At 31.2% G+C, this 72,089-nt stretch overlaps 2 protein-coding genes across 3 annotated transcripts; one reads left to right on the top strand and one right to left on the bottom strand.

The window, feature by feature from the left end:
- Positions 1-29,072: 29,072 nt before the first annotated feature.
- LOC112767219 (homeobox-leucine zipper protein HAT9) lies at positions 29,073-30,344 on the top strand. Of its 2 annotated transcripts, none has more exons than XM_025813106.3 (3): positions 29,073-29,598; positions 29,688-29,767; positions 29,850-30,344. In XM_025813106.3, exons 1-3 carry the CDS (start codon positions 29,230-29,232, stop codon positions 29,977-29,979), a joined length of 579 nt encoding a protein of 192 aa, XP_025668891.1. In that variant the 5' UTR covers positions 29,073-29,229; the 3' UTR covers positions 29,980-30,344. The 2 variants fall into 2 exon arrangements, with proteins under 2 accessions (XP_025668891.1, XP_025668892.1); XM_025813107.3 differs by having other exon boundaries at positions 29,091-29,598; positions 29,691-29,767.
- An 18,180-nt stretch (positions 30,345-48,524) lies between these two features.
- Positions 48,525-53,367, bottom strand: LOC112765771 (homeotic protein knotted-1). Its single transcript, XM_025811629.3, has 5 exons — positions 52,434-53,367; positions 52,206-52,334; positions 51,626-51,758; positions 49,845-50,110; positions 48,525-49,200 (listed from the first exon to the last, which is right to left on the bottom strand). The coding sequence occupies exons 1-5, from the start codon at positions 52,863-52,865 to the stop codon at positions 48,979-48,981; spliced, it is 1,182 nt and encodes a 393-aa protein (XP_025667414.1). The 5' UTR covers positions 52,866-53,367; the 3' UTR covers positions 48,525-48,978.
- Positions 53,368-72,089: the final 18,722 nt, after the last annotated feature.

Below are 72,089 nucleotides of genomic sequence, written 5' to 3'. Positions count from 1 at the left end.
CGCTAGTTGTTTACTAGTTTCGACAAATTCAATAACCACATCACCCTTTTCAACATGGTCTCTTATGAAGTGATGTCTAATCTCAATATGCTTGGTTCTTGAATGTTGAACCGGATTCTTGGTTAAATTTATTGCACTAGTATTATCACATTTGATAGGAATGTGATCAAGCATGAGTCCATAGTCCACAAGTTGTTGTTTCATCCATAAAATTTGGGCGCAACAACTACCGGTGGCTACATACTCGGCTTCAGCGGTAGACAAGGCTACACTTACTTGTTTCTTACTATGCCATGAAACAAGAGAGTTTCCTAGCAAGTGACAAGTGCCGCTAGTGCTTTTCCTATCCAATTTGCAACCGGCAAAATCGGAATCGGAATAACCAATCAAATCACAAGTGGATCCTTTTGGATACCACAATCCAACATTTAATGTTCCTATGAGATACTTCATAATCCTTTTCACCGCACTTAAGTGAGATTCCTTAGGATTAGCTTGGTATCTCGCACACATGCATACACTAAACATGATAAAGTAATGATCCTATCATGCCTCTATACTTCTTTACATCTATGTTTTTACCTTGTTCATCTTTGTCAAGGTAGCAAGTAGTGCTCATTGGTGTGTCCATTGCCTTAGCATTGTCCATTCCAAATCTTTTGAGCAATTCCTTGCAATATTTGGTTTGGCTAACGAAAGTTCCTTCTTTTCCTTGTTTGATTTGAAGACCAAGGAAGAAGTTGAGTTCGCCCATCATGGACATTTCAAATTCACTTTGCATGAGATTTGAGAAAAACTTGCAAAGTGATTCGTTAGTTGAACCAAATATTATGTCATCGACGTAAACTTGTACCAAAAGGATATTTTTGTTTTCAATCAAGATAAATAAAGTTGTATCAACCTTCCCTCTTCTAAAACCCTTTTCTATTAAAAACTTGCTCAAACGTTCATACCAAGCTCTTGGAGCTTGTTTAAGACCATAAAGAGCTTTCTTGAGTTTAAAAACATGATTAGGATTTTCATAATCCTCAAAACCGGGAGGTTGTTCAACATATACTTCTTCTTGAATGAAACCATTAAGAAAGGCACTCTTAACATCCATTTGATAAAGTTTGAAGTTATAAGAGGATGCAAAAGCAAGTAACATCCTAATAGCTTCTAATCTAGCTACGGGAGCATAAGTTTCGTCATAATCAATGCCTTCCTCCTGATTATAACCTTTAGCTACCTATCTAGCTTTGTTTCTAACAATTGTACCATTTTCATCGAGTTTATTTCTAAAAACCCATTTTGTTCCTACAATTGTTTGATTACTTGGTTTAGGCACCAATTCCCAAACGTCATTTCGTTTGAATTGGTTAAGCTCCTCTTGCATTGCCATAGCCCAATGTTCATCATCAATTGCGGACTCAATGGTAGATGGTTCAATTTGAGAAACAAAAGCACTATATGTAAATAAATTTCTAAAAGTGGATCGAGTTGTTACCCCTTTCGAAACATCACCAATGACGTTGTCTAGAGGATGATCCTTTGAAGTATGCCAGTCCTTTGGAAGTGCATTTATTTGTGCTTGTGATGGTTCAATTTCTTCAACTTGAACACTATCCTTTGTTGAGCTTGTAGAGGCTTCATTTAAATCTTTTTCTTTGTCTTCACCATTCAAATTTAGTGAATCAAAGTTTTCTACATTTTCATCAAAATCTTTTCTAGCACAACAACGGTTAGTTTCATCAAAAGCGACATGAATACTTTCTTCCATAGTCATGATGCGTTTATTATATACTCTAAAAGCTTTGCTAGTTAAAGAGTAGCCTAAGAAGATTCCTTCATCAGCCTTAGCATCAAATTTGCCTAAGTTATCTTTTCCATTATTTAGAATAAAGCATTTACAGCCAAAGACGTGAAGGTGGGAAATATTTGGCTTTCTTCCTTTGTACAATTCGTACGGTGTTTTCTTAAGAATAGGTCGAATGATAATCCTATTCATAACATAACACGCGGTACTAACCGCATCCGCCCAAAAGTACTTAGGAATATTAGCCTCATTGAGCATAGTTCTCGCCATTTCTTCTAAATGACGATTTTTCCTTTCAACCACACCATTTTGTTGTGGTGTTCTAGGAGAGGAAAAATTATGCTCAATGCCATTTTCTTCACAAAAAATTTCAAAAAGATTGTTTTCAAATTCTCCACCATGATCACTTCTAATAGATGATATATGCAAATTCTTTTCATTTTGAATAACTTTGGCTAATCTTTTGAATGCTCGAAATGCATCACTCTTGTTTGCTAGGAACAAGGTCCATGTAAATCGAGAGTAATCATCAACAATAACTAAAGCATAGTAATTGCCACCAAAGCTCATAGTCCTAGAAGGACCAAATAAATCCATGTGCAAAAGTTGTAATGGCCTTGTTGTTGAAACAATGTTTTTGGATTTAAAAGAGGCCTTTACTTGTTTTCCCTTTTGACATGCGTCGCAAAGGACGTCTTTTTCAAAACGTAGCTTTGGTAAGCCAATTACTAACTCTTTAGAGACCAACTTGCTAAGATGGTCCATGTTAGCATGAGCTACTCTACGATGCCATAACCAAGTTTTATCATTTTTACTAACAAGGCATTTCACATCATTTGAGGAAACTTCATTTAGATTAATCATGTATACATTGTCAACACGGTGCCCAATTAGCACAATTTCATTAGTGTCTTGCCTTTTTATCAAACAACATTTTGAATCAAAGGTGACTAAGTTTCCTTTGTCACAAAGTTGGCTAACACTAATGAGATTATGTTTGAGACCTTTGACAAGTATAACATTATCTATGGAGGTAGAAGAATTTTTACCAACTTTTCCAACGCCGATTACTTTGCCGGTGTTGTTGTCTCCATAGATCACGTTTCCTCCGTTTGTAGGCTCTATTGCGGTGAACTTTGATTCATCGCCGGTCATGTGTTTGGAGCATCCACTATCAACATACCAATTTGTATCCTTAGCTCCAACACGTACCTACAAAACAATTAAAATTGGGATTTAGGTACCCAAGTGAATTTGGGCCCTTGATGGTTAGTATGAGCATAATGCCCATAAGGTGCCCATCTCGTATCTAGACTACGAAAGTTTATATGTTTAATTCTAGTAAAGCATACGGGTGCTATATGACCTACTTTATTACAATAATGACATATGACATTTGGATTATGCATCCTATGCATGTTTCTAAATGGTTGCCTAGGTTGTTTCCTAAATGCAACATCTTTTGATCTATATGCATTGTGATTATAATTTCTAAATGAAGCATGTTGAGGAGGATGTTTAAAGGCTTCATTCCTTTTAGGCATGCTTGCCTTTTGGGCTTGCGGTTGCCTAATAGGAGTTTTAGTATTTTTAAATTTTCCTTTTTCAAAACCTAAACCTTCCTTATTATGAACATGTTTTTGGTTTTTCAACATTTTATCTAAGTTCTTTGAAGATTCATTGAACTTAGCTAAAGTGTTCTTAAGATTTGTAATTTCATTTTCATGCATTTTACAAGATTTGTATGGATCACTACTTGTGCTACACTTATCTTTTCCAAGATTGATATTCTCGTTTTTCAACATCTCATTTTGTTTTAAAAGATCCATATTCTTTTTCTTTAGGAGAGAATAATCTTGGGTAAGTTTTGTGTACACCTCAAGTAAGGCGTCATATTCATCTTGTAAATTAAAAGAAGTGGAGTTGTCATTACTAACCTTTTCTTCGCTTGCCATTAAGCAAAGATTTGCAACCTCGTCGTCATCGGAGTCGGATTCATCCTCGTTCTCCCATGATATGTATGCTTTCTCCTTCTTCTTAAATTTCTTGTTTTTGTCCTCCTTTTGAAGTTTTGGACAATTGGGTTTAATGTGTCCAACTTCTCCACACTCATAGCATTTTGGTACCTTTGTTTTGCTCTTGTAGTTTTTCTTCATTGCAAACTTATTGAATCTTTTTAATAAGAGTGCAAATTCTTCATCTCCTTCTTCTTCATTATCATCACTCTCTTCTTGTAGTGACGTTGTTTTAAGGGCGAGACTTTTCTTCTTGCTTTCTTCACCTTTTTGTCTATTTAGCATAGTCATTTCATAGGTGAGAAGATTACCTCGTAGTTGATCAAATGTAAGTTGATCATAGAGCCTTCCTTCCACAATGGCGTTCACTTTGGAGTTCCATTTTGGTGTAAGGCTTGTAAGCACCTTGGTCACAATTTGTTTATCATTGTATTTTGTGCCAAGCATGCTTAGGTTGTTGAAGATCTTGGAGAGTCTTTCAAGAGCTTCTTCAATGCTCTCTTCATCTTTCATTTTAAAATTTTCCCATTCATGAACCAACATAAATACCTTTGATTCTTTAACGTGGTCGGTTCCTTCGTAAGTGATTTGGAGTTTATCCCAAATCTCTTTAGCGGTTTCACATGTAGAGATCTTCATATAATCATGCTCGTTAAGTGCACAATGAATGAAGTTGATGGCTTTATCATTCATTGCCACTTTCTTCCAATCATCGTCACTATATTCATTTTCTCCTTTCGGTACTTGCTTTAAGACGGAGACTTCTCCTTCTTTAGCACTTGTTGTCTTTGTTGGAATGTGATTTCCATTCTCAATCACTTTCCAAATTCTCACATCTTGAGAACGGATCCAAATTCTCATCTTATTTTTCCAATAAGAGTAATTTGTTCCGCTAAAAAGAGGAGGTCTAGCGGTTGAGTTACCTTCACTAGTGTTGTTGTTGTTAAAGCTTGTGCTTGCCATGATCTTTTCCCTTAAACGGTTAAGTCTTTCAAAGGGTTAAGCTCTGATGCCACTTGTAGAACCTATGCACAATTACTCAAGAGGGGGGGTGAATTGAGTATTGCAACAACAATGAATCTTTTTGCGAAAGTTAAAGACAATATACAAAAGTGTTATTGTACTAGTATTTTTCCAAGAGCTTAACTCAATTGCTAAGCATTTATAAGGAGCTTTTACTTTCCAATAGACACCAACTCAAATAAATTGATCAAGCTTTTCACCAATCGGACTTAAGTTATTCCTTAAGTACTTACGAAGCTACTTTTCGATCACAATTTATTTGCTCAAAGGTAAAAGACAATAATATTGAAGAGATGAGTTTGGAGAGATGCAAACGCTATTTAGAGTGGTTCGGCACAATCCTTGTCCTACGTCCACTTTCTTTCTCAATCGCTATTGAGAAGTTCCACTATTGCCAAGCTTCAAGGTGCTCGCGCAAAACCTTTTACAATCCGAGTCCTTAGTTTCTAACACCTCACGGTATATGATCACCACTTGTAGACTAACCCACTCCACTTAGAGATACCTTCTCTAAGATTTGCCTTGAGTACTTAGTATACTTCTTTGGTATCCTCACCGACTATAGTGTTTATAACTCTTGACTCAACCTTGGAGATCACACTCCAATTTACAAAGTGTTACAAGAAAACAATTCTCAAAGAATTGTTGAGATGAAATGAGTACTCTCTAGAAGAGTGTATGATTACAAGTTTAGCACTATTGAACCAATTGATATTGCTCTCTCAAATTGTGTATTATAACACCTTAAAAATGTGTAGAATGAAAGAATATGAACAAGATAGTTTGTAAATACTCACGTGTATGAAATAAGGCTTCAATCCATCTATTTATAGACTCCCCAAACCTTAGAAACGTTGGGGAGTTAATGGAATGCAGCCGTTTTGTCAAAACTAGCCGTTTTTTATGTTTTTGAATCATTTGCATCGATGCATAACACTTTGCATCGATGCAAATGTGTCTTTGAAGCTGAAATTTGAATTTTCAGCTAGGTTGCATCGATGCAAACATCTTTGCATCGATGCAAGATGAGTGTGCATCGATGCAAACCTTAAAGAATGGCTTAAAATCACTTCAAAATGCTTAGGATTGATCTCAAACTTGTTGGAGTCAATTCCTATGCTTTTGTACCTTTTAAAACAAGTTTTTAAAACCATTTGGCTAGCATCGAATTGCAAGATGTGCATCAAAACATTTTGTGAGTGTGTGTTGAGAGATTTAGCAATTGGTTCTTAACAAGAAGTTACCTAAGTCCTAAGATACTATACTTGTCTTCAAATGTTGTGGACTTGAGTTTCTTGTTGTTGTTGTGTTGCTTTCAACTCTTCATTCCTCAACGTTGAATGTTGGTTGATCTTTCAACATGCTTGTTCATTCAAGTTGTTTGTTGGTTTGTCTTTCATGTCGTTTGTTGGTTTGTCATTCATCAAAACCTACGAATACAAACTTCGCATACAAGCAACATGATTTACAACATATATAAAAAAAAAGTTTACTTTAATCTCAAGTATAAATTCAACGGTTGTGGCAGCGTTTTCCAAGGTAGGAGAAGAGCAACAGAAGGCAGCAGAAGAAGCTCGAGAGAATCTGAAGAGGCTTGAAGTTGGACTTGAGGGAAAACGCTTCTTTGGAAGTGATAACATTGGCTTTGCGGACATTTCTATGGGTGACTTCCATACTGGATTGGAATAGCTGAGGAAGTTGTGTCCATCAACCTTATTGATGCAGAGTCAATGCCTAAGCTTAACTCATGGTTCCATGCTTTTATTGACATCCCAATTATCAAAGAACTCATGCCTCCTTGGCATAAATTGCTCCATCTCACACCAAGGCATCACATATATAAAAAAAAATTCTTTAATCTCAAGTATAAATTCAACACAACACACTAAATTTATGAATATTGTAATTTCTTTTTTCTACTTTAAACTCAAGTATAAATTCAACTCACATATGTAAAAAATATTTTACTCTACTATAAAATATAAAACTACTTTAACACATTTATTCTAACAAGTTTGGCTAACTCATAAGTTTAATTTATTGGAACTGTCTCTATGAGCTCCTTTGAGCTAAACTCATTAATAGTTTAAGAAATTGGATCCATATATTAGTAAGTGAAATTTGAATAAATACTAGTTTAACCGGTTGGATCATAACTTGACTTAATGTATATATGCATGTGTATTACTTATTTGAGCTAATATATGTTATCTTCATCATATTTGAGCCATTTCTTAAGTTTAAACCAACTCTATATTTTTTATAAGCTAAATTTTAAAGCAATCAGGAATATTTCTAGGACTTTTCATGAAGACATGAATTAACTATTAAAATTAACTCAGTTACCATATAAGAAAACACCCTTCACTCATAAATAAGGAGATTTGATTCTTCTCATTAATGAACTCTTTAGAAAGAACTCTGACAGTTTTCTTATTATACAAGCACATGTTATATTTATCACAACTATTTTCAGAGGCATTCAAATTTTTAATACAAATTTTCTCACTTAATTCTAGTAAAATCACTTTTTCTTTATTGTTGTCCTAACCATAGTGCTAACATTATTTTCTATGTGGTATGAACATATTTTGAGCTATAAATAGTCTTCTTAGGATTCTATTTGCTTGATTTTTTCCATTAGTTTCACAATTATTTTCTCTGTAAGCATACAAACAATATCTATGAGTGAATACAAGCTATTCGATGCATAAAATAGGACAATATATGCCATACTTGACATTAAATTGAGTAAAAATTGGCATCATACATATTTACCCTGTTAAATAAGTTTAATTATTATCATTAAGTAACTCTTTTTAGAGAGATATGAGTATTTTCATGAATGTATTTTTAACACCAATTAGCTATTAAAAAAAAATTCATCAATAATCCTTCACTCACTTCCTCCAATTAACAAAGTTCAATTATGTCCTGCTCAACCATAAGTTTCAACAACATTAAGAAAAATGCAAGATTATTTACTGACCTTTTTTGTTCTATGGCTAGATTTATTCTATTAGCTTATAGTTGGTCTCATGCATGTCTTTTCATTGATCTTTTGTGCGGCACACCATCAATTTCAGATTTCTAAACATCTTATGAACCCAAACAGCCACAGCCATAGATCTGTTGATGAAGAAGGTTAAAAAATTAAAGAAATTACAATAAAATATTTTTTATGTTATTCTAAAAAATATAAAAATAAAAACATTGTAAGAAAAAAAGAAAAAAAAATGAAAACTTTATTTGGGGAAGTAAGGAACAACTCTGATGCTTGACAAATGGTTGGAAGTCGTGGGTCTCCTTTGAGGCCATTCTCTTCAGCAAACACTTTTTTCCCTTTTTTTTCACGTTTCTTCTTTTTTGGGTCTCTGTGTATGTACGTGAGGCACCTTCGATAAAAAATACCTCCTCCTCGGAAAACACCACACGACGTCAATGACCATACAGACGAGAAGAACATCACAAATTTTAGTGGCGGGGTGAGCAGGGGTGCGGAATAATGTCGATCCAGGATCTGACACTTGCATGCGTTCATGGGTAGTCTCGATCCAGACCTTGGTAGTTGCTGTTAGTGCCGGGGTTCATTGCAGTGGTGAAGAAGGGTTCATTGCAATGGTGAATAAGAAGAAAAAGAAGAAGAAAATCAGAAGAGGAAGAGACCCCATCTGCAAAACAAATAATAAGAGGAAGACAAATCCAGACCCTGGTAGTTGCTGTTAGTGTCGGGGTTCATTGCAGTGGTGAAGAAGAAGAAGAAGAAGAAGAAGAAGAAGAAGAAGAAGAAGAATGACCCATGTGCAAAAAAAAAAAATAAGAGAAAGATGAAAAGGTTTATTTGTAAAAACATTAAATATTAGGGAGTATTTAATAAAATTAAATGTATAAATTTATATTTAATCTACACCATTAGATATAATATTAAAATGATCTAACGGTTTAAATTAAAAATTAGTCTAAAAGACTAACGTTAGTCCTAAAGATGGTTGGGACCAACAAATCAGCCCCATATTTTTTACAAAATTTTCGAGAATTCAAAAATGTTACAAGTTGTTTATAACATGCTAGAAGTATTTAGAATGTAATAGTTAAATGAATTATAAAGTTTGACTACATGTTAAAGGTAAGCCAAAAATAGTCAATAATAATGATTAGATATATATTATATCCATGAGTCATTAAACTTATAAAAAATAATTAGTGTAGCAAGTTGAACTTTTAACAAGTTTTACTATTTTCATCATAACTCATGCGTAATTATTTATATATAGTCAACAATAATTTTTCTTATAACAATTGAGTATATTTTCATATTTTATTTATGTAAAGACTTAAAATTTATGTATTTTAATTTTTTTTATGAATAAAAATATATTAAGTTATTAAAAATTTTTGTTTTTTTTATAAATATATTTTTGTGAGTGAATAATATTAGGGCCAATTAAGCATTGGATTTATACTTACAAAAGGGAAACACGTGATCAATATTGAGACTATTATTTTGAATATATGAGATATTAGGAGAAATTAAATATCTGGATGATGGCTTGAGAGTTAGTTACATATTTGATAGTTAGATGATGGCTCTGAAAATCGTTACATTGGGGTACTTTCTCCTTGCGGGAATGGTAGGGAAACAAACTATAAGTATGTACTTTCTTTCTATAAATGATTATAATCATAATTACGTTTCCTTTCTATAACATCGTCTCACATGAGGAAATGTCATGATAAGAGAGAAGAAGATTGAAAAAAGAAGTTGGAGTAGGATATGTTTATTATTAGTTAGGAAAGAATTTTAAGTGTACCAAAAATATCGGTGTTCTAGTTGTTTTAACCGTTAATTTTAATTAATATAGATCAACAGTTAAAATAACTAGAATACCGGTGTTCTGGTACACTTGAAACTCTTCCTCTTAGTTATAATATAAGAAGGAACCACGTGATATAAAAATGATTAATTTGACAAGAATAGAAGTGTGATATTATGAAAAATATATGACGAATGATGGAAATAAATTAAATTTGAATATGAAATGAATCATGTTATATGTTTTAACAATTTTGTAATCAAACTATTTTTGTGCTTCCCTCCAATCCTTGCAGTAGGGTGCCTAATATCTTTTCATCCTCGTTTCTCACCTCTTTTTTGCAGTGGCGGCCTTTATTGCGTTGCCATTTCTTGTGAAATTTATAAGAAAATGGAGAAAAATAAATAATTTTTCCATCTAAAATAATTCAACTCAGAAACATTTCCAACAAAAAGTATGAAAAATATTCTGATCCAAACACGTCTTATCTAAAAGAAGTATATGATATGCTTTTTTATTCATTATAAATAAATAATTTTTATCGATAACACATATTTAATTCCAAAAATAGATTATGACTAATAAGAATTTTTTAGTAAATATTTAAATTGATAGTATTTAAAAAGATTAAATTAAATATTTTGATTCTCAAAATTTTTTTATTTAAAAAAATTCTAAAATTTATTAGCATTAGTAGTCATACAAATTAATTATTCTATCGTCGCTTTTAATAAAATTTTTAGTATGTATGTTTTTTTTTTTAAATTAGGAGTGAGACTCGAATTCGCGATCTCTAGATGAGTATGAGAAAATTATGCCACTTGAATTATAACAAGTTGGTTAGTATATATGTTAAATAAGTAAATTTTTAATAAATTTACATATAAGATTATTCCATCTCAAAATTTTTAAAATAATATATTTTTAAAAAATTAAAATATTCAATTTCAATTTTTTAATGATCAATTTTTATATTTTTTATTTAACTATAAAAGAATTAATTTTATTATAGTACAGTGACAAATGAGATAATCTAATCTGATCCCGATTGAGTTCTAAGGAAGATAGGTTCTGTTTGGTTAGTGTCTTTAAAACACATAGACACCGACGCAAAAATATGTTTGACAGATGAGACATGGATACATATATTATGTCTAGAAATATTGAATTAATATATTTTATATTTTTCTACACAGAAATACTGACGAAAGACATGACTTATTTTTTTATTAATTTTTTATAATTATTTTTTATTATATATTTTTTTAAATTTTTTGTACGAAAAAAATTAAAATAAATTAGACTTTCATAATTTGTTCTTTCTTATACTTAGATTATCATCAAACAAGATACAAAAACACTAATTTTTGACTTTTTGTGTTTCTGTCTTTTCTATATTATTCTTAATGTCATATCTTTTTCTGATCTCGTAACTAAACACAACCAAATATACTAAAAGACATAGACACAAATTTTTGAATCTATTTGACAACAATGTATAAAACACAACAATCTAATTTAAATGTCCATTTTATCTTTATTAATTTTTTATCATTATCACACCAACATTAATGCCACCGCCATGAGAACTTTCTACTACTATTACTATCGGCACCACCAATTTTTAACTTTATTGTAAAATACTATTATTAACTTTTCTTCATTCATCATCTCAGTAATTTAGTTTTTTTTTTTTAATATTGAAACGGGTTGAAATAAATGAAAAAAAAATAAAGGTGAGATGCACAAATCTGAACAACTCAACCTTTTTTCTAAGTTTGTCTAGTCTTTTTTGTCTTTCTTAATGAAACTAATTCAAGTAACGAGACACGAATAAATCCGAACAACATTATAGTAAAAATGAATATATATAGGGAGTGGATCTTTTTCAGTGAGAAAAAGAACTGGATGGTGTCCAGTATTTAATCCTATCATTTATTATTTTTTCTCTCCTATTTAATTTTGGTCCTACTTATAGAATTAAAGGTGAAAAATTACATTTTATTCTCTCAAATATAAAAAAAAATGGAGAAAATCCATTTTCATATATATATATATGACTAAAGATGATTACTAATGACAGTAATAAATGCAACAATACAAAAAGAAGAAAAAAAAAAGAAAAAAAAATAATAAAAAAGATACTAAAAAAATATAAAATTTTATATTTTATATATTATATTTCAATATCTCAATTCAAAAAGAAAATACTAAAAATATATTTTATGTATATTTGTGTATCATTATATTCATAGAAAATTTATGTCTAAATAAACAGTCCATAAACATATACCATGCTGTCCATGTATTTTGTGTACATAAAAGACCAACCAAACGCACGCAAGTGACGGTGGAAATGCACTTACACTCACATCAATGAATGAAGAAAGACATATGGAACACTCTTGATAGTGACATTTCCGGTTGTTAGCTTTTTCCTTTCTTTCACAACAACTACAAAAACTAACAAATTAATGCACTTCCAGCTTCTTCTAAATGCACCCACTTGTCTAAAATTGTTTGGTGCCACCAAATTACTATTAACGAATCCTCCGTTAAACTCATAAAATAAAACCGGTATAATTTTCTTTTTTCTTTTCTTTCTTGTATATATACACAGACATATGGTCTGACAAAATGGACATAATTTAGCATCACTTTTTGCTCCTATTCACTTGACGATCCACATACCTACCATCAACTTCCAAACGAAACTGACACAGACACACGTGAACGGCTGAGACCAAATTTAAATGTGCTATTCAACGGCATCGCAGGCCTGTAAACTACGTAGTTGTTGGGTTGTGAATGGTATATGCCACATCGCTGCTCTACTGTTCCCACTCCATTTTAGTTGATTACGGAAACCATCCAACTATACATATATAAACTAGAACCAATAAACCATGTCTACATCTCTAACCATAAAGAAACACTATTTAGGAATGTGATATATAGATGTACACGAGATTGAATTTAAGCAAAATTTCGATTCCATTTATAGTGAAACGATTGAATTATTTTATATATATATTATCTTTAAATTTAATTTAATCCAATCAGATCAAATTCATAAATAAATGTAATACTAATATCTAATATCTAATATATATCTAATAAGAAAAGTTTAGAGGGTCAGCAATTTTGTTAAATTTTAGCCAGCATGTAATCAGCAAAAAAAAGTGAGCCATTGGATAAAATTTCACACCAATCTCACACCATTAAAACCATCATTGATGGCTATTTGATGGCTACAAATCACAAAAATTGCTAGCCCCTAGCATTCCTCTATCTAATATACTTGAGGATGGAATCTTATCCGATAGTCTAATAAATCAGATATTATTAAAAAAAAATCGAATCGAATATGAATCATATTGTGAAATTTGGTAAATTAGATATTTTTTTACACACTCCTATATATTATAGAACGGTAATTATATGTATTAAAAATACTAATATTCCAATACTTTTAGTCACTAATATTTATTATAAAATATATACATAAATGATATTATTTTCAATAAGAATCAATACCATTATTAACATTTAACGAGAATACTATGTTATGAGCTAATAGGTATATTACGAGAAAAAAAAACGTCAAAACCTCTTTAAGTTGCCACATTATAGCATTAAAAAATGAATATTCAAGACAGTAAATGCCTAATAACATCGAATCCAACTAAAAAAATAGTATGAAGGAAAAAAAAAACTTAGCAGGTAGGCATCTGTCCACTTTAACACCTAAGAGCACTACTAACTAAAGCATCGAAATATCTTTACAGATAGTTTTTCCGACTTGAAAACAACGCTGTGCCCATTAAGATCTCCGAAACTCATAAACTCATAACTTCGGCTCAGGTACGAACAGATATCAATGACTAAAATTACTGAAACATATCAAATCAAACAAATTACTCCCCATTGTTAGTGGTTCTGCTGTGGAATATATGAAAGACACGAAACTCATGGGTCTTTCAGAAAGTCACAATCACTAGCAGAAGTTGTAGCCTCTTCGATGCGGCTGTTGTCTGAACTTCTATAGCTCCCAAGCTCCTCTCTGTCCCAGTGTATGGAATATTGATACTTGTAATTCTCTTTTATTAACGAAAGCTTACTTATTTTGGAGGAAAAAAAATGACTGAAACACCAATATTTTTCGAGCACCTAAAAATGTTACGCGAAAAAAAATAAAATTCTCGTATTACAAAACAATTCAATGAGAGATTCATAATCTTTAGTTTTCACCATGGTCCGCAGATTTACACATCAATCTCTAACAACTTTCTTTTTCCTTTTGTATTTTGGACTTTATTCTCTTAACAACTTTTCATTCAAATTAAAACTGGGCTGGACATAACCTAATTTCAAATTAAAATAGAGTAGTAATGTCTCAAAATAGTTTATTAAAAAATTTAATCATACATTTTGGTTTCTAAAAATTTTTAATTATCAAATTAGTTTTAAATTTTTTATTTTGTTAGACAACTTAATTTTTATCTATACAAAAGAGATTCATTTGAAAATTTTAAAAATAGTAAAGACTTATGTTTTTGTTCAAATATTGATGGGAGCTGATTTAACTAAACTTTTTAGTCTCTAACAAACGAATTTCAGCGAAGCCAATGAGTAATAGCTCAAATGGCATAATCTCCCCATACTCAATTAAGAGGTTGCAGGTTCGAGTCTCCTATCTTTGGTAAAAAAAAAAAAAAAACGAATTTCAGCGAAAGTAATTTATCTATAGTAAGAAACAAAATTATCTGTTGAAAAGCAAAAATGTTCTAGTCACAAGGAAAAAAATGTTTCTTGTTTTTGGCATTAAAGGGGCTTAAAGCCCCAAAAACAAAACCAGGAACTGCTCTTGGCAATAACACTCTTTTAAGATCCTCTGCCAAAATTAACTTGAAATGACGGCGTGGATGATCGAGAAGTAGTTGGGCCCAGTAATTACCAAAGTTGATCCCGGATTGGGCCCTTGATAGGAAGTTTGCTATAGGAACAACTTTGAACAACGATGAACTCAACAAAAAAAAAGAGGAACAATGCTGAACTTGATCATCAAATAAGACAAAAAAAAAAAAAAATACTTGATCCCCAATTCCTGACCAAAAAGGGGAAAAAAAAACCTGTTCGAAAGTCTGAAATAGTGGTCATTGAACAATCCAAAACCACTGACCCAAAAAAAAAAAAAAAAGACAAACCAAAACCCGTGGTTGAAGGCTTATACTATTAAATAATAACTTATTTAAAAAGAAAATAACTAATACTCCTATCTGTGGAATTTGCAGGGAAGGAATAGAGACTATAAAACATGCAATTCTTCTATGCTCGTGGATCAGAGTAACGTGGTTTGGAGCACAGAGTCAATGTTTATCAACACCAGAAACAATCAAGTCATTTGCAGAATGGCTGCTTGAAATATGCAGAAAAATTAGAGGACAAGGGAAGGAAGAAGCAGAGGATCTAATTGGAAGAATTGGAGTGCTAAGTTGGGAGATTTGGAAAACGAGAAACCAGACTATATTTCAAAACACTATCCCCAACCCCAATGCTACCATCATCAGAGCTAAAATCCTAGAATCAGAAATCAGGGAAGCAATGCGAAAAAAGGAGCAGCTCGGACAAAACCAGAACAGGAGTATAAGCAGAAGGAGCATTACCTGGAGACCTCCACCGAGGGATTGGCTAAAGGCTAACGTAGATGCTGCGTATAGAAGATCGACAGCGGAGGGAGCAACTGCAATTGTGATTCGAGACAACTCTGGATGACTATTAACAGGAGAATCCATGAGAATCAGAGCTCATTCCAGCTTAGCTGCAGAAGCAGAAGCAATGAGAATGGCACTAATTTTAGCTACAAATATTAATTTGGAGCAAATCTTAATTAGAGTCGGATAATTTACCTCTTGTGCAAGCAGTAAAATAAAAAACTTATATAGGAGAGGTGGAACCAATTCTTCGAGATATTCTTCTCCTGGCTGAGAGTCTTCCCAATTGTGACTTCATATGGGTCCCTAGAGAGGGAAATAAAGTCACAGATGGAGTGGCGAAATGTTTCCTGATAGGCCAATTGGAGAAAAACTGGAGATGGAAGTCCCCATGAGAGATAGCAGAACAACAAAGGAGGGAGGCTTCAAACCAAAATGGATGCTCCAATCGAAGCCATTCACTGGGCAAGACTCAAAACACATTGCATTCCAGAATTCAGAGGCAAGGGAATATGAATTTCGGGGAATCACTGTGGCAGAGAGACCTGATGCCAAATTCGGGAACTTTAAACCCTCTCCCAGTCGTCAACGGTGCTGATGCGACTTCGCCGGAAAGGAGAAATGTCTCCGTGAATAACACCAACAGACCCGGGCAAGGCAGTCAAGCAGGGAAGGAGAAATTCGGCGTAGCCAACCGAAGCTTTGCTGGCGACGAAGATTAATGGCGAAGATGCGGCGAAAGGCGGCTTCACCCGCGGACAAGGGCATCAGACGGCGGCGGTGAAAATCGGTTGTATCAGCAAGGGAGATGGAATAGGCCATAGCAGAACCGAAGGTCTGAGGCAGCGGGGCAGGGAGAAACGGTGTCAGTGCAACCTCTGGGATCGACGGCGAACAGGCGGTGGTGACGGCTGCGCAGCTGACGAAAGCCATGAGACGGAGAGTGAGAGAGATGAAGAGAAGGCGCGAGTGTTATAGCAATAGTTTAGGGTTGTGATTGTTCCCCGACCTGACCCGGGTTCCTTGGTTGTTTGGCACTGGGCCAAGACAAAAAAGAAAAGGCTTATACTAATGGTACTAGGGGTGTTCGCGGTGCGGTTTGGTTCGATTTTTTAGAGAAAAGTCATTCGATTCATCGGTTAATTAAACTACGGTTTGATTTGATTCGATTTTTTTATCGAAACCATCCGAACTAAATCAAACCAATTAAATTCGGTTGGGTTTGGTTCGGTTTTTCAGTCAATTCAAAAAAAATACTGCCATACTATTTCATAAAATCATAACATTGAAATCAACAAATACAAATATACAATAACTAACAAAGTCTTGATCCAATGAAATTCAACGACAAAAGAAATTAACATACGACAATTAAAGAAGTTTAAAAGTTCAATAGTCAACACAACAAAAAATAAATATAAATTTTCTGCAAAAGATAGCCACGTTATAGTGTCTTTTCCAACAAAACAGCTAAAGTTCTTTACGCAAACCAACCTGAAACAACAACAACAACAACAACAACAACAACAACAACAACAACAACAACAACAATAATATAGCACTAGTAGAAAAATATTCTAGTCTAGTTATACATTCTAATAATAAAGAGAATAATCTAACAATAAAGAGAACAATTCATACCATAACAAGATGTACTCAATTAAACTCAACACTAGAATCTTCTTCATTAAGATCAGGAGTGAGTACAACTTCTATAAAATATATAAAATAAGGAACAATCATAACAATAATATATATAAATAAAAACTAGATTAAAAATAAAGAAAATTATAAATCGAAGCTTAACCCTACTTAATTTCAACTTCTCCAATTCCTCAGTGAGCTCCTCAAGAACAAGTTTTAAAGAGTTTCAGAGCCAATTTTGTGTACAAATTAATGCTTCAGCTGTCATCGGAGTTAGAGAACTCCTGTAATTATTCAACACCCTTCCTCGTTCCTCCAGTACTAAATGCCAATTCTGAAGCTACTGTAAAAACTGACATAGCTAAGACGTCTATTGCAATCTACCCAAGAATTGGATATTTAGTGGAATTCACTTTCCACCAATTTAGAATGTCAAATTACATGCCACTCTTCTCTAAGGCCTCCATAAGATATAAATCGACCTCATTCTTCTTAACACTCTCATTAAATTGTATTTCCTTCTCAAATTCCATAGCAAAAGAAGTTTCATGTGCATCAAGCTCTTGTGTGCTAATTTCAGGAGGATCTTGACGAGTAGATTTTTAATAGTTACCAATCCCACCAAACAGCCTATAGCTATTGAACACCTTGAAAAGCATCTCATTCACCTTTGTAGTCAAGAATTCAACATCTTCTTTTTCATACAACTTCTCAAAACTCCACTTAATCAACTGAAGCTTATACCTAGGATCAAGAACCACTGCAATGAAAACCATCATATTTGTGTTTTTTATATTTCCCTAATATTTATCATACTTGGACTTCATTTTTCTCAGCCATGCCTGAAAGCACCAGATCTAAACTTCCCATCCAATGCTTAAATGTAGACAATATTTTACAAAAGTCATTAAAATGTTGAGAAGATGTCACAAATGTTAAACTCGAAACTTTGTTGGTTACATCATAAAATATTTTTAAAAACTTGACAAAATGTCTTGCATTCTCCCAATCCTCAGACTTAAGAATCCCACTAGCCATCATAGCATATTCTGAATCTCTCTCTCCCAATTGTTTAAATGCCTTTTGAAACTTCAAAGCACTTTCAAGCATTAAAAAGGTAGAGTTCTACCTGGTAGGAATATCTAAATGCATAATGCCTTTTTCCAAAATTCTAGCTTCCTTAATCATAGCCTTAAACCTGTCAGTACGACCTGGTGATGCACGCACATGCCTAACTGCATTCCTAATCTTTAAAATTGAATTATGCATTTCTCTCAACCCATCATTCACAACAAATTTAAAATATGAGCACAACATCTAACATGCAAAAACTCTCCCTTTAATGGATGTGAGTTCCAATCCTCCATTCAACTTTTCAAATAAGAAAGTGCAATATCATTTGAACTAGCATTATCAACGGTTATAGAAAAAATTCGCGATATCTCCCATCCCAACAAACATCTCTCAATCTTCCTTCCAATTGTTTTCTCCTTGTGATTCTTGATAGCACAAATTTCAAGACTCTTTTTTGCAGTTTTTAATTAGCATCAATGTAATGAGCAATAAGACAAAGATAGTTCAAGTTTTGCACAGATGACCAGCAATCAGTTGCCAAACAAATATTTTGATTTGCTTGATTAAAACTAGACTTCAACTTAATTTTTTCATTCAAATAAAGCTTCTAACAATCCCTAGCAACTGTGAGTCTTTCAAGAATTGGAAACTTGGGTTGCAAACAACTCATATAATAACGAAAACTCTCCTCCTCAACATGCGAAAAAGGCAATTCATCCATAATAATCATTCCAGCAAGGGCTTGTCTACAAAGATCAACATCAAATAACACGGCAGAAAGTGAACTACTTATCCCTTTCCTATCATCTTTTATCACATCTTGAAAACAAAGAATCTTTTGAGTAAGATCTAATGCCTCCTTCGAAAATTTTTTGCATTGTGACAACAAGTGATTTTTCATGTTACTGGTGCCATTTTTATGTCTATCACAAGCATAACTAGCTCCACACCAATTGCATTTAGCTCTAGGGTACTGTGGATTACTAGCTTCATCTTTAGTAAAGTGATCCCATGTCCAAGACCTAGGTCTACAAGGCTTTCTCTTACCTTTGTCGATCTGAGTTTCAGTGGTGTCATCAACAACAGCTTCTTCAACAGCCCGCCTCTTCCCTTACCTCTATTAGCAAGCTTTCTTATGTTTCTATGAGGAGTTGGTGCAGCAGGCAATATAGTCAGAGATTTGATGCTTGTAGATTCATTTGGAAGAGGAACTGGCGTAGCAGGCAATCCAGTGTCGTCCATATTCTCACTTGAACTAATATCAAACTGCATAAACAAATACATTGAACAACAAAATTTAAAAAATCAGAAGTAAAATCATAACAAAATAAAATTACTAGAAAACAAAATACTTTGAACAACAAACTGCATAAACAAATTATTCAAATAAAAATTTAAAATATAATCAGCAATTTCAAAAATACAACAGTCAACAATAAACTGCATAAACTCCATACAACAATCAGCAACAATCAGCAATTTCAAAAATACACTGAATATGGAATAGAAATCATTCAAACAGAAGCAGAAATTCAAACAAAATAAAATTAGTAATAATTACCAGAAATTCAAACAAAAATACACTGAACATAGAACAGAAATTATTCAAACAAAAGCAGAAATTCAAACAAAATAAATTTGTGAATGGATTAAAAAATGAAGAAGAGTACTTTAGGGTTTCGCAGAGTTACAATTTATACAGAGAAGAGGGGTGTGAGAGGTGTGGTTGTGGTTGATTAGAAAGAGAGAGCAACAAACTAACTAATTTGCTAAGCTGTCATAACAGATTAACAACTTGCTAATTTCAGGGATATTTGCCTAATTAACACTAACATGCCCCCTCAAACCAAGGGCCATCTAAGGTTCTGCTTTAAAGACTCTAACTAGATTTCTGAATTTGAGGAAGGACGAAGCTGAGAGAGATTTGGTCAGTGTGCCTACCAGTTGATCCTGGGCTGGAATATGTTGGATATAGATTTCCTTTCTTGTTACATAGTCTCTTACAAAGGACTGGTCCTAGGCAAAGTGTTTTGATTTGTTGTGTAAGATCGGATTAGTTGAGAGAAGAACTGCACTTTGGTTGTCACAGTAAATAATTGGTTTTGTTGCACAAGTCACTCTGATCTCTGTTAGTAGATATTGAAGCCAAACAATTTCAGTTACTGCATCAGAGATACCCTGAAACTCTGTTTCAGTGCTGCTCCTAGATACTGCAGCCTGCTTGCGTCTTGCCCAAGACACCAGATTTGGGCCAAGATAGATTCCATATCCATTGGTTGACTTTCTGTAATCAATGTCACTAGTCCAGTCCGAGTCACAGAAACCATAAATTAAGAGTTAAAAGAGAGAATTGGGAGAAAATTAAGAGTGAATAGATTTTTGTTATTGATTAAAAAATGAAGAAAAATACTTCAGGGTTTCGCAAAATTACAATTTATACAGAAAAGAGGGGTGTGAGAGGTGATTGTGGTTGATTAGAAAGAGAGAACAACAAATTAACTAACTTGTTGAGCCATAACAAATTAACAACTTACTAATTTCAGAGATATTTATCTAATTAACATTAACAGTACAAACACTTATTTATTTGTCCACATACATGTATGGTTGTCTTTCCTGCTACTTGTGACATTGAGAGATTCTAGCTAAAGCTTTGACTATTAGAAGTGAAATAATTCTTGACCCTCAAATTGCTGTATATGACTCTCTCTTTTGTACTAATTACTATATAATGTATATAGTAGAAAAGAAAACAAACCACTGATAATCAAGGTTGACTTTAAATTGATCACAAGCAACTTGCTCTTGGATTGAAATAATGGATATACGATGAGCAATGAATTTGGTGGTACATAAAAATGATAAGACTTTGTCATTTGTTTCCCAAGATAAAGCAAAACAGTTCAAAGCACCAGGCATTAAATTATGTACTCCTATTCTTTTCGGTTTAGATATTATATTCTGTCATCTTAATTATATATATGTGCGATTGAGTTAGTTATAAAAACAATTTTCAAATATTCTTAGTTAATTACTAATTTATTATACTAAAAGTTATTTATTTTATTTAAAATTATATATAAAGCGTACACTAAATAAAATACATAATAAATAAATAATTTATTGAAAAAGATATTAAACTAATTAAAGTAAATAAAACTACTTTTCCTTCTAGTGAAAAATAGATCAATAAATATTTATTAGAAAAAAATATTATTTTAATTTTTAACATTTGAACTAAATTCTAATGATATTTTTAACGTTTAAATCGTGTTATTTCTATCCCATTTTTATTCGAAACTTCTTATTTCATCCTGCTTTAATTTTTTTGTTCCGAAAATATTCTTTCTTCCATTATGATTTTCTTCTAAATATCGGCAAAAATTATATCTGTAATGGTCATAGTGGTTATTGTAGTGATTTGATAACGAAAGTGATAGAATAATAAAAAAAATGATAAAAAAAAAAGAAAAAAAGATTTTTTTTGTGGATAAAAAATCATTTTAATCAAAAAATAAAAATAAGATGAAATAAGATGTTTAAATAAAAATATGATGTTTTAAATGTTAGAGATAAAATTAAAATTTAATTTAAATATTAGGACTAAAACAGTATTTTATTCTATTTATTATCACCGCAAAAAAAATTAATAGATTCTTATTAATTATATATCATCACATTTATATAATTCTTTCAACAATATCATAAAAAAAAGGTTAAAATAGCATACATAAGATCCGCTATATTTATACGTAAAAAGCTTTATTAGCACATCAAAAGTAAATTCATAATTTAAACCTATAAAAGAATTAAAAAATGTGGAATTCATGATGACATTTCTGACGAATGCATGCTATCTGATGGAATGAAATTATGAGTGCAAAACACTGAAATGAATGAATAAGATGTGTAACTAAAAGCTTGAAAAACATGTCCCATTCCCACTATTGGATACGTATTGCTTTCGTTTTTCACTCTTGTTTCCTTTATGGGTGCGGGGATGCCTTTAATTTCAACTCACACCACCAATTTGTTTTCCTTTCCTTTTGATGTGTTATGTCACGATAAATTTTAAGATGTTATATTTATAGTGTTTGCAAAGTTATTTTAGAATGTTTAAGAATATTTTGGATAATTTTAAAACATTTTAAAATGTTCAAAAAAAAATTTAAAATTTTAAAAAGTCATGGAGTATTTTAGATAAAAGAGTGTGAATATATATAAAAATATAAAAATAATATAAAATAATTTAAAAAAATATAATAGTTTAGATATTTGCAATAAAAGTTTTAGATACTTGATCTAGGCTGTTGATTAAATTTAATTATGGTCGTCTATTAAAGTGGATGACTATAAATAAGAGTGAGAATTTTAGTATTGTGTGCGTAAGTTATTTGTAATAATCACTTGAGTAGTGAAGTGTGTGATTTCCACCAAAACCTTTTTTTTTTAATATTCTCTTATATTTTTAGTTTTCTTGTTAAATATTGAAAGTTAGGCTAATTTGATCTTAACTCGAGAAGTTGAGTGAGTTCAAGTGTCAGTATGGTAATATTGGAATGTGTCTAAGACCGTGCTATTTTTTCAATAATATTTTTTATAAATAAAAATATCAAGTCAACAATATAATAAGCTTTTAATTTTAAAAAATAATATTAGATTTATATAAAATTATTGAGTAGTTCTTGCTAGACCAGTATTATTTAATTAGTCTTATTTATTAGTCATGATGTAATTCAGGTTGTTAGTTTTTACACTTTTTGGTTTAAGGGTGGCAATATAGATAGATAGATAGATAGATAGATAGATAGATAGATAGATAGATAGAAATTGAGATTAATTAGATCATATTTAGCTTTACTCAAGCAAGCTAAAATTTGATGGAACAAAATGAAAAATTGAGAATGATTATTCTGGATTTGACTGTTATCTTTCTTTGATAATATATATAAAAAGCTTTTTATAAAATTCACACTATATCTTATTTTTATATATTTTTTTCTTACGAGTTATTATAGTATTTTTCCCCGTCGTATATTAAAGTATTAAAACTTGTATTTGAAAATTGTTAGAGCACTTATCCGGTGCAACATGATTGTTCAAAAGTGACCCTGAAATCCATTCCAACATGAATAAATTATTTCGTTTCTTGGTGAATAAAGAGATAAATAATGTGACCCCACAAACCCTCCACCACTCTATCATAATAAATTGAGAAAAACCCAAAACAGATCTGACAATTACTTCGAAAGACAACGATATCTTTGATAAAAAAAATCAAATTCGACTCCTAATAATTACCTCAAAAGAACAAGGAGGTTCCTGTACTTAAAAAAGTCAATGTTATTTTTTTTTGGCACAGGGATAATCTTGTTGGGCCAACCGTGGGGAGCTCTCGACAACCGGGGAGAATTCGGGGAGGAATCGAGTGAGAAAACATAAGATGAGATGACACCACATCCAACTCAAAACCTTAAGGTGTCAAGTTAATGGGTCTCTCATCTTATAAACTCCTCACTCTTCCATGCTTTCTTTGATGTGGGACTAACTTTAACACTCCTCACACTTGCAATACTAACAATCTCCCCCTCAAGTGTGAGCCTCCACATCAAGCACTAACTCCCCCTCTTTCTAACTCCTCCACCACCACGAGTATTCGTCCATCACACCGCCGCAAAACACCGCGGGACACGCCGCCCGGACCACCTTTGCCGGGAAGACTTTCGATGCTTCACCTTGAATACTCCTTAAACCAGACCGATTAAACCATCGGCTCTGATACCACTTGTTGGGCCAACCGTGGAGAGCTCTCGACAACCGGGGAGAATTCGGGGAGGAATCAAGTGAGAGAACATAAAATGAGAAGACACCACATCCAACTCAAAACCTTAAGGTATCAAGTTAATGGGTCTCTCATCTTATAAACTCCTCACTCTTCCATGCTTTCTTTGATGTGGGACTAACTTCAACACTCCTCACACTTGCAACACTAACAATCTCCCCCTCAAGTGTGAGCCTCCACATCAAGCATCAACTCCCCTCTCTTTGTTGGTATTTTTCTGGGCTTGTGAGTTTGTGAACAATGGAAGCTAATACTAATACTAGTAGGATGATCACTCTTAATGGTCCTAATTATGATTTGTGGAAGTCAAAAATGGAAGATTTGCTTTATGTCAAGAATTTTTATCAACCAGTTTTTGGTACAGAGAAGCCTAATGATAAATCTGATGATGATTGGACTTTGTTGCATAGACAAGTCTGTGGATATATTAGGCAGTGGGTTGACGATAATGTGTTGAACCATATTATTGGAGAGACACATGCTCGGACTCTTTGGATTAAGCTTGAACAGTTGTATGCTCGAAAAACTGGGAATAACAAGATGTTTTTGATTAAGCAGTTGTTGGCTTTGAAGTATACAGATGGGACATCAATGACAGATCACTTGAATAATTTCCAAGGAATTATGAATCAGTTATCTTCCATGGGTATCAAGTTTGATGAAGAGGTTCAAGGATTGTTACTTCTTGGCTCCTTACCAGACTCGTGGGAAATTCTCAGAATGTCATTGTCCAATTCTGCTCCTGATGGTGTAATCTCTATGGATCTTGCCAAGAGCAGTGTTTTGAATGAAGAGATGAGAAGAAAGTCACAAGGTACATCGACTACACATTCAGATGTTCTTGTTTCTGAGTCTAGGGGGAGAAGCAAAAGTCGAGGTCCTAAAGGTAGAGATCAAAGTAGAAGCAAGTCTCGAGGAAAGTATAAGAATATTGAGTGTCATCATTGTGGTCAAAAGGGACATGTGAAGAGATTTTGTTGGCAGCTAAAGAAGGAGAAAGCCAAGGCAAGTAAAGACAAGAGCAAAAATAAAGATGATGGTAGTAATGAAGACAAGGTTAATGTAACTCATGATGATTTTCTTGTTGTTGAAGAGTTTGAATCTGTTAACCTTGTTGATAATAGCACTAGTTGGGTGATTGATAGCGGTGCTTCTATTCATGTTACATCTAGGAGGGATTTGTTTACGTCCTATACTCCTGGTGATTTTGGTGATGTGAAAATGGCTCATCAAGGTGTTGCAAAATGTGCTGGTGTTGGACAGGTTTGCTTAGAAACCTCCAATGGTACCAAGTTGACTTTGAAGCGTGTGAAGCATGTTCCAGATATTCGGTTGAACTTACTTTCTGTTGGTAAGTTGTGTGATGAAGACTTGGATAGCTCATTTTCTCGTGATAGTTGGAAGCTCACCAAGGGTTCCATGGTTGTTGCTAGAGGTACTCGACACTCTACTCTTTATTTAACTCAAGCAAAGATTGTGAAAGATGTTGTTAATGCTGCTGAGTTTGTTGATGAAACTGATTTATGGCATAAGAGATTATGTCATATGAGTGAGAAGGGTATGAATATGTTATCCAAGAGAAATCTTTTATCTGGTTGTAAGGTTGCTTTGCAAAAGTGCAACCATTGCTTTGCTGGGAAACAAAACAGGGTTTCTTTTAAGAGCCATCCACCTTCAAGGAAGCCGGAGATACTTGACTTGGTACATTCTGATGTATGTGGGCCGATGAAGACAAGAACACTTGGAGGGTCTATCTATTTTGTAACCTTTATTGATGATCATTCTAGAAAATTATGGGTTTACACTTTGAAGACCAAAGATCAAGTTTTGAATGTGTTCAAGCAATTTCAAGCTTCTGTTGAAAGAGAAACTGGGAAGAAGTTGAAATGCATTCGTACTGACAATGGTGGTGAGTACTCAGGTCCATTTGATGCTTATTGTAAAGAGCATGGTATAAGACATCAGAAGACTCCTCCGAAGACTCCTCAGTTGAATGGCTTGGCTGAAAGAATGAACAGAACACTGGTTGAAAGAGTTAGGTGCTTATTGTCGCAGTCTGGATTGGCAAAATCCTTTTGGGGTGAAGCTTTGAGCACTGTTGTTCATGTCTTGAACCGGACACCATGTGTTCCTTTGCAATTTGAAGTGCCAGAGAAGGTATGGTCAGGTAAAGATGTTTTTTATGATCATTTAAGAGTCTTTGGATGTAAAGCTTTTGTTCATATTCCTAAAGATGAGAGATCTAAGCTTGATGTAAAGACTAGGCAATGTATTTTTATTGGCTATGGCATGGATGAGTTTGGTTACAGGTTTTATGATCCTGTTAACAAGAAGGTGATTCGGAGTAGAGATGTTGTCTTTGTTGAAGACCAAACATTGAAGGATGTTGATAATGCGGAAAAGCCAATGGTTCAGCCTAGTGATGATTTTTCTGACTTGGATATTACTCCCTCTATGCCTATGGTAGAAGATGGTAGAGTTGAAGCTCAAAATAATGAGCATGATACAAGTGCAGGTGAAGATGGAACAGTTGATCCAATACTTGATGAAGTTGGTGATGATGATCAAGATGAAGAACCAGCTTTAGAAATTCCTGCAAATGCACTTAGAAGGTCTACAAGAGAGAGAAAGCCTTCGTCAAGGTATTCTCCACATGAGTTTGTTTTGTTGACTGATGGGGGAGAACCTGAATGCTTTGGAGAGGCTGTTGAAGATGAAAGCAAAGCTCAATGGCTTGAAGCTATGCAAGAAGAAATGAAGTCCTTGCTTGAGAATGATACCTATGAGTTGGTGAAGCTATCGAAGGGTATGCGAGTTTTGAAGAACAAATGGGTATTCAGAATCAAGAATGAAGAACACAATTCTAAGCCTCGGTATAAGGCTAGATTGGTTGTTAGAGGCTTTAGCCAGAGAAAAGGTGTTGATTATGAGGAGATCTTTTCTCCTGTTGTGAGGATGTCATCCATTCGTGCTGTGCTTGGATTAGCAGCGTCTCTTGATTTGGAGATTGAGCAAATGGATGTGAAGACAGCTTTTCTTCATGGTGATTTAGACAAGGAGATCTACATGGAGCAACCGGAGGGCTTTGTTGTTAAAGGAAAGGAAGATTTTGTGTGCAAGCTTAAGAAGAGTCTTTATGGGTTGAAGCAAGCTCCAAGACAGTGGTACAAGAAGTTTGAATCTGTTATGGGGAAGCATGGTTACCGTAAGACAACTTCAGATCATTGTGTATTTGTGCAAAAATTTTCTGATGATGATTTTATCATTCTTTTGCTTTATGTGGATGATATTTTGATTGTGGGCAAGAATGCTTTGAGGATTAATGAGTTGAAGAAACAGTTGAGTAAGTTCTTTGCTATGAAGGACTTGGGTCCTGCCAAACAAATTTTGGGCATGACTATTACTCGTTATAGAGATTCCAAGAAGCTTTATTTGTCACAGGAGAAGTACATAAAGAAGGTGCTTCAAAGGTTTGGCATGAATGATGCCAAATGTGTTGCTAGTTCTTTTGCTCCTCATTTTAAGTTGAGTACCAAGCAGTGTCCAACCACTGATGAGGAGAAACAAGCAATGGATGAAATTCCTTATGCCTCAGCTGTTGGAAGCTTGATGTATGCTATGGTGTGTACTAGACCAGACATTGCTCATGCAGTTGGTACTGTGAGTCGTTTTCTCTCTAATCCAGGTAAAGAACATTGGAATGCTGTTAAATGGATTATGAGATATCTCAAAGGTACAACTAACTTGAGTTTGAGTTTTGGTGGTGAGAAACCTTTGCTAGTTGGCTTTACTGATGCAGACATGGCAGGAGATATTGATTCTCGAAAGTCTACTTCAGGTTATTTGGTCAAGTTTGCAGGGGGAGCTATTTCATGGCAGTCAAGGCTACAAAAGTGTGTTGCACTTTCTACCACAGAGGCAGAGTTTATTGCAGCAACTGAAGCATGTAAAGAGTTGTTGTGGATGAAGAAGTTTCTTGCAGCACTTGGTTTCAAGCAAGACCGTTATGTGTTGTTGTGTGATAGCCAAAGTGCTATTCATCTTGCCAAGAATTCTACTTTTCATCCAAGATCTAAACACATTGATGTTAGGTATCACTGGATACGGGATGTGTTAGATTCAAAGTTGTTGGAACTTGAGAAAGTTCACACTGATGACAATGGTGCTGATATGATGACAAAAGCATTGTCAAGAGAAAAGTTTGAAACATGTTGTTTGATCGCCGGAATGGCGAGAGCCTCCACCTAGTCGAGAAGGGGGAGATTTGTTGGGTTTTTCTCTCCTTTGTGAGGCCCAAGCCCAACATTTTGAGGGTGTCTCTTGCACCCATTGTGCCACAACCCTAGTTCAGATTTTTGGGGTCATTGAGAGTGAGTGAGAGTAGCCACCAAGTGAGAGAGAAGGGGAAAAACAAAATTCCCGTTTTTGTCCAAAGCAGTAAATTTCAAATATCAGTTTCTCAGTTGTTCACCGTTGGATCGGCTTGAAATTTAAACTGCATGTTCTTATCATCTTGTTCTTCATTCTGGTCGGTGGAGATGTTGATTGGAGATTTGCAGTGAGAGAAATTGGCTTCGCAAGAGAGAAATTAGGTTTCCCGTTTTTACACAGAGCAGCAATTTTGGAACGGCAGTTTCTCATTCTTTCACCGTTGGATCGACGTGAAATTTGAACTGTAGATTCTTCACATCTTGTTCTTCATTCTGGACGGTGGAGATTTTAATTGGAGGTCTGCAGCGGGAGAAATTGGCTTCGACAGTAGCTCTGTTTTTGGGTATATTTCATCTTCTTGCTTTTCATTTGTGAGCTTTGGTGCTTTGATGTTTTGGCTGGTTATATGCACATTTTTGTGCTTTGTTTGAGACTCTCTTGTACCTCATTTGATTATAGTGGAGCTATTTCATTGGTCTGGACGACTCGTGGTTTTTACCTCTCACCTTGAGGGGGTTTTCCACGTTAAAATCTCGGTGTGTTCTTATTATTGCTTTACTTGCTATATTTGCTTGTTATAGTTGTTGCCATATTGTGTTGTGAGTGCTTCCATATTGTTTTTGTGTTGGACATTTGTGTCGTTTCCGCTGCTAGGCTCTATCAAATCAGTCCAAAAAAAATCAGTGACCAAATTGGATGCTTTTTTTTCTTGAAGGTCTCGTTTTCATTTCGAAGTAATTGTCGGGGGCGGATGGGTTCGCTCTAATAAATTCTGCCACAACCGCTCTAATTTGCATCCATTCTTGCATCACATTAATTATTATTGCAATCTACAAACTTCTCAGCTCGCTCGAATTCATTTCCTAATTCTCACAATATGATGATGGCCTTCTCTAATAATAATGACCAAGAACTTGGACTTGGTCTTGGTCTTAGTCTTGTTCATGGTGAAAACTGTAGGCAGAAGAAGAAGGAGGAGGAGGAGGGTCCATGCAGCAATATTAAGGCATACCCATCTCTTACTTTAGGACCAGAACAGGATTCTAGATCTTCTCAAAGCGCAGGTGTTTCTTCATTTTCCAACTCATCGTCTAGCATCAAGAGGGAGAGAGACGAAGAATTCTTGCTGGACTTAGACGAAGAAGAAAACAAGAAGAATGGTAACCCCAGAAAGAAACTTAGGCTCACCAAACAACAATCTGCACTCTTAGAGGATAGCTTCATACACCATTCTACTCTGAATCCGGTATGCTTCAATTGTTGATATATATTATATAGATTTCTCACCACCGTTTTTCCTTAATTTCCATTTGATATTATATATATTCTCATCAGAAGCAAAAGCAAGAGTTGGCAAAGAAGCTCAATCTGAGAGCGAGGCAAGTGGAGGTGTGGTTTCAGAACAGGAGAGCAAGGTAGTAATTCGATTTTTCTGTTTTAAATTTGAATGAGTATTAAGTGATAGATGAACATATATATATAAAAATATGTAAGCAGGACAAAATTGAAGCAAACGGAAGCGGAGTGTGAGATATTGAAGAAGTGGTGTGAGAGGCTAAGAGAAGAGAACAAGAGGTTGCAAAAGGAGCTGCAACATCTAAAATCCATGAAAACAAACAACAAATAATATAATAACGATCATAGTGCTAGTTTAGTTAATTGCTATCTTCTTCCTTCTTTTAATTACTTCAGAGGAAGTATAGGGAGTCAATGAAGTATCTATACAATACGTACCATGGGTATAAGGATGTTCGATTTAGTAGGATATTAGATGTCTATTATCTCTCGTACTCGAATGGTTATTTTGGATAGTATGGATGTATTGTGTTTGAAAAATTAGTAGTATTTTATCCTGTATGTTTATTTTTTAACTCATATTGAGCCAAATAAATAGCCCATTGTACATATTGTACAAATACTCCATCGACTCCCTAACGGGACTCCTTACTTAATGATATTATATATAGCAGAAAAATGTTGTTTGAGCTACAACACTAGCGTTTCCATTAATGTAATTTTCTTTTTTTCTTTTTTTCTGATTTGAATCATCAAAGTTGTGAATCAGTTTTTAAACATTAGTTCAACGATTATTTTCATTTCCCACTTTTTGGCTACATTATTGAAAATTCGTCATAAAAGATTTGTCGTCCCCAAACAATGAGAATATATAGAACTTAAATTTAGCAGATGATATTCCATCCATGATTGCCAAATGTTTTAAAATAAGGAGAACACTTTAATAAAGACATTAAAAATGTCTTCTTTTTTTTAAAGATGTTTATATATGTCATGTTATTATTGGACATCTTTATTAAATTGGTTAATGATTTATTTTTTAATAAATCAGAACAAAATCGATTTATTATAACAACAGTAATAAACTCAATTATCTGCATTATAATTATTAGACCTGATTTGATCCGATCGAATTACACAATCTAAATCGAATATTTTTAAATTTTTTGATAAAAAGATAAATATATCTCTGACTTTTTATTTTGCAGACATATAAATCCTTAAAAATTTAAAAATACAATTAGATTTCTAAAAAAAATTAGATTTATTGTTATTGTTATAAAAAAAATCAGTTTTATTCTAATTTATTAAGAAATTCAAAAATAATCAATTCATTAATAAAGTCCAATAATAATAGTAAGCGTCTTTACAAAAAGACGTTTAAAATAAACTAATATAATGTGCGTTATTTTATAAAAGGGGAATGCTAGGTAAACAATGACAGTCTTAAACAACATGAACAACCACCAATCAAATAAAAATACAATACATTCTAATTTAATACTATTTATTAAATTTAAGATTAATTTACTCTTTTAACTCTAATAATTTACATTATTCACACATTATTCAAAAATATTGTTGATTATCTATACTTTTTCTTCATAAAAATAATACTATATCACATTTGAATCTGATTGTCAACGGACTTGGATCGGAGAAGTTTGTCGCAGCGTGGTGCATGTGTGGGCCATTAGTCACCACTATCTCCTGCCTTAACATTTTTCACGGTATATATCGCTCAATGCAGCAGGTTAAGAATTAATCTGTTATGGATTAAAATTCTATTTAAAGGTTGGCCAATGAATTATTACATACATAAGGTAAGGTAGGATTTGAATTTTTGACACTCGCTTAAATAAACTAGTGAACTAAATATATCATGTATGTTAATCATTTAATTTACGCAATCAATTAATACCCTAAGTAATCACGTTCGAGCTAACTCTGTATGTGAAACAAACAACACAAATGGGCTTGTGTTTCTTCAAAAACTTCCAAAGTGCTGTTGTAATCGCTTCTCTTATATATACTTGGACGAGCGTCCTTAAATTATTGATCATTAATCAAGTTATAAAGCGCATGACATTATATTATTATTTAATGTTTTCAAATGCGATCTAATGAGTATGTAGTAGCTAGTATCCGATCTGTATGTAACAATATTATTCAACATGTTAATACTAATTAATATAATAAATTATCTTTTTAAATCAAAATGAAAAAACAAGAAATAATAATGTGCTAGCGACTAACGAGTGCAAAAGACAATTTTTTTTAAATAATAATAATTATTATTATCATGAAGACTAGTGAGTACTGTACGTGTTATTCTTCGCACGCGTGCTGGGCTTATCTTGGAAGATTTATGATTGATTTCATCAAAATGTTTATTATTATTCATGATAATTATAAACATATAGTATTAATAGTGTTTGATCAAGCTCTAATCATATATTCTTGTCCTTATCGAAACTGTATGTGGTGCGCACCAATTGTTTGTATGTGTCGGCGGCGTCCACCCAATAAGAATCAGCGGCGATCGAACAAAAACATGAGAACGATAATCATGATTAATCAACAAGCTAACTAGGCAGGTGGCCAAACTTAAAACAAAATTTTGGGAGGCTACAAATTTGTTGAATCTTTTTTATCAATTTATATAAATTCAATAATATTAATATTTATTAAATATTTTAATATTTTTTATTATATAAAAAAATTAAATTAAATAAATAATAAAATATAAAATAATATTAAATTAAATAAATAAAAATTAAAAATTATTATACAATAAAAATAAGAGGTTGCGGGTTCGAGTCTTTTATCTTTTTAAATTTTGCCAATGAGTTATAGCTCAAATGGCATAGTCTCCCCATACTCAATTAAGAGGTTGCGGGTTCGAGTCTCCTATCTTTGGTAAAAAAAAAAAAAAAGAGATGAGAATTGAATTTGAGTGCTTTAAAGTCATAGTAAAGTATTTAAATTAATTAATCTATTTTTTATTTTTTAAAAAAATACTATTAATTTTTTTATAAAAAATTTGGGAGAGTCATCACTCTATTGTCTCAACTAAACTCCGCTCCTGTAACTAGGTATGCGTTCTTTCTATTGGATGATCCAAATTAAATTAAGAGCAATGCTACATGACCAACAAATATATATTATCATTTTTGGCTCGTACTTAATAAATTAAACAATAATTTGTACTTATATTTATTAGAATTTTGCACACGTGAATTAATACAATTTGTATCCATAAATTAATATAATTTGCACTTATATTTTTTAAAATTTATATACATAAATTAATAAAATAATAATATAATATTTTTACTGATCAAATAATGACTAAAAATACTAAAAATTACTCTGTTTAAGAGTTTTTCTTAAATTAAACAACTTGACAATTTTATAGGACTGTATGTATATGCATGCTTCATGACAACAACGATTAGGTAGCCTTTCCACGTTTGATTGAGCACACCACGCACCTCTAAAAAGCATTCATCTTAACTACGATGGTATGTATTAATGTATATGTGGTTTATTATAAAGTATAGACTCAAAGTTTCTTTTAATAACACTCTATTATAAATTTTCTATTTCTTAAATATATGATTTTTAGATAGTTATAAGTATGAGATATTTTTCAACTAACTATTAAAATAGAGTCAGACTCATTTAATCTTAATTCTAGTATAAATTAATTAGTTAATTCCTGAGTATTGTTTAGACCATTATTTAGGTTTGGCAAGCCTAATTTCATTTATGGATATTCAAGCTAAACCAACTCATTTGAATATGATTGATAATTTTACTCGCTGCAAGTAGGGTTAGAAACTAAGCGAATTGAATTACGAATAAAATAAAGTTTGAATTAAAAATTTAGAATTAACTCTATTCAACCTATATACTCGCTTGCACTTTTAGTTTATTAGTGTATATTGTTAGAACTATTATTAACAAGGATTTGATGATGAATTGATATTTATAGTGTTTGTAATTTTAACATAAATTTGATTATGATTTTGTTGTTTTTAATTTTAATATGAATTTAATTTTATATTTTTTTATTTACTAGTATGTTTATCACACATAAAATAATTAAATATTATATTTGATTAAATAATGTACTTGATTAAAAAAAATTAAATTTTTTATTGGTAGAATTGAGTGAAGAATTTTAAGGTACAAGTAAAATTTAGATTAAAAGATTTTCAACTTATAAATAAAATAAAATTTAATTTTAAAAAATTTTACGGATAAAATTAAGATGAAATCTAAATTCTATTACCTCTTATTCATTGTCAATCCTAAGCCATAATATTGTTGAATGTATTCAAAACTCCTAAGTCGCAATTATGTTATGATCCTAGTGAACTAGAATTTTACTAACTTAAACACGTATTAGAATTTTGGCTTTGATTTCATATTTACTGTTGATAAAGTTTCAGTAGTTACCACAAGAAAACAACCAACGTACATAAAAATAATGGAATTTTAGCTGAGGTTGTTATAAAATTAGGCCAATGTAATTAGCTTTTTCTAATGGTATGATGTGTGAGCATTTTTTTTATTTTTTATTTATTTTAGATATAAATTTATTGAGTTTTAATTAGATTTTAGTGTTTGAAACCTATTTGAATGCTACTTTGAGTCGCTTTAATGTTTTAATTATTTCAGGTGAAGTATGGATCGGTTTGGCAGAGTTCGCGTGCAAGAAAAGAGAAGAATCTTGAATCTGCCAAACTAGCGCTAAACGCGGACCTGAGCGTTTAGCGCCAACTGCCTTGTGATGCATGCCAAGTCTCTACCATTAGGGGCGCTATCCTGGCGTTTAGCGCCAGCAAGTTAGAAACGAAGAAGAAGTCACTGCCATCAGGGGAGCTAAACGCCAAGCCTGGCGTTTAGCGCCAGGAAGTCAGAATTGAAAGTGAAGTTTCTGTCACCTGGGGCGCTAAACACTGAGCAACACGGATCAATCTAACCCAAAGGAGCATCTTTAGCTGGATTTGGCTTTTAATTATTATATTTTATTTTATTTTAAGTATTTTTATTCCCAAACACAATTTTTTGGGCTTTAGTTATTATTAGTTTATTTTATTTTGAAATCAAATTAGGTTAAATATAAAAGGAAAAAGATTTCGCCCTTCGGGGGATCTCTCCTCTCGGACTTCATTCCGCACTTTCACACTTTTGAACCCTAATTTTTTCTCTGAGTCATGAGCAACTAAACCTCATTGGTTAAGGTTATGAGCTCTGTTTATTTTCATGGATTAATACTATTATTACTCTGTTTTAATTAATGTATTGATTTAATTTCAAGGATTACTTTCGTTATTCATCTTATGAATTTGAGTGTATTGGAAATAACTCTTATTCTACATGAATTCTTATTGATTCTTGGAAAAGATATCTCACTTGAATACTAGCTTGAAAGTAAATTCCTCCTAAACTGCTAATTACTTAGACTTAACGGGATACGTGACATATAATCCTCTTATATTTGGGTAATTAGGATTTTTGTGGCTAATATACTAGAATTAAACCTAACTCTCTAATCTATATTAAGTGACCAAGAAATTGGCGGTTAATTAGGTTAGAGGAGACTAAATCACTGAGGAATTAGGGTTTAGTCCATTACAGTTTGTCATAAAATGAATCTTGCATGATTAAAATAGCTGGAAAGAAAACTTAATCTGGAACAATAAATAACTCTGAAACCTTAAGTATCTTCTCGCATACTTTTCACACCAATTTCACTACTTGCGTTCTTACTCTCTGAATTTCTGTTTAATGCTTTTGAACCTCAAAACACCATTCTCTGCTTGCCTGACTAAGTGATTCAATCTACTATTGTTGCTCAATCCATCAATCCTTGTGGGATCGACCCTCACTCACCTGAGGTATTACTTGGTATGACCTGGTACACCTACCGGTTAGTTTGTAGACTTGTAAATTCCGCGATCATTGCACTACAAAAAATACTATTAAAATCAACAGCCAAATTAATGATAAAATTGTCGATAATATTAAAAATCGATGACAAAATCAACAACGTAAGTTGTCGCTTTTAAATATGTCAATTTTTTAAAATTATAATAAAATTGACGGCTTGTCGGACCGTTGATAAGTTTTCAATAAAAATAATTGACAATTTTTCTGTCTATAATATGAGTTTAAGATTTTTACCCATTGAATAAAATCACAAACTTATCGTCGATAATGTTAAATAAAATTGACAACGCATTTGTCAATAATTGATACATTAAAATTGACAAAGTAGCCTTCGATTTAATTATATTGAAATAACGAGTTTATCGTGAATTTTTTTTCTTTTGTCTATTTTAAATTTGAAAAACAACAAATGTGCCATCGATTTTAATAGTCATATTTTTTAATTATTTTTTTTATTTGAAAAATAGTAGACAATTAATGTAAATAAACTTTTAAATATAGAAATAAAATTTATACCAAAATATTAGATAACGAGTCAAATAAATTTTTATAAAAATAAAATTTGTACTAAATATTAGATAATGAATTTACAAATTTATTAAAATAGGACGTGCCTTAGAAGAAGTAATTTGTTACCGAACTCTATTATTGGGAATAACAAAAACATCTTTGAATACCCAAAGTTTCATATCCGAAGCGAGTTTTCAAGAAACTACTAGAGTTTTAGCAAAAGCTGCTCTCCGAGGTAATCTTTCACATTCTGCTAGGGAAGAAATTAGAAAAACGACGAAACCTATAGATTGTTTATACATTCCTCTTAGTCTCGACTTTAGGAATAATTTTTTTGCTATCTTTTTTAGAGAACCCCCTAAAGTTCCAACTAAAAAGACGAAATGATTTTTCATTATCTCGATTGAAGTAATGAGCTCCTAATATACTTTCTCTAACATAAAGATTCAAAATAAGATAAATAACTAAATTCAAACTTATATTCTTCTAAATTGCAATCCACTAATACTACAAAATATTCAAAGCAAAGTAAATAACCCTACTCGTACTCGTCTAAATAGTCCTCATCTGAATCATCGAGATTGTCAGAATCATCCTCTATCTGAAAACTCTGTGGTTGTCCTAGTGACTGCAGGATAGGTGAGAGTTTTCTACCTGAAGAGCAGATGTGCTTTTCTGAGAGCTTGAAAAAAAATAAAAGGACGAGTTGGGGAGATACGTGATCCAGAACTACTAAAACCTATTGCCCTCACATACTCAGTCAAGCTGCTGAGTTGATGATTAAATTGATCTATCTGTGAGTTACTGGTGTTGAAATCCTCACGCAAAGATTCAACAATCTGTTGTCACTCTCTTTTCTCCCTTTAGCAGCGGTCTTCAAGCTCTCTATATTTAGCGGCATATTATTCAATTTTTCTATTGAATATTATAATCCGCTCTCTTAAATCCAAAACATCAGTTCAATTTTCTTATCTTAACCTGCTTAAACCTAAGCTGGAAACAATTTTCTTAGCTTTATATATAGTAATTAGCTGAAATTTTATTTGGAGTTGTTTGCATTCCTCTAAACAAAGTTGTTCACTAGTCAACATATTTTTGAGATTAGTTTTTCTTTGATTTCATACTCAGCATTCTACTAGCAAGTAAAAATCGTGAATAAATATAATTTTTTCACAAGGATTTACTAATTGAATCTAAGAGGTCATAAACCGCCCTTTTTGTAAAATTTGAAAAACCAACGAGTAGCATTTATTTTTATAAAATCATGAAAAATCTATTTTTAATTTAATACTTTTCAAATTTAGTACAGTTATATTAGACTTATCTAAGTTTAATTTGGTTTAATTTTTAAGACAATATTACATTATAAGAAAAATTTATGCAGTATAGAAATCTGTTCTGTTTTAAAAGAAATTGTGTCACCAAAGCAGTGAGCCATCTTCCTTGTAAGTTGCATAGCTTTTCCTCTAAAAACTGGATTGCTCTGAAATTTGGATACACCATCCTATACCTCCCAATCTTTTAACTGTTTTTGGTTACAACTCAAAAATTTGTCCAAATTAACAGATATGCAGTTTAGAAGATGCTGCTCTAAAAATAAAAAATCAATTTTTTTGCATAATGCATCTAACTTCAAAAATTTATATCTCCTAATCTGCACATCAGAAAATTATGAAATTTCTAGGGAACATCCTAGACTCATCAAGAATTCATAAAAAAAATAATTCCACTTAAATTGAGTGCCTAGATCGCTCCCAAAAATTTGAACAAATTGCTGTAAAAATTCTACAACAGATTCTGCAGCATAAAATTCGGACCCTACATATCAAATTTGGTTTCCTAATAAGCTACTAACTTCCTCTAATTCATGAGTCTAACCTTCTTTTAGTTATTTAAATTTGTTATACTTCTTGTTACAGCCCCAAAAACTCAACTCACTTTTCTCATTACTCACATGCTACATACTTTCACACGATCATGCACACCAGAATCATAATCATCATCAAACATTTAGCAACATAATCATGAGCAAGAGGTTACTATATATCTAGCTTAACCCGTATCCTTTGTTGACCACTCTCTTTGAAAGTTGATTATTTTAGCTCTCTCTTTTGGCCAAAGGAAGTCCTCTTGAACTTGGATTTTTGGTTGGCTTGATGATCTAGGGAGAGATGTAAATGGTTGATTAAGTTGCTGTTTTTTTTTTTTTTTTTGAATGGTGAGAAGAGAAGATGATGAAAAGAAGGGTTAGGCTTCTTGAGCTCTTATGAAGGCGGTGTCATGAAAGTGGCATTCTTGGTGAAGAAAGCTTGATAAAAGTTGGAAATCTCTCTCTCTCTAATAGCTATTTAAATATGTTATCTCAACTTATAAAGCGTATTGAATAATTACAAATATATTATAATAGTTTAGAATGATTAATTGATGAGTTTGATTTGGATTTATGACTGAAATTGTGATTGATTTTTTTTTTTGGTGACTAAATTGTGATTGATTTGAGTGTAGTTTTGTATAGTAGTTGAATGGATGATTATTGTGATAATTTGGCTGTGGATTCTAATTTAATTTTAATTGAATTATGATAAGTTAATTATCGAGAATCGTATTGTTTTGATAATTGCTGCGAATCCTGGAAATTGTTAAGATAGAGGTTAAGTCCATTTTTAGGAAAAGTTATGTCCAATTTTTTATATAAATAAAGGATTTAATTAAATTAATTGTATAGGTAGTGTCTTGATTAATGAAATTGATAGTTAGAAATGGATATTTAAATACTTGGTTGATGTTGGTTATTAGTTGTTACAAGTTTGAAGAACGAGTATTCTTTAAGGTTAAATTTTTAAAGTACTTGAGAATGGATTGAAAGAATATTTAAGAAAGATAAGAAAAAGTTTAAGAAAATATACGAGGGTAAGGTTAAACTGGATTTGAGTGATAAAAAGGTCATTGTGTGAAAGTTTAGGGATAAAAAAATATTTACATAGAAGTTAAGGATTAAAATGCATATATATAAAAGGTTAAGGGTAAAAGTAAAGAAAAGATAAAGTTAAGAAAAAAGGTTAAGAAAAAAATTAAGAAAAGGGTAAAGATAAGGTCAAAAAAGGTTTGAAGATTAAGGTTTAAGATTTAAATATTAAGGTTTAAGGAATTAAGGTTTAAAGTTTAAGGAAATAAGGTTTGAGATTTGAGGAATAAAAGTTGAGGAAAAGATTGAATGATTTGAATTAAAGGATATGATTTTGAGCACAATCTCGTGAGAAAGGAAAAACGTAATGCTCACTTGAGATATTGTGCATGAGCTTCAGTGGGGATGGTAATATGTAACGACCACTTGAGACTCAAAGGATGAGGCTCAGTGGGACTCTCACTTGAGACCCGACGGATGAGATTCAGTGGGGACGCTCACTTGAGACTCGAAGGATAAGGTTCAGTGAAGACGGCGATACGTAATACCTACTTGAAACCGGAAGGAAGGTTCTCTATGAGGATGGCGGTATGTAATGCCAATCTTCGAAATGTTGTTGGGTTACGGACAATCAACCGACACATGAATTCATGGCTTGTATAGGAATAGACATTCATCATATGCATTTATATGAATTACTTGGGTGTGCCTTCTATTGTTGTATTATGTTATCTGTGAAATTTTCTGCTATTTGACTTGTGTGAATTGCTTGTATGTTGTATTGTGTATCTTGTTTGTGCTTGTTAGTTGGCACCGGATTCGATGGTCCCAGAACGTTTGGACCATTAAATGGTCCCATAACAAAATATATTTTTAAAGTCTTTTTAACAACTGCTACATAGTCCTTTAACTAATTTTAATTACAAATTAATCCTATATATTTTATTTAATTATAAAAATAGTTTTTTATTTTATAAATTATTATTTTATCAATCATTTATTATGTTTATTAACAATAAAAAACAAAAACAATAACGAATTAGATCTTCTATTGATCGTAATAAACCTCTTGGCCATTCCAATTAATTAAAAGTTTATATTTAATCTGTGACATTCGTGATCAACAATAAAATCGTGTTTCCTTGAAAACCAATCGATTGGAATTTCAAAACAATCGATTGAATTATAACTCAATCGATTGGATTACAGTTTATCACAAAACAATCGATTGAAAATTGTAAGGCAGCATGGTTTTCGCATAAATCAATCAATTGGTTATATGACCCAATCGATTGAACGATGAATAAAAAGTGGATTTTTGTAATTCAATTGATTGTTTATACTCTCCAATCGATTGAATGCTTGAAAACAACATAAGGTCTCACCAAAACAATTGGTTGGTTTTGTTACTCAATCGATTGGCGTGAGAATTCAATCGATTGGAACGTGTGTACTACACCTATTTCAATCTTGTTATCGTTTTTAGAAATTATCTTGTTATTCATCTATCTTATCTTTAAAATTTTATCTTCCATTTTTAAGATTTTATTTTGATTTAGATACTCTAATCTTATCTTTTCCTTAATATTAACATTATAAATTGGTGAATAATCCATCACCAATTATTCAATCCCACCATTGAAATCGTGTATCATTCTCTTTGATTATAAAAAATTTCATTGTTTTTCTTTCGAACATCCATCTACTCAATATCCAATTTTTTTTTCATTTTTTATCCGTCTATTTAATATCCACTATTTGTTCATCGTTAATTGACAATCACCATTGTAACAATCAGCAAAGGTCTAATCAATTTTTTCATTGTAGTGTTCAGAAAACAATCCATAGTTTTGATTACAAAATCGAGGTCAGTGAATAGAATCTCTAATTTTGTAATTATTGGTTTCGATACTTTATTCGTGAAATTGATTGTGTAATGAAAAAATATTTTTTTATCTTTTATCAATTCACAGACATTGAGAATACTAAAAAGTAAATAGATATTATTTTTTATTATTAATTAGCTAGTAATCAGGGACGGATCTAGAGGGGCGGGTAGTGGCCTGGACCCCCCAAAATTTTAAGAAACTATACTTATATATAAGATTTGTGTTTAAAAATAAAAATATGTTTTATGTGTATTATTTTTCACTATGTAATAGATATAATTGTTTAATTCACTAATATTTTTACCCAACTAGTTTAATATCATACCCTCAAGTCTTTGTACCTTTCAAATTAGTTTTTATTTAATAATTTCTATATTTATTTTTTTTAAAAAATCATTTGTTTTTTTATATTAATATATTTAACATTCATATTTTTATATTAATACAAAAATCCACTTTTTATTCATCGTTCAATCGATTGATTTATGCGAAAACCAGCCTTGCAATTTTCAATCGATTGTTTTGTGATAAATTGTAATCCAATCGATTGAGTTATAATTCAATCGATTGTTTTGAAATTACAATCGATTGGTTTTCAAGGAAACACGATTTTATTGTTGATCACGAATGTCACATATCAAATATAAACTTTTAATCCATTGGAATGGCCAAGAGGTTTATTATGATCAATGGAAGATCTAATTCGTTATTGTTTTTGTTTTTGATTGTTAATAAACATAATAGATGATTGATAAAATAATAATTTATAAAATAAAAAACTATTTTTATAATTAAATAAAATATATAGAGTTAATTTGTAATTAAAATTAGTTAAAGAACTATGTAGCAGTTATTAAGAAAACTTAAAAAACATGTTTTGTTATGGAACCATTTAATGGTCCAAACGTTATGGGACCATCGAATCCTTTATGTTGTTAGTTTATAAATGTCACTGTGAATTGAGGTGGTTGAGGATTGAATAATGTAACTGAAAATTGTTTTAAAATAATGTAATTTGAAGGAAACTACTAAATCATTTAAAATAAGACTCAAAATTTTAAAGGTTTAATAAAGGAAATTATTCTTCAGAGATAAAAGAGTTATGTGCATTTATTCTTTACTTTCACAGCATTCTCAAACTCTACTAAGAACTTGTGATTTAGTTTTTACCCCAAAATTTTCATTCCTTTTCAGTGACACAAGCTTGAAGACTTAGTATGAAACTGCAGACAAATAGTGAAATTTTTTTGTAAATCATGTTGTTTTCATAGAATTCTCTTACTCTTGTTTCTTAAAATTTTATTTTATGCAGAAGATAGGTATTGTATATGAGCTTTATTTAAAATTACTTGAATAACATCTACTATTATTAATAATTATGTGACTATTATTATTTGAAAATCTTTTATGAACGAGTTTATTTGAACAAAAAAAATTATTGGTTTCTCTTATAATCGGAAATAAATTAGTGATGTAAGAGCTCAGTATTAAGTAGTTAATATTAAAAAAGGTCACGTAATGTTTTTTTGGTCGAAATACTATGATTTAAGTAAAGTATTTTATTGGAAGAGACATTACACTCCACCCACAATTTGTCGATAATGTGACGATAATAGTAAAATAATTTTAATATTATCAAAATAATCGACACCTTAACTATCGATTTTAATATTTTATTTTTAATTATCTTTTATAAACTATATTGACAATAAACTCTCGAAAAATATCGAAAAAAACTAACAGTCAATTTTTTATGTCAAAAAATATACTATTTTTTATAGTAATGCTGAATTTTTTATTACGAAAATGCTCATTGAAACCCGGAACACAAAACACACCTAAACGGTGCTTTGGTGTACGAGCATAAATGTGTTTACTTTTGGTATTGAAGTGGATGGTGACGGTGGGTGTGCATCATGTATATATTGGGTGACACGCTGACACACGTTTTTTGGTAATTTTAAATTATAATAATAAAAATATAAAATATTAATAAAAAATATTAACTCTAACATTTCTCTAATTCATTTTCTAAGCATAAATTGTCATAAAAAAAAGGCAAGTTACATATAGAAATTATTTAAAAATCAAATTTATCAGATTACAACTTTTTAATATTGCAGATGCATTTACAACTTTTTTATATTTATAAAAATCATTATAGGGTATAGTAATTTTTAAATTGTACATAATCCACTACAAGGTGTAATAATTTATGTGAGAATGCGTGCTGAGCAAAAATTACTACAAGATGTAGCGGTTTCTAAAAAACTATGTTGAGTATAAACCGTGAGTGACTATAACTGTTTCTTAAGAAATATTGTCTTGCATAAACCGCAGAAGAGTGGTGCGGTTTACATCTAGTTTACCTATAAAACCGTTTTAGCCAATAACGAATTCTTCATTTAGTATGGTGAGAAAGTTTGGTTAGAGAGATAATTTTGGTTAGAGAGAGAAAGTTGTGGATTGAGAGAGAAAGGAAGAGGCTTAGAGAGGATTTGAGATTTTTAGAGAGGCCACTCGCGATTTATGCTCAACATAGTTTCTTCAGAAATCGCTATGCCCTATAAGGTTTTTGCTCGGCACGTATTCCCAGTAAACTGCTATACCTTATAGCGGATTACGTATAATTTGAAAACTACTACACTCAATAACGATTTTTATATATATGAAAAAGTTGCAAACGCATCTACAGTATTAAAAAGTTATAATCTGATAAATTTAATTTCCAAACAATTTATATACATAACTTGCCTCCAAAAAAATTTCCTCAGCAGAAATGAATGATACAATGCCACTTTTGAATAACATTTATGTGACTTTGGGTTTGTACAAGTTTATCCCAGATTTCGTGAAGGTTCAACTGCAATTAAAATTATGCAGCTAATATTTCTGTCATGATTCATTACACATTAACTTCGTTAAAAAATGTTGTTCAAGTCCTCCCCTTTTTAGCAATATTTTCTTAAGGAAGTTAACTTTAATTAAGGTTTTCTATGTTATTTTTTAGAACAATACTAGGGAACCAAAAGGGTATTAGCAAAAAACCAGACAAATACCTTATTGGGTGAATCCAAAATCTCTACGAGTTAATATATATGGATGTTTCTTCTGTTAAGTATCAAAATGTTTCTTTTTCATACTAAATGGATGTTCTTTTATATATTTTTCGAATTTTTTTGTATTGCAAATGTGAATGTCTCTATTTCTTTAAAAATTTCATATATTTTTTTAAATTTTATAGATATTTAATTATTTTTGCTAAAATATAACTGGATATTTCTTTTGTTAAGTATTAGGATGTTTTTTTTCATATTAAATGAATGTTTTTTTTATATTTCTGTAATTGTGTAGTTTGCAATCTCTTTAATCATCAAAACGGCACCTAATATCCCAAAACGCAGAGAGCAACATCGTGATGATGCTGCTACCGTGCGACTACTGTGAAAGCCATTGGCAATCCAAACTTCACATGATCACCTGCATCATAGTACCCTCCAACCAAGTCCACCTTCAAAAGCAAGAACATATATACTTCAATTTTCAACTTGGAAATTATCACAAACACCTAGAAATCTAGAACTAGAAATTAGCGTAACTAACTAACCCCTTGTTCTAGACCATCAGTGAGGCCGGAATGGTGACGCCAAGAGACACACTGGTTGTAAGGAATTCTTCCTCCGTCGCCTCCTCCCTCCACGCCCACCACCGCCTCCATGGCTTCTCCGGCTGTCCCCCCGCCCTCGAAATCGCCGCCGCCTTAGGGATCGAGCTCAAGTTCAACTCCAACTGCAACGGCGGCTCCGATAACACATCTGGTTCACGAAAGGGAAGCGGTTCTTGTCGACGGTGGCGAATCCGACGAGCCAGATGTCGGTGATAGAAGAGGAGTGAGTCGCGGTGGGGAGGCGGAGAGGGCCTGACTGTGAGAGAGAGAGGTCTGTGTGTGTGATTGTTGGAGGTAGGTAGGTTAATGTGAGAGAGAAGAGGAAGGTTTTTATAGGTTTTAATTAGGTTTACTTAATCAATTTTAAATTTTTTAAATTTTGAATTTAAAAAATTTAAAATTAATTATTAATATAAATTAATGTGGTTTTGTTTAGTTTTTGGCTGGTAACCTCTTGGTTCCATATACTTTTCCTATTTTTTATTGAGAAGTGTTACGAGACCAACTAGTTTTGTAATTTGTAGTATTAATTAGTCATCATTAATATTTTTAATGATGCAAAATTATATCTAATAGTGTGTAAAATTATTTACTTTTCTTTTCCTGATTAAATGTTAACCAAATTTTAATAAAAGTACCGTCGCTTAAATTTTCTCTTTTTATTTGGATATGGAATACTTTTAATCGATCATAATTAATTTTCTCAATGTCTAAACTTTTTGCAGTAAAAAAATATAACATAATTTACTCTTCTAACAATGAAAACAATTATCCAAAGAGCAAGAATATAAATATCATATGAAAAGAATCGAAGCTAACACTACTAATAATACAGTTTTCGAGCGTGGGTCGGTTCTTTAATTTAGCCCCTTCTTTTTGGGTCCGATTACAACGGTTGAATTTGGAATTAGCAATTAAGAAAAGAAAAAAAAAAACTGTAGGCTTGTCTTTTAAGTTCAACTAACAGGCTGATGACCCTTAGAGGAAATCCAACTATTTTTTTTTTTTTGACAGATTTAGTTATACGTTTTGGGTAAATTAAACATGATTGCCTGTTTAATTTAGGTGACATTAATCTTCTGTAAATGAAATTAGTGTTATATTTAGTAATGGAAGAAAGTGGAGGTGCAATAAGACGGTCTTCTTAATAAAAGAAAAAAAAAAGTTCTGCCATATAAAATACTATATTACGTGTACACTAAAATTAATCATCAAAATTAATTATTAATATTAAATACATATTAAAATATAAATATACATTAAAAATAAATTAAACTACATATATATTTATATACAAATATATTAATAACTGATTTTAGTGACTGATTATAATATAATAATAATATTTTTTTGTTGTAAAAATATTCTCAACGTATCCTAAAAAAGTACAGTAAACATTTCGATGACTTATAACTTACAGTACCTTTTGGGGTTGAGGGATTTGTTTGTTTGGTTTGTAGGTTGGAAATTATTGCATGTATGTGATTTATTTGTTTATTTATATTTTTTATAATATTTTTAAAAAATTATTTTTTACGTACAAGTATTTTTTTCATATAAGTCTTTACAAGTTATTTATATTCACGCGTTTTATGCCGTTACTGCACGTTCTTCTTCTTCTTGTTACCGTACGTTCTTCTTCTTTTTCGTTATCGTCGTCATCAACACCACTTCTTCCTCCTCCTCCTCTTCCTCCTTCTTTTTTCATTGGAATTTATTCTCATTCTTTTATTGTTTTGAATCCAATCAAGTGGTTGAGGTGTGGTTCAATTCAGAAGAAAAAAATATAACATTAGAGGAAATATTTTTCTGTATTGCAGCAAATTTTGATGTAACACGGAGATATTTGGGTGTAACACGAAGATATTTGGGTGTATTTTAAGAATTTTGAGTGTATTTTTATTCTGATAAGTTCTGCATAATTCAAAACTCTTCCTCTTCCTCCTCTTCATCTTCTACTGCTTCTTTTTTTATCATCATCACCATCTTCTTCTTGTTTTTTTATTCATCTTTTCTTTTTTGTTTTACCTTCTCAAGTTTCTTCTTGTTTTACTCCCTTAACAATAATAAAAACAAAAAAATCAAACAAAGAGGAAGAAGAAATACATAATGCTACAAAATTACTTAGAAGAAGATGAACTTACATTCATTTAACTAAAAGAAATAAAGAAATAAAGAAAAAAAAAGAAAAAAATGCAGCATTAGAGGAAACATTTTTTTTGTATTTGCAGCAAATTTGGGTATAACACCAAGATATTTGGGTGTATTTTTGTTTTGATAAGTTCTGCATAATTCAAAACTCTTCTTCTTCTTTCTTCTCATCTTCTACTGCTTCTTCTTCCTCATCTTCTTATTACGTTTTCTTATAATTCTTATTGGGAGAAAAAATCAAACAAAGAAAAAAAAAATACATAATTTTGCAAAATCAATAAAAAGAGGAGGAGGAAAAAATGCAGCAACAATAATAAAAAGAACTACGATGAGAATGAAAATGCGAAGAAGAAAAAGAAGGAATACGAAGAAAAATGAGGAGGAATACAAAGAAGAAGGAGAAGAAGAAGGAGGAAGAGGAGAAGGAGAAAGAACGTGGAATACAAACGTTGAAGAAGAACCGTTTCTCATTTCGCGCTATTCAAAGTTGAGGAAGCGCGTGTTTACACGCTCTTTAAATTGAGAGTTGTTTTTGTTAGGCTTGAACTGACTTATATAGACTTGTATGCCAAAAAGACTTGTATGTATAGCAAGTCTCATTTTTAAGTCTTAAGGTAAAAACTTAATCTATTGTAATTATAGCAGAATTCGAACATCTAACACTTATTTAAATAGATAAATAAATTGATCTCCCAATCAATTCAAGTTAATATGTGGATGTGATTCATAGATTTCATTTTAGATAAGTAATTGATAGATTTATAGATTTTGAAGCATATACTTACTATACGTAATTTAGTCCGGAATCGCTCGTTGGCAAATAATAATATGCCTAGGGTTTATATGAGAGTTCAGATCTTAAGGTGACATTATAATATTCAAGTTATTGTTGGAGGCCTAACAAGTTCTGTATGCAATACATACAATGAGCGAATGATATATACAAGTTGGAATAACTGAAAAAATATGAATAATCAAATATAGAAAAGAAAAGGGAAAAAACAAAGAAAAGAAAAAAAGAAGAAAAATAAAGAAAAAGAAAAAATAATAAAATAAAAAAGAATATGAAAGATAATGAAGAAGAAGACTTGGTTGAGTTATTTTAAAAAAAAAATTGAAGAGATTTTTAATTGAAACTTAAATTTTTGAAAAAAAATTATCTAACAATACTATTTAAATAATTTCTTGATCCCTAAGAAAGGTTTAGAACTAACGAAACACTGAAACACCATATACAGGTGTTGAGGGAAGTGTAATTATAAAAGAAAACGGAAAGAGTCAACACAGTGGAGTAATAGAGGAAAGTAGTTAGTAACTAACTACTTGGTTAGGCTCTTAAGATAGGTAGTGTTAGTTAGCAATGCTAGACATCGTTTGAGTCACCAATCTTAACGAGATTAATAATTGAATAAATTACTATTTATATCCATAAAAGATATAAATGCTGACAAATATACTTCTATAAGAATAAAACGATAATTATACCCACGGAAAATGATTTCCGTGTGCTAAGAGTACCCGAATGTTGGTTATACAATTGTCGTTTTATTCTTATATGGATCCATTTGTCAACATTTGTATTTTTCATGGATACAAATTGTAATTTATTCTTAATAATTCTATTATGATAAAAATAGTAAAAAACTCACGTTAATTAGCTAAACCAAAAATGCACTTTTTACTTTCAAAAGAATTTAAGAACATGTTTTCTATTCAATCCAATTTCTCTGCTCTCATTAGTTTCTTCTTCTCTACAATCTTTGCTTTCTTGCTGTTCAAGTCACTGATCAAGATTACTAACAATAGGTTCAATATCATAATGAAATAAACAATTTGTTCATTATATACACTTCATCAGTATGTTACAGAAGTTCCACAAGGCAAATGGGTCCTCCTGCATTCATACATACATACAGCATCACACATCAAAATTACAGACCCGAAGGAAAACCATATTTGACGAAATGAAAGGATCAACTAAAGAAAATCACAACGCCACGATAGAAGACTCTTCTTAACGTACACTAAAGGAAAATTACTATAGCACTCCTTGATACTTGATGGATAAATAAATAAACAAATAATAAGGGAGAGAAAAGAAAGAAGAAGAGAAAAGAGTAGAAGACTATGAGGCAAACATTGGAATTCAAGTACTCTCAAAACGCACTCGTTAAAGCAGCAACCATATCTCACTCTTTGTGCCAGATAGCTGGCTACATTGTATTATATATACGAGAATTGAGTTAATTATGGTGGTAAGCGGTAATGTCCATCAGGCATAACATAATGGGAATCCATGTAGAGAGGAGATGCGTTCTGATGATTATTATGCGCATGGAGTCCATCCATGACCATGAATTGCATGTCTTCAGATGGTTTCCAGTGTCTCTTCCTTTGATTTATGAACCAGTTGTTTATTTGCTTCTGATCCAGTCCTGTTGATTCTGCCAATGCTACCTTCTCTGATTCCTATACATACATAAATTAATAAAGACATGTAATATATTTAACGAGAAAGGATAGAGAGCCAATGGAGTATCTATACAATGTGTACAATGGGGGTATAGGGATGTTTGATTCAGTAGGATATCAAATGTTTATTATTCCTGGTATCCGGATGGTTATTCAGGATAGTATGAGTGTATTGTGTTTGAGAAATTAGTAGTATTTTATCTTGAATGTTCATTTTTTAACTTATATTAGGCCAAATAAATAATTCATTGTATACATTGTACAAAGAGTAGTGTTAGGAGGACAGCAACTTTTGGTATTTTTAGCCATCAAATAGTCATCAATGATGATTTTAATGGTGTGAAATTGGTGCGAGATTTCATCTAATGGCTCAATTTTCTGTGCTGATTACATGCTGACCAGAATTTGGAAAAGTTACTGGCCCCTAAACTTTTCCTTGTATAAATACTCCATTGGTTCCCTAGCAAGATTCATATTTAATTTATGGTAGAAACTCGGGTGTTACAGGTAATTTCATGTGAAGTTGATAAATAAAAGTCATTAAATAACAATTTATTAACGACTCTCAATTATCAACTTCACGTGAAATTAACTGCACTTGAATTACTACAGGAATTTATAACATAAATTTAAATGCATACCGAAGGATAAGGCCATTTGTAATGTAGCTCCCACCAGGTAAGTAGCTTTTGCCTGGCATCTTTAGGGAGTTTTCCTTTCTTCTTCTTCTTTGACAGTTCTTGCTTCAGGCTGCTTAAGTAGCCGCTGTACTTTCTAAGCAAGTGGTTCTTCAGTTCACGGTCTTCTGCCCGAGGATCAATCTCCGGCGCTACTTCTGATTCTTCTTCCCCGCCACTGTTTTCTTGTTGATCCTCTTCCGATGAACCCACTCCTTCACATTTATCATCTGTTCAATCATCAACATTCCAACTGCATATTTAATTTATTGGAATATTTGAAAATAAAGTCTTACACACAATAAATTACCCTTTGTATTAATGAAAAATATAAACGCTGACAAATGTATCCATATAAGAATAAAACGATAATTGTATCCACGGAAGATATCTTCCATGTGTCAAGAATACCCTAATGGACCAATTATGTAACCAACGTCTGATACTCTTGGCATACGGAAGCCATTTTCCGTGGTTATAATTGTCGTTTTATTCTTATATGGATACATTTGTCAGCATCTATATCTTTGATGGGTACAAATAATAATTTATTGGTCTTACATATCAGCATGAGGAGATTATGGTAATTTAGATCACATAACAAGTTAACAACTATATGCTTACTGGACAGTAGCATCACCACTATTAAGTGAAATTGACTAGGCTTTCAGACGCCAGTTAGTTACATAATTAATGCTGTTTGTTAGAAAGAAAAAACCTCCATCAAATTTAAGTCTTCTAGGCTGTAGTAGTGCAATTTATATAATATCACTTGTTAGCTAAGAAATCTATATGTATGTAAATGTAGCATAATTTATACAAATATTTATATAATAGATTTAAAAAAAATGCTAAATTTTCACCAACAATTAATAATTAAAAATATATTTTACTGTTCAAAATATAGTAAAAAAAAAACCTCGTATACCATTAAGAATACAATCTTCTCCTGAAAAGTACTGTAACAGGCGTAATTAGTGGGCCTCGTGGAGCGAAATAAACACAGAAAATGAGACGGTCAGAGGGGTCACTTATTTATTCTGGCTTTATGGAAGTATTACATTACGTTCACTGAACATCTGAAAAACTTAACAAACCTACAGTATTCTCGGGGAATTGGGTGATTGGAACAGCATCCAATGTATTAGTATTACTGGTAGTTACTTGTTTCTCTCCCAAAAGAAGAAAATTAATGTGATTAAAATACTATTTCAATTTGCTTTATTTATTGCAAGACACCAAAGTCCAATTTTCTGCAATAAATAATAATGATGAGGGGTGTGTGCATGTGGAATGTATACTTAGAGAAATAATATAATAATAATCACTAATGATGCTAATAAAATCATACTTGTAAACTTAATTAGAAGAATAATTTTGTCATTACTCCAAGATTAGTAAAATCACAAAAGGGATAGCTTATCGATCAGTAGGCTTATAACATATATAGGCTCCAAGATTAGATATGGTGCTAGGTTTGTTAGGGTTCTGTGGTCAATGAATATTGGTCCCCTCTGAGATCTGACGGTAAAGTGAAACTCATGGTCAAATTATCCCTGACAATAGGGACCAACATTTTAGTGCAGTGTCATAACTCATATAATAATAATTATTACACCCATTATTAGTAATTGTTTAGATAATTATAATTAGTTTAGCTTGTGAATAGTGTAATGAGCATGTTGATGATCACTGTGACAGAAATAAGAAGCGAGGAGGAAGAGAGAGAGAGAGAGAGTACGAACCAGAGAAGATGCGAAGGGGTCCATTGGAAAGCATATTAAGCTGAGTCTCAATCCTGCGCATGAAGTCCATAGCCTCTTGTATAGGCCTTGAAAGTTCCTCTCGGTACTTCACAAGCATATCATAGTATGCCTCCTGTTACAATAATTAATTAATTAATTAATTGTAATTTCGAGCAATATCAGGGGCTAGCAGAATTTGTGATATTTAATGGTATGAGATGATATCTAATGATGTAAAATTAATCATTTTTTTTTATGGTTAAGTATTGGTCAAATTTTAATAAAAGTATTGGTCCTAAACTTTCTCTTTGTAATTTCAGCTGCTCACACACTACAGCTTATAGAAAGTTAGAAACTATTTCAAATTCCCAAATTTGTTCATATGATATAATTAAGGGAGATTTTCAATTGTACCGTTCTATCGGTATATCAGTAATTTTTAACCGTTGATTTTAATTATATATATTATATATTTTTTTTATAATTAAGATCAACGGTTAAAAATTACTAAAACACCGGTACGACGACACACTTAAAAATTTTCTTATAATTAATAAATTAACAAAACCAAAGCCCCCACCATGAATTGGTCAAGTTCAGGGTCCTTGCCGCAAGCTTCCCTGGTGGAACCAACCATAGACCGCTGCCGTGCCTCGAATTCCTGCCGAGCCGCGCTTAAACGCGCCACCACTTCCGGCGGAGCTCCTACCTAACCAAGATTATTGTAGAGAAATTAAGTTGTAATATATGTACGGAGCTAGCATATAATAAATAAATCAATAAAATAAATATTGGGATCTATCGGAACCTTTTGGCAATCCATGTACGCTTGTAAGAGATTAGAGTAGTGAGGATGAGCGATGATTTTGGCTTTGATGGCTTCAACATCATCGTTGGAGTTTTGGGTTCCTCCTTGGTCGCTCGAATGGTGAAGATCATTGGGTCTCATGAGAGGATAGTTGAAAATCTGATGAGTGTTGTGGAGCTGCTGCGAGGAGTTTCTGGGTTCGGTTTTGACGGAAGGTACTTGATCGGATTGAAAGCAGTGATCGGATCCAGCAGCAGCTTCAGATTGATGATGATGATGATGATGATGATGATGAAAGGTGTTAATTGGAAGGTGATGGGGTACGCTTGAAGAAGTAGCACCACCAACACCAAAGGAAGAGTACAAGAAACTTGCCCTTGAACTTGAACTTGGGCTTTGATTATTATTGCTATTATTAGTGTATTCCTCCATTTAGAAACAAACCACACTCACACACACACACTCTTTCTCTCTCTAATTAATACGCAGGATCTATCCCTACGTTGTGGTAGCTAGATTCACGGGAAATTAAATGAAAGGAAGGTCTACGATACACAGTTTATAAAAACCCTAAGCAAGGAAAGTGAAGTGATTGCTAATCTAATGATTATGATTATGGTATGGACCACACGCTTACATATATTAATTAAGCTAAGTCAGATATGATGATGTTGATATATATATAATAAGATAAGAGCCTTGTTTGCTCCTTTTGTGAATTGCAACCAAAGTTGGGGCATATAGGTATACATATATTTTTAATCTCTCATATGTTTTGTGTGGTATCGTACGGATGCGAATTGTAGAAGAAGAAGAAGAAGATGATGACAACAAGAGTCGATGTTTTCCCCTGTGGCTGTGGGGTGTGGTAGAAAAAATGTTTAGTGTAGCGTAGAACATATCCCCACCCCTGCCTTCACTGTTTTCCTTTCCCTTCTTTCGTTTAGTTTCTCTCTCTTAAGTCTTTAACACATTTTTCTTTGGAAAAAATTTGGTAAACAAATTTAGGGGACTAAAAGTAGTTAAAACTTTTTATTTTTAACTTTATTTAATGAGATGAGTATGTTTATTTATTATCTTTTCAGGTGCCTTATTTTTTTTTTTACCGTAATAATTACTAATTACTGCATATAAAAGCATTAATTATATATATTAAATAGCATATTATAATCATCAGTGATAATATTGAGGAGACAAAAAAAATCTTAAATTAATTAATTTTGACTAATTTTTTTTTTGTAACCAAATATTTCTGTATAATCATATATGTTTATTAATTTATATTCTTATATTTATGACATATCATTTACATTATAATAATAAAAGCACATTTTTAAATGATTTATTCTGACTTTTTAACACAAATATTTTTAAATTTTATCATAATTAAATTTAAAAGATATCAAATATTTCAATTAATTTATTTATTTGACAAATTTACTCATAACATTCGTAAGTTTATATACATAATATTCATAATTTTATATTCATAACATTCATAATTCATATATATAATGTCTATAATTAATAAATTTTTACAATTAATATTATCAAATTTCTTATATAATATGATGAGTTAATAATTGTTTTTAAAAATATATTTCTTAATTTTTGTTTATATTTTATTTTATAATAGTCTATATATAAATAATAGTAGAGGTTGTTAAAATTTTTTAATTTAACATCTATAATTTTATATTATAACATCTATAATTGTAAATACATAATATCTATAATCAATGAATTGGTGCTAATTTATTATTTAATATTTTATTTTAATTTGCTGGTCAAAAATTAATAAATTTGAACGTTTTTTATTTTCAAGAAATAGAGACTAGACAAATTTAAGATATTTTTATCTTTTATAAAATGTATTGAGATGATTTGAGATTTTTTTAAGTTAAAAATATAAGAATTTAAAATTTTTATTTGGGAGAAAAATTATAGAATTATGAATGTAATAATAAAAAAAAATTTTGGGACTTGATTCACATTCAATTTAGAATTGATGACTTTTAGCGTAATTAAATAAAAAAAATAATTATAAAAAAATTAATTGCATCAATTAAGTTAGAAAAATAATTTACACTCTCTTATAAATATAAATATTATTAATCATATATTTTTATTTATTGTTTATAATATTTTGACTACCTAGTATTACACATCTAATAACTATTATTATATTAAATTATAAATTTATGAAACTGCTATAATTATAATTCTTTTACTTTTAATTTTATTGTATTTATTTCATCACACTGTTACGTAAAGAGAAATTATGTGTAGCTTTTTAATTATTGTTTTAAATCTTCTCTCTACTTTATTTTATATAAGTGAAAAGTGATCAATTCAACTTTTCTTTTTGAAAAAAAAAATGACCTTTAAAGAGAATGATGTCGATTTGATGAAGTGTATGAAAATTAACTTGATATGCATGAAAGTGTACCATTTTATAATCTATTTTCTTTTTTAAAAAAATGTTATATGTATATAAAAATTAATGATTATGTATTTATATAAATATATATTAATTTATTTATTTTTAATATATATTTTATATTAATAATTAATTTAATAATTAATTTTTTCGGTATATATAACATGATTGATTTTTTAATTACGGTTAAAAAATTAAGATACTTTAACAAAACTATTATTACATCTTATAATCTTATATATCCTAAAATATATCAATTATGTCAATAACTAAGCAGATAATTTCAATCAACAAGAAAATAAGACTACCATTCACAATTTTTTCTTAAATTATTATTTTACCCTTTTTTTTTAATTTCTTCTAACGCTATAATTTCACCCACTATTATTATCAATCACCTGCTGTTGGCCGTCATATCATTGCTATCTCTGATCCCTCTAAATCTTAAATTTTAATTAATAAATTTTAAATTCTAAATATTAAAAGTTAAATTTTAAATTCTTTTTATTTTTATTTTAGATGTTTTTATTGCTTATAATTTTTGGATTATTTTATGTTCATTTCTTTTTAATTGTTGGTTGAATTAAAATTGATTCTCTTTACTTTTTCAAAATATATATTGTTTACTCGATTTAAATTTAATTGATATCTAAAAATATCACCATTATTTAAAAGAATAATTTAGGAGCCAATAATTTTTAGTATTTTTTATTATTATTTGACTAATATAAATATTAAATTATTTTTAGCAAATAAAATTTATTAATTTATGTGTGTAAATTTTGAAAAATATAAATACAAATTATATTAATTTATATGTACAAAATTTTGATAAATATAGGTATAAATTATATGCTTCTTATATACAAATCTCTTATAAATATGAGTACAAATTATTATTAACTAAATACTAATAAAAAATAATAATATTTACTAGTTATATAATATTTCTCCTTAAAAATATCACCGTCGTTTATAACATGATAGTTATAATTGACCCTTGATAACAAGAGTTGAATCAACACTATCAGATTAATTTTCAACATATTTAAATAGTAGAAATGTTTAATAACAAAAAAAATTATTCATAAATAACTAAAACTTATTTTATTTAACATACATTAATTATTATAATAAATATTAAATAAAATAAATTTTAGTTATTTATTTATTTTTTATCTACTTAACATTACTATTTAGATAACTATTAAAAATGTCATACAATTCAACATATAGTATATTGAAAAAAATTTTACTTAAGTGCATGAGACAGAAGCAATTATATAGTGTTTAAGAAAAGAGTTAAGATGAAAAGAACTCAAATAATTTCATGAAACATGATAAGACAAATTTGTGCAGATTTATATGAATATGACATAACAAATATATATGTTGTATAAGTTGAGAGATCAAAATAACGACACTCAATCTTATATATATCATGATTAACTCTGATCTCTAACTACAATAAAACATATATCAAATATCCACCATAATCATAGTGAAATTTCAACTATATGTATCAAAGTCAAATACAAATTTCAATACCAAAATAATAAAACCTAGGACTTGAAAGCTTTAGAACAAATGAATAGTATTTCTAAGAACCTTCCCAAACCCACCAAGTGAATACAGTTTTTTAAGAAACCCTTGCTAACACGATATTGTCCGTTTTAGTACACAAGTCCTTACAGTTTTGTCTTTGACGATAGAGATGATAAGCAAAACTCTCACGCTCACTCATCAAAACGCGTCATGCTAGAAAAAGGTATCCACGCTCTTATAAAGCATGCTTCGTTCTCCTCTCCAACCGATGTGAAACCTTAACACAATAATGAGTAGTTTTCCAGGAACTTCTCTAAACTCACAAAAACAATAAACATCATTACAATATAAAACCAAAACCGAACTCAAAACTCACAGTCTCTCAAATAGTTTTTTTTGTTAAGCTCTCAACTCAACATTCAAGCCTCTTTTAATTATATAAAATTTTTCGGCACACAACTAAAACTCACATAAATAATTTTTTGATACAATAAATTTTTTCTTTTAAACACAAACTTCACTAACAAAATTTCTAAACTAATGAATACTCTCATATTTAATTTCTGAAAAATTAGAAATGGCACACCAAAGTTGTTTTCATGGATTGAACGGTAAATTAATACCTTATTCATCCATTCATGTTTGTTATCAAAATTAATAGTGGTTATTTCACATTTTTTTTTATTATACGTTATTTCATTTTAACTGTGTATTTAAATATGAATATTATATGAAGAAAAAAATGCTGAACATACAAATTATTGGATTTGAATGGCTCAGTCTGCATAGTTGGAATTCTTTCAACGGTAAGCAGCGCGACAAGCATTTTCAATCTGACAAGAGATAAGAGGTGTGTCTCACAGTGTCCAGCAAAATTGAACAATCGGTCCAAATTTTAGTTCACATAACTTGAAAAATAATTCTTTATTTATATATATTGTATCACTAAACTTGTATATACAAGGTTCTCAAACTCGCGAGTCTAAGTAAATTCGTGGAGATGACCTAGACTCGACTCACGAGTTAACTCGTAGATTCGTACGAGTTCATCTGTTATATATATATAATGTATATTTATTCAATTATAACCCTTCAAAATTAATAATATCAATCTTAAAACACATAATAAATTAAAATAATAGCATACATTATAACAAATATTTTAAAATACACATTCAAATCTTTTATAATTATTTTTATACAAATACAACATAGAACACACAAAATTAAAAATTCTAAATCTGTAATACTAAATCTTTAATTGAACATTGAACAATATCAAATAATCAAATTAACTCTAATAAAAATAATTAATTACTAATCAGTCATGAATGGATGAACCATTTGGCCATCTAACATAAACGATAAGCAATAGGCTAAAATTAGAAGCAATAAAATTTAAAAAAAAAAAAAAACTAAATCAAGAAGCAAAGGATCAAAGAAAGGGCAAAAGGCATACAAAAAATAGAGGATACAGAAAAAAAGAAGGGGCAAAGTCCCAGCAATAGCAGATCGAAGACAAGAGTGCAGCAGTAGCACGAAACAATGGCGACCAATAGTCATGGATTTCACGATGGTGCAAACCAGAGTAGGGATAGGACTGTAGGAGAAGTAGTCAAATTTGTGAACGGTGATAGCACGATGGAGTTGCGGATAGTGGAGATGTGAAGAAATACAAAGCAGATGCCAACATAGGTAAAATTCACAAAGACAATGACGCAAATTAGAGCAGAGGTAGCAGATGCAGCGAACAACGGTAGCTCGGCGTGGAACGGCGACTGCGGTAGAACATGGAGAAAGTGAGAGTTGAGAGAAACGACGCAGGTGAGTGCGTTGTGAGTGAGTTTTCTTTCATTTTTTGGGAGTGTTATCATAACTCTAATAAAAAAAAGTATTTTTTTTTGTTTCAAAATGACGCTTTTTTGAGAAAAAATGAAGAAAAACACAAACTCGCTAACTCGGTCCTAGACTCACGAGTTTGTCCGAATTTGACCGAGTCTAGTCGAGTCTAGCCGAATTTACTCAAGATAGAGTCTATGCCCGAGTCAATTTGATTTGATATCTAAACTCGTAAACTCGTACGAGTTTACGAGTTAACTCGAGAGTTTGAGAAAAATGTGTATATATACTAATGCAAAATATATTGAGTTGTGGAAGAAAAAATGTAAAATTTATAACTTTTTAAAAATTTTAAATGATGAACGGAAATTACTTAGAATTATCATTATCTTTGTACAAACAAATACTTAGATTACACACTTAGAATTTTGACTGTGCATGTGTGCTGTATATAGTTGAAACTTGAAAGATATGGTAAGGGCCGGGTCCATAGATTTTGTCGAGTGTATAATAGTATGATTAGGATGTGATCCCTGATCAGTTATCACCATTCAGGCGCTGCAAAAGCACGTGTGTACAATACTCAATAACACTAAATACTCTAAATAAGAGATGTTTATTTGCTACCATTCCATTATCGCAAACAATGAAGGCTTCCAATTTGGTCCACCTAGTAAGTTTAGGTGTTCCAATCTGCACAGTTGTTAGAACACAAAATATCTTAGTATGTATTTTTTTTTTGGTGACATCTTAGTATGTATTTATTAAGTGTAATTAATATTTTTTTATAAATATTTATTTTATCCCATTTATTATTTTTTTGATATTTAACCATTTATCCCTCCATCTAAAAAAATAAAATATTTAGGAAGGACTTGATTTGTATTTGTATTTTGTATTTTTAAAATTTTGTAGGGTATATATTCAAATAAGTTATAAAAAATTTTGTATAGAATGTTTTTGTCTTTTAAAAAAAATTTATTACATCAAAATTTTTGAATTTTACAAAAATGAGGCATATAAGTCGTTATTTTGGTCAAATCTATTATTTTTATTTAGATAAATAGATTTTAAAAAGTGTGATAGAATGATTCATATATCTTATTTTTGTAAAGTTTAAAAACCTCAATATAATAAAAAAAATTTTAGAATAAAAATATCTGATGCAAAATTTTTAAAAAACCTATTTAAAAATATACTCAATTTTGTAAAAAAAAAATACTAAAATTCTGTTTTTTTGTTTTATATTTTTTTTAAAATTATAAAAATAAAAATATTAAAAATAATTAAAAATAAAAAATAAAAACACAAACTAAATGCACCTTTAATTTTTTCTATCCACGTCTCAATGCCAACTGAGTTATCAACAACAATAAAAAAAAAATAAACAAAGAATTCACAGCAAACAAAACACATAAAATTTTAGATAGAAACAAATTTAAATCCTAAATTCTTAAAACTCTTTAACATACAGCACTTTGTAACGAGGCAAATATAATAAGCTTTTCATTGAAAAAGAAGTAGAATATTCAATTCTTTGAAATTATATTGGATGTATTAAACATTTTATTGTGCTTTCATGTATCATAAGTACATACACTAAGAAAACCCTTAATAAAAATTAATGTCTACTGTATTTATTTCTGAAAATAAATATGTATTTTAAGAAAAGAATAATTAAATTTAGTAATGATAGCATGTTTCCACTATGTGGAGATAGAGAGTGACAGTGATGAAAACCCAAAATGAGATTTAAAAAGGCCTCACGCACTCTTAATTTCATTCTATAAAGCAAGAACCCCCCGAGAGACCCGCGCTCTTTGTTCATCACTGTGGGGGCCATAATCTGTTTAGGTTTCTTTTTTTCATAATTAATCTCCCTCTCACCGATGAGTTATTCCTCTGTTGAATTTTTCTGAGACAGATTGGACGTTTCCAACTTTCCAACACAAAAATAAAAGAGTCCACACTGTCCATGGCAGTGTGAGTGAGTTGTGTCCTTTTTCTCATGTCCTCCATAACTACTGAATGAACTTCAATTCATTCATTTGTCATTCAACTTCACTATTCTTCTTCTCATCATATTCACCTACTATCCTTCTTTCAGCACTAGTAGTGTTAGAAATTACAAGTTATGATTTCTTGAGTTGGCTAGAATCACGGGAATGACTTGAATAATTTGGAATAATAAATAAATTTTAATTTCATGTTATATGAATACTACTAGGGCTGACAATTCATGTCCTATTCGCGGGTATCCAATCGGTCCAACTCGTTTGGATAGGTAGGCTACCCGACCTGCTGGGGGTAGGATAGGGTACGGTCCGGATATGCTTGGGTGTATTCTACCCTACCCTACCTGCACCTAATATATAACATATATTTTATAAATCTAGGTATATAGTGAAGGAAGTGAGAGTTGAACTCACAACCTCCCTTATGTAATAACTTACAATAAGTGAACAACTACTAAAATTAATTAGTTAATTTAGTAATTTAGAGCATTAGTTTTTTATTTTTTATGTTATTAATATGTATAAAATTCGAAATAATTGAATTTTGTATTTACTTTGAAAAAATTTGATATTTCTATGGGTAGGGTAGGATATGATAGGGTTTAGAATTTTAGGGTACGAGTAAGATTAGGGTTGAGAGATTCTCAACTTGCGAGTAGGATAAAGTAGAGTTTTAATAAAATTTTCAAATCTCGGGTAGAATTAGGGTATACCCTACCCTACCCATTGCCAACCCTAAATACTACTTTACCCTCAGATTCACTTTGGTTGTTGAGTTAGCTACAGGCAATGCAAGAAGCTATTATTGGGCCTTTAACTTTTGGCAATCACATCAACATATATTTTATTTTATCATATATTAATGAATAATGAGCTGTTACTGTCATGTCACTTGGAAAGTTACCTTTGAAAAGACAAAAAGAAAAGGCAAAGAAATTTGAGAGAAGATAAGCAAGAGACCAGAATGTGTCCATGCATGAATGCAAGTACCAAAGAAAAGAAAGTGATGGTAAATGTTAGTGGTTACTGATAATTAATTAGTTTTAGAGCTATAGTGTTATTAATTTGAGCATAATAATGAAATTAATGAGTTGAGGTTCTATTTATGTTTTGAGTCTTTGAGAGACGAAATAATCAGTTTACTCTTTTATCTAGTTTTCTACTCATAGGAGTGTCACCTTATTGCCGTCGTTTAATTTGTTTGTGGAATTACTTATCGTTTCTATTAAAATCATGAGAAATATTAGTTGTCCTTTAATTTTTAGTCTTTTTAAAAATTTATTATTATTTAATTAATTTAATATTCACGCATTAATTGTTCAAAATTTTTATTTGTTTTTTATTCTTTTTTTTTTAAATTGAATAAAAAATAATATTTAAATGATATTTAGTTAGTACTGTAAAATCATTTTAGATACTTCTAAAGGATATTATATTATTTGTTTGATTTTTTCAAAAAAAAAAGAAAATAATTATGTTTTCTTTCTAAAATGGTTAGGAAGTTAGTTCTCATTCACATACATATATATATATATATATATATATATATATATATATATATATATATTATCTTTATATTACTGTAATTATAATATTTCAAAAAATATTACCAAAATTAAAATAATATTTTTATGTTTAACAACATTTTTAAAAAATATTACTAAAAAAATATCATTAAAATATTAAAAAATATGATTTTAATTTTAATCATATTTATATAATTATCGTAATAACCGGAAAGATAAACTTATTAAAATCAATATACATGCATTTTTACATTCTTACCATTTTGTCATCAACTTTTTCCTTAAAATTTAAAAATATTACCCTTTCCTACTCATATTGTCATTTCATAGTAAAAAAATATGCTTAAGTATATATATTTTACCTCATTCAAAATTTCAAACAGTTTGACAATATATGTGTTATAATTAATATTAATTATAATACTTACATAATAATTATTACACCTTATGCCAAACACATTTATAGTTTAGTTTTTTCTTGTTACTAAGTTAACTTTTTATTGATCACATAGCAAACCTCTTCACTTTCAATAATTGTGAGGTCAACATATTTATCATACTTAATAGTACGTATATGCATAACAAATTTATATAGACCGTTAGACCGATTATTTTGGTATCAAAATTTAGACTCTAAGGTAGCGTTTGTTTTGAGGTACTGAGATAGAGACTAAGATTTAGTATCGTGTTTGTTAGTTCAAAAATTAGTACTAAAATTTCTGTCTCTGTCTCTAAAATTTCAGTATTTCAGTACCTCTAAAAAGTAGGGACACAAGGAACTGAAATTTTTAGAGATGGAGACTAAAATTTTAATAACATTTTATACCTAAAATACTTTCATTTCAATTAATTAATTCCAATTTTACCCTTTGTGCAAATTAAATTAAAGTTTTATTCTTGTTTTAATTCCTGTCTCCCTTTTTGCACCAAACAGAATACTGAAATTTATTTCAATTCCTGTCTCTTAGCCTCTGTCTCTCAGTCTCAGTCTTTCCGTCTTTGTCTCTCTACCAAACGCTATCTAATATTTCAATTATTAATCTTAATTTGATGAATAAAATTTGGTAACGCCAAAAAAATTTATTGAAGTATATTATATTATTGTTTCCGTAAACATATATATCCCATGGAATAAGAGGTTGAGTCAATATTCTCCGTTCATAGAAAGAGAGAGAGAGATAAACGATTGCACAAAAAAAGTGGTCATACCCAGGTAGACACTGCTACTATCTTCACTTTTCTTTTCCCTTTTTAATGAATGAATTTGCTCGTGGCTTCTTGAATAGAACAAGCTAAGTCAATAAATTATGTCAGATGAAGGCATGTTCCAAAATAGAAAGTTAGGGATTTTTTCTCATGCAAGTTAAACATATTAATTAGAGATCGCATAGGCCATAGAGCAAGAAGGTTATGGAATGTTATTGTTTTTTAACATTTTGTTATATTCTTTTCAACAACACTTCACAAGTAATTAAAGGACCTAACACTTTTCAAAAGCCATAGTATGTGAAATGTACAAAAGGATAATTATGATGAAGACAGGTTGTTACGGGTAATCATTCTTTTGATTATTGCTCTAAGAATTGTACTTAATTATATGATAGGTCCCAATGATGAGTACTCATCTTTAATATGAGCCTGCCACAATCAAATGGTTTGGTGAAAATCTAATAAATTATTGAAAAGTTATCCCGTGAAAAGAAAAGGCTAGAAGATCAGCAAAATTTATTATTTTTTATTATTATTTTTAGTTATTAATTTAAATTTTTAATTTAATAACTTAATAACATATTTTTAACTCATATTTTTAAATATTAATAACTAATTAATAATAAAAAAATAATAATAAATTTTACTGACTCTCTAGCATTATTCTTATCTCGCCACTGTACCAAATTTAACATATAATGACACTTTATTTGTGACTTTTATTTTAAGGATCTCTTTCACATGTACAGTTTCACTCTTTTTTTTACTCTATTTTTTCAAAAACTCATTCACGCTACAGCCATGGAGATGAGATGAGAAGAGATGAGAAAGTAATAACTATTCGCCGTTTATTGTTCCCTATTGCGGTTCGAGTTCGTCGTTCATCATTGTCGCAATTCGAATTTGTCGTTCACTGTTCCCCTATCGTGGTTCGAGTTCACCGTACGCGGTTCGAGTCTGCCATTCGCCATTCGCCGTTCATCACCGTCGCGGTTCAAGTTCGTCGTCCCCCATGCTATCCTTCCTCTTTCACTCTTTTGCGAAAACAAACCCTAATACCCTCTTTTTGAGGTCCATTTCTTCTCTTCCAACCAAAAAATAGTGAGTATTTGATTGTTCTTCCACTACAAGAAAAATTCTGAGTATCGTCAGATTTACTGTCGAATTCATCAAATAAATCCGTCGGTAATTAGTTTATTGTCGAATTTATCAAATAAATTCGCCCGTAATCACTTTACCGTCAGATTTACCGTTGTCCTAGAGTTGACGATATAAACGGCGCTGGAAACTGTTTACCGGCAGATTTTACGTCATTTTTTTCAATGAGTTTGTCGAGACTGAGTTGAAGATTACCGTCAAATTAACCCGACGGTAATTTTGGCGCCATTTCACGTGTTTAGCCGCCAAGTTACCGTCGGATTTATCCACCGATAGTTATTTTTGTTTTTTTTTTTATTTTTTGGCACAGTAAAGCCACAATTAGTAGTCAAATTAAAACTCTTATTAACAAAATTGTTAGCAGAAATCTAAAATTATCAGAAATGAACAAATTATTTTATTCAAAATAATGGTCTGAATATAATAAAATGTCACAGAAGTAAAATACGATGACGTAGACAAACAAAAAAATAAATCCCTTACCCTACAGATCCCTGAAATCATCATCGGGGTCCCCCTACTGAGGCGGTGGAGTAGGTGCTGACGTCGGTGCCCCACCAACGACGTTGCCACTGGAATCATCAGTGTCGCTGCCTCCAGCGCAGATCTACTGGTTGTACACCTCTATCTGCTCTTGCAAACAATCTAGTTGCTCCAGCTACTCTGTCAGGTCTGAGCTGATGGCAACTGCTCCTCTCACACGTGCAAGAAGGTCGTTGTACCTCTGCTCAGATTGCTCCACTTGTTAGTGAAGCTCCTGTATCAGTTTCTGCACCTCCTCCCTCAAGTCGATAACTTCCTGGCGATCGGCAGGACTGGTGGCAGAGGCAGAGGCAGAGAAAGCTGCCAACGCGGAAGAGCAAAGGCTACTGGCAAAGAACGACCCCAACCTGAAGCGGTGATTCTCGTGGGGTTCAGAGGCAGTCTCACGCCAAACCCTACTAGGATCTACCATTGAGGTCTCAGAACTAGCCTCGTCATTCCCATTAGGCGGCTAAGATTGCTGGGTCGCGGCCTCCAACCTCTGCGTGTAATCCTCCTGTGTCACACACGTTGTGATTAGGATAACAGTTACTTGACTTTAAACCAAATAAATTTGAAACTTAGGATTAATTTAAACTCACATAATGGGCCGCAGACCGCTCGTCAGCAAATCTCTCCTTGTTGGCTTTCAAAGTATGGGTATACTTGAAAGTCTCTGTCAATATCGCCTCACGATCCAACGATTTAGACTACAAATTATATCAACTAAAAAAATAAATCAACAAATTAAACAACTAATTATTCAAGTAATGACCAAAAAATTAAACATTACCAAACTACTTACCAGTCTACTCTTCGTCTTCATGAAGGTGGCCGATCCACCCTTATACTTCGACGACCTGGGCGAAGCCCTGTTAGCGACGTCGTCAGACGGCGACGTTTGAACTCCTCATCATTTATAAAATGGGCCTCCAGATGGACGGATCCATCTCATTAGGTGGTCGCGCCCCTGACGAACGTCACTCATCATCTGCTGAATCTGTTTAGCTGTCCGGTGGTCGTAGATACTAGATCTTCCAGAGCATGAGATTATGTTTCGCATCCCATATGAATTTCAATTGCACAAAGTGATTCAACAATATTATTTAGTCGGGATAAAATACAGTTCAAATACAGTTAATTAATTCGACATTATTGGGTTCTTACCGCCCACTTCTAAAACCACAGCTCTATGGTCTCAGCCGGGATCGTTGTGTACCTCGACCATGGGTGGTCGTACATTGACTTAATGACCTCAAAGATCTCTTGTGTGCAAGCATTATTGTTTGGTGCAAATCTATCAGAGAAAAAAATCTAACATTAACAAACACATATAAACACATAAACTTAATATTAACAAACGTAAGATTAAAAAATTGTATGTACTCACGCCTGTATACTATCAGGCCAAACCCTCAGTCGAATGACGGGCGGTGGTGGAGGGACATCCTGCTGGGAGGCACTGGAGGAATCACCCACCGTGATATCTATCGCTAGATCTGCAAGGGGACATGGAAGAGGGAGGCACGTAGTTCGGGTTTGGGACCATGATAAACTATTGGTCCACTGGACCCGTCTGTGACGTCATAGCGGTTGACAAAGTAGTCGTAGTAAAGGGCGATGACTGTACACTCCTTGGGGATTCTGTGGAAGACCTCCCTCTACCACGACCACAAGACCCACTCAATATACCTCTGTTACCTGTCGTAATCTTTGCAAAGAGAATATATTATTAACACTAATAAACATATATACTCCACAAATCATTCAACATTTAGATTATTTCAAAAAAAAAATTGACATAACCTCCCATAAAATTTGAAATATATCCATCTTTACAGTTCCCACAAATCCAACCAACCTCAATCCACAGTGGCAGTCAAAACATAATTAAATTTACAACATTTTTAGCAGAATATATTAACTTGTTTTCATACTTGAATTCATACTATATATGTAATGTTGTACATATAATATTACAATGTCTAACACAATAATTTATTTAATTCAATTAAAGAGTTTAAATCATTCAAAATATAGATTATTTCAAAAAAAAAAAGACATAACCTCCCCTAAAATTTGACATATCCACCTTTACGATCCCACAAATTCAATCAATCTCAATCCACAATATCATCGGTCAGAACAATTAAATTCACAACATTTTAGCATATTATAATAATTTATTTTCATAGGTAGGTAAATTTACAAGTTTTAGAGTTAACTATTGCTACTATTAAATACTGCATAATATAAGTAAGTATATTATATGGACTTAAGGCTTGTAACATTTTCTTGATACATTTTCTACTTCAAAATTCAAGCATCTTACACTTTTTTCTAAATCCTAAATCAACATATAATTAATTCATAATTCCTAAATTAACTTCATCCTAAATCCTAAATTCAAAATTAACTTAATGCTAAATCCTAAATCAGTATATAATAATCAAATCCTAAATACTATATTAACATATAATAATCAAATTCTAAATTCTAAATTAACATATAATTAATTCCTAAATCCTAATTAACTTCATCCTAAATCTTAAATTAGCATATGATAACCAAATCCTAAATTCTAAATTAACTTAACGCTAAATCCTAAATTAGCATATAATAATCAAATCCTAAATCCCAAATTAACATATAACTAAATTCTAAATTAACTTAAACAAGGAAAAAGAGAAACCATAGATCTTGAGGGGAGAACAGAGAGAAAGTGGAAATCGCATTGGTGCTGGACGGCGACGGCGGTAAACGAACGGAGAGAAAGAGGGAGTCGCGGCTGATAGAGGGGAGAGGAGGAACGGGCTGATGGAACTAACAGAGGGGTAGGCGGGGCTAAGGACGGACGGCGGGGAGAGGCAGCGGTTAAAGAGAGAAGGGGAGAAGGGAGGTTAGAGAGAGAGATGAAATTTTGAAATGAAGGGGGAGAGGGTTCACGCTTTGAATTTTAGGGTTTGTTACTGTTGGATTTACCGGTAGATAAATTCGATGGTAACTTGTTGCGGGTCACTAAAACGCATCGTTTCTCTAAAATGGGTTTACCGGCGAATTGCTTCGACGGTAAATCTCACGCTAAATTCCGCACTTATTTTTCCCGTTTTTCTTCTAAGTATTACCCACAAATTTATCGTCAGAAACTAGAATCCGCCGATAACAAATTGACCTAACGAATTCTACATCAAAACCGTCCATAAATCTGTTGGTAAATCCGATGCTAATATGCAACGCTAAATCCGACGATACACAATGTTTTTCTTTTAGCGTTCTACTATCTCATGCAATTTCTTTGTTATTGCTTAGTATTTGTTGTTAGTGTTATATTTGCTACAATTTATCATAATAATTATATCCTCATGTTCTCTTTTCTGTTTCTTTTTGCATTCTCTTATTTCCTTTTAATTTTTATCACCACTCAACATGTTCGATAAAATGTTTCAATCAGATTTTTTTAAATGTTTTTTTTTTATACAATCTGTATCACAGTCACAACTATTCATTAAGAAGTCCTATAATGATATACTGTTTATTTGTTTATAATTAATTTTTATGTATGAGTATTAAGGAGGAGTTGGAATTAGTTAAGTAATAGAAGAACAGATTGAAGGGAAAAGAATGCAGAATTAAGATTCAAGGACTTGGCCTTTGAATTTAAAAACTTATTGTGAGAATTTGCTTTACGTTGTGGTATCTTATTTTGATTTATTTTATTTCATTTATTTATGTTTAGTTGACTGGGTGTTTCAATGACTATAATATTGGGGTGCGTTTAATTGATAAGTTCTTAGTCAAATCTAACATATCAATATGCCAGAAAAGCTAGCAAGTGGAGAAATTTTTTTTCGCAATATTGCAAATTCAATTTTAGTGTCCAATTTTAGGCTTCCAATTGTATGTGAAAAATTATTAATTTGACATATCTCAGTTTATATAATGCTGATTACGTTAAATGAAATTATTAGGATCATACTGAGAGTGATGCTTATTAATTCAATTCAGGAAGTTGCACACATTTAATTTATATACTTGAAGGAAGCATAAAACATTGAACGCTGATGATGTTAGTATATGTTACATTAATTGTATTATAAGAAAAATGCTCCAGTGGATTTACATATGAATGACAGAGCAAATATAGTTTTTCTTTTATTTTTTTTTTTTTTATGTTCTTACATGTATAAAGAGAAAAAGGATAATAAAAAAAGTATTGAAGTCCTAAAAAATTCCTCAAATTTGCTGAAAATATTGATTTAGTAGTGCTATGAATTTTTTTTAGAGACTAAATTAAAGTTTAATGTTGTTATGTTTTCTTCTCAAATTAAGTTTTTAATTTTGTTATTTTTTTAATTTCACAAGCGTTGAACATATTTGATGAAATGCTTTAACTAAATGCTTTACTGATTTGTATCAATAAGCCTTTTTTTTTTGTAGAGCTATGAGATTATGTTGTCATCTATGAGTCAATTATTTATCTCCATAATCTTGTGTTGTAGCCTTGATAATATCTTTTATTGTTAGCTATATGATTGTAATTTGTAATCACATTCTCTTAATATTTGTTGATTTGTTAAGTATTTTTTAAAATATTTTTTAAAATATTTTTTTATTTTCAATTCTAAATTGCATATTTTAAATTACTCGCATAGACTGATAGACAATACCATCTTCTTCTGTCAGTCATGAACTTCAATAGCATAGACCATCCAACATTTAAAAGAGTTTTATAATTGAATTGTTGGCTTTATAAGTTTGGATTAAGTTGGAATTTTTTGAATTTACATTTTATGGATCATGACTGTATAAAACTTGTAAAATTCAACTTTTGAAATGCAGTGTTGCTATTTTTGTAAAACTTGTGGAATTGAATTTGGATTATTGAAATACAGTGCTATTTCTGAAAAATTCAACTTTGATAATAGAAATAAATTATTAATTTGTTGGTAGACACATATAAAATTGTAAGAAGAATTAGTAATTTAGTGACGGTTTCAAATAAAAAAAAATGGTTACTAAAAATATTATGACGGTTTAAACCATCACAAAATATACTTAAAATTATCATAAGAACTAGTAACTTAGTGACGGTTTTAACTCGTTACTAAAAATTTCATGACGGTATACAACAGTCATAAAATATAAGAAAAAGTTGTCACAGACATTAGTAATTTAATGACAATTTTAAAATATTGCAAAATACAACCTAAAAAACACCTTAATAAGTGTTATAACTTAGTGATGGTTTTATATTTTAAAAACTGTGTCAACTAACGATGCTCAAAATGTTTTAAAATAGTCTGCATAATTAAATTGGAGGACAAATTTATTTTTAAGTTGTGTTTTTTTTTATATATTTTAAGTTGTTTTTCATTTTTTGCAAGATGCGTAAGTATCTTTTAATTTTATTTTTTTAGTGTTTTACCTTTTATGGTTTGTTAAAAGGAAATTTTAATAAAATATAATACTTATTATATATTTAATACATAATTAATATCTTTGTCTCATTCATATTCAGTAGAAAGTGGAAAGTAGAAAGCAAAACACAATTCTTTTCTCCCCTTAGAAGTGTTATGCAATACACACCAACATCAAGAGAGAAATCGACTACTTTTTTTATTGTATCACATTTTTTGAAATTTATTATCAAAATATCACTTTTAAATAGGTGACCGCAATGGGGGTGAGTAAGGGATAGGTTTTGGCACTATTCAATGTGGCTTCACCCCATCCTATGATATCCAAACTTCGTCATACCCTTATTTGTAGATATTTAAAATTTCTACTTGTCAAATATCCTTCCCATCCTAATTCGTCCCTCTCAAATATATTTTAGTCACTTTTTTTTTTGTCTAAACTAATAAAATTTATTATGAAACATCAAAATGTGTATGCGTAAATAACACAGTGTTTTACTAAAATATTGATTTATAACCTTTTTATATTTTTATATTTATTTTTCTATTAAATTTTATATATAATATAATTATTATATTATTTATATTATATATTTATCGGGTTAGGGTTGGATACACCCTAATTCCATATTCTATATATATATAAAATGGAGACTGAAAAGAGATTTAGGGAACAAATGTTTATTTTTAAAATATAACTTTTATCATATTATTTTATCGATTTTTAGTAAATAAAAAATGGTTCGATATCTAGTGGTTTGGGAGCAAAACCTACTTCTCTATGAGTATCAGTTTTCTAAAGTGCATCAAAGGATCTTTCTATTGAACAAATTAAAAGAAAATCTAAAAGATAAAAAAAGAAAACTTTGAAAATAAATTAACTGAATTTGAAATGAATTGCATTCAATTTAAATAAAAGCTATAAATTGGCTTTGACAGGACCGAAGGACTTCGAAATCGAAGAAATAAAATACTGAACTTTGAAAGGAAAATAAGAAAAGTAAAGGTGTTTGAAAGATAAAATTGCAAAGAAAATAAAAGTTACAAGAAGTTTAAATGAAAAGAAAAGACATGGAAGGAACCTATTACTCGAACGTAAACTCAGAAAGTCGCTGGGATATGAGTGTGCTTGAGTGTTTTTTTCTAAAACAAAGTTCCAACCTCTTCTTCATCGATCTTTCATCTATTTATTGAAGTCCTTGACCAATCAGATTCAAGAGTAACTTCCGTGTGTACTAACTTTCAAGCAACTATTCCCGTTTTTTTTGTACAACGTGAATAACTGCCAAAAATCAACTTCAAATAACCTTTATTCATCGATTAAATACATCGACTAGCTTCTGTTTTTCTCATTTTCCAACAAACCCTTCTCGATACAAACTCCATTCCTCAAAATAAAAATTTATTGTACTTCGACTATGGTGTTTTTCGAAATCAAATATTCTCGATCAACACATATATATTTATAAAAAGTTGTTATTTCCAATACTAGGCTAATCCATATAAAGTGTAAATTAAATAAGTGTGTCAACCCCTACCATCCATCTGAATCTTAGATGTAGATTCTGAAAAATCAAACAATTAAACAAATTTAAAAAACATGAACAATTAAATAAATTCAACAAATGTTCATAAAAAAAATTCAACAAACTCACATAAAATTTAGCAAACAAACACATTCAATCACTATGTCAGAGAATCAAACAGGAAAAGAAATAAAAACAGAGAGAATCAAACATGAACATAAATAAAAGTAGAAACAAAAGAATTAAACAAACTCACATCAAATTCAATGGAGGAAAAGAAAGGGCAATCATTGACAACGACGAACGCAAGAAAAGAGGACGGCGCAGCGAGAGACGCCAACGAAAGGGACAGCGACGACGAACGCGAGTGAATAGGACGATGCAATGACAGAATGCAAGCAACGGATTAGAGATAGGACATGAGCGAAGGGAATGGTGATGAGGAACGCGAGCTAAAAG

Source organism: Arachis hypogaea, chromosome 17 (genome assembly GCF_003086295.3).
Source record: "Arachis hypogaea cultivar Tifrunner chromosome 17, arahy.Tifrunner.gnm2.J5K5, whole genome shotgun sequence".
NCBI lineage: Eukaryota > Viridiplantae > Streptophyta > Magnoliopsida > Fabales > Fabaceae > Arachis > Arachis hypogaea.
Note: the sequence above shows the minus strand (reverse complement) of the source record. Positions and strands in the feature narration are given on the sequence as shown.

Bases quoted from the DNA above. Each gene is read 5' to 3' on its own strand.
- LOC112767219 (XM_025813106.3), top strand. From the start codon at position 29,230: ATGATGATGGCCTTCTCTAATAATAATGACCAAGAACTTGGACTTGGT. The intron at 29,599-29,687 runs GTATGCTTCAAT...TATTCTCATCAG, and splicing joins ACCATTCTACTCTGAATCCG to AAGCAAAAGCAAGAGTTGGC. The intron at 29,768-29,849 runs GTAGTAATTCGA...ATATGTAAGCAG, and splicing joins TTTCAGAACAGGAGAGCAAG to GACAAAATTGAAGCAAACGG.
- LOC112765771 (XM_025811629.3), bottom strand. From the start codon at position 52,865: ATGGAGGAATACACTAATAATAGCAATAATAATCAAAGCCCAAGTTCA. The intron at 52,335-52,433 runs GTTCCGATAGAT...AATCTTGGTTAG, and splicing joins CGTACATGGATTGCCAAAAG to GTAGGAGCTCCGCCGGAAGT. The intron at 51,759-52,205 runs GTGGGGGCTTTG...TTATTGTAACAG, and splicing joins CTGAACTTGACCAATTCATG to GAGGCATACTATGATATGCT.